This window comes from Bufo bufo, chromosome 3 (genome assembly GCF_905171765.1).
Source record: "Bufo bufo chromosome 3, aBufBuf1.1, whole genome shotgun sequence".
Taxonomy (NCBI): domain Eukaryota; kingdom Metazoa; phylum Chordata; class Amphibia; order Anura; family Bufonidae; genus Bufo; species Bufo bufo.
Window position 1 is genome coordinate 520,421,299 of NC_053391.1, and position 72,089 is coordinate 520,493,387.

Genomic DNA, 72,089 nt, shown 5'->3' on the forward strand with positions numbered 1-72,089 from the left:
AGAAATGAGACCATACTTAGGACAATCGCCAAAAAATAAAAAATAAACTATGGCTCTCAAAATATGGAGATACTAAAATATGATTTTTTTTGTTTCGAAAATCATGTTATTGTGTAAAACTCTAAACAAAAAAAGTAGACATATTAGGTATGGCCGTGTCCGTAACAACCTGCTCTATAAAAATACCACATGACCTAACCTCTCAGTTGAACACTGCAAAAAAAAAAAAAAAAAAACTGTGCCAAAAAAGCCATTTTTGTCACCTTACATCACAAAAAGTGTAATACCAAGCGATCAAAAAAGTCATACACACCCCAAAATTGTACCAATGAAACCATCATCTCATCCCGCAATAGATGAGATCCTACCTAAGACAATTGGCAAAAAAATAAAAAAAAGCTATGGCTCTCAGAATATGGAGACACTGAAACATGATTTGTTTTTGTTTCAAAAATGATGCTATTGTGTAAAACTTAAATAAACAAAATAGTTGACAAATTAGATATTGCCACATTCGCAACAAGCTGCTCTAAAAAAATACCACATGACCTAAACCCTCTCAGTTGAACACTGTAAAAAATGGAAAAAAAATCTGTGTCAAAAAAGCAATTTTATGTCACCTTACATCACAAAAAGTGCAATACCAAGCGATCAAAAAGTCATACGCACCCCAAAATCATGCCAGTCAAACCGTCATCTCATCACGCAAAAAATAAGCCCCTACATAAGACAGTCGCCCAAAAAAAAAAACTATGGCTTTCAGAATATGGAGATACAATTTTTTTTTTTTTTTTAAATGCTTTATTATGCAAAACTGAAACAGACAAGCAAAAAAGTAGTCATATTTGGTATTGTCGCATCTGTAAGGCTACTTTCACATTAGCGTTTTTCTTTTCCGGCATAGAGTTCCATCACAGGGGCTCTATACTGGAAAAGAACTAATCAGTTTTATGCCCATGCATTCTGAATGGAGAGTAATCCGTTCAGGATGCATCAGGATGTCTTCTGTTCTGTCGTTTTGACTGATCAGGCAAAGGAGAAAACCATAGCATGCTACGGTTTTATCTCCGGAGAAAAAAAACTGAAGACTTGCCTGAATGCAGGATCCGGCATTTTTTTCCATAGTAATGTATGAGTGCATTCAAAATACCAGAATGCCGGATCCGTCCTTTCTGGTCTGCGCACGCGCAGACCTTTAAAAATGAGAAAAAAATAAATACCAGATCCGTTTTGCCTGATGACACCGGAAAAACGGATCCGGTATTGCAATGCATTTTTCTGACTGATCAATCAGTCAGAAAAAATGACAAGCCTTTGCATACAGTTTGCCTGATCAGGCAGGCAGATCAGGCAACGGAACTGCCTGCCGGAATCAAACAACGCAAGTGTGAAAGTACCCTAACAACCTTCTCTATGAAAATACCACATGACCTAACCTGTCATATGAACAATGTAAATAACAAAAAATTTATTTGAGCCAAAACAGCTATTTTTTGTTTGCAATATAGAGCAACCAAAAATCATATGTACCCTAAAATAGTACCAACAAAACTGCCACCTTATCCCGTAGTTTCCAAAATGGGGTAATTTTTTGGGAGTTTCTACTCTAGGGGTGCATCAGGGAGTCTTTAAATGTGACATGGCAACTTAAAATTATTCCAGTGAAATCTGCCTTCCAAAAACCATAGGGCGTTCCTTTCCTTCTGCGCCCTGCCGTGTGCCTGGACATAAGTTTAGGACCACATATGGGGTGTTTTTATAAACTACAGAATCAGGGTACTAAGTATTGACCATATGGCGTTCCTTTCTTTCTCCGTCCTGCCGTGTGCCTGGACAGCAGTTTACGACCACATATGGGGTGTTTCTGTAAACTACAGAATCAGGGTAATAAGTATTAACCCTTGCTTTGTAACTGGAAAAAAATTAGTAATGATCTGTATGTAATGATCTGAAACGCGTAGACTTGGATGTACATGTTGGATTTTAAAGCACTTATTTATTAAAGCTTGAACACGTTTGGAAGCTGGATTTCTCCTCTTTATTTGATATTGTTCATCGCTTAGTTCCTGGCGTATGTCCGTGTCTTCCTCCAACACAAGACCAGGAGAGCCTCAACAACCCTCTTTACGGATTAACCCTTGCTGGATTACTGGAAAAATGGATTAAAATGGAAAATCTGCCAAAAAAGTGAAATTCTGAAATTTCATCTCCATTTTCCTTTAATTCTTGTGGAACACCTAAATGGTTAACAAAGTTAGTAAAATCAGTTTTGAATACCTTGAGGGGTGTAGTTTCTAAAATGGGTCCATTTATGGGTGGTTTCTATTATGTAAGTCCCTCAAAGTGAATTCAGGCCTGAACGGGGTTGGGTGGGTTTTGGAAATTTTCAGAAAAATTTCAAGATTTGCTTTTATACTTCTAAGCCTTCTAACATCCCAAAAAAAGAAAATGTAATTTACAAAATGATCCAAACATGAAGTAGACATATGGGAAAGATCAAAATTTTGTATTTTTTTATAAATAAAAATGAAATATTTTGACTCAAATTTACCACTGTCATGAAGTACAATACGTGACAAGAAAACAATCTCAGAATGGCCTGGATAAGTAAAAGCGTTTTAAAGTTATTACCACATAAAGTGACACTGGTCAGATTTGCAAAAAATGGGCTGGTCCTTAGGCCTCATGCATGATACGAGTGTATTACTGTACAGCAGCGGCTGCATGAAGCGTACGGCGTCATAGCAACCAATGACGCCGTGCGCTCCTGCTGTCAGCAGGAATCCCGGCCGGGTTACCACGGACCGCTCTAGGCCGCGGAACACGGCCGTGTGCATTCGGCCTTAATATGAAAATGGAAGGGTCCTTAAGGGGTTAAGTCTATTTGACCGTGTATTGTTGGTTCAGCTAAATAAGCTGATCAAACATTAACGTGCAGTATTTCTGGTGTAAGTAGCTCTTTAAACCATTGCTTTGAACATTTTCTTTGAGAAACTGGTTCACGGGTGCTGTAATGTCGTAATATTTGAAGGGTTTAATGAAATAATAAAGATATCAACACTCAGACAAGAGATTATGCTAATCAGAGCTAGTAATGACTGTGTTACATATTCATCGTATTTATCTATATCATGAGTTATATTAAAGATGTTAAAGCCTATGCAAATCAGTACTTATAGCTACAATACTGCAGCAAGTCAAAGCTGCTCACCATTAACCATATGTATCCACTGCTGCAAGAGCACTTCTGTTTCTGCTGAAACTTCAAAATGCAAACCTATGATGATTGACTGACTTTAGAAATCATTTTTTTTTTATAAAGTCTATGCAAAAATGTGTTTTATGTATACAGTTTTAAATTTACATAAAAGCATAAAACAAAGGCAAGTATTGTATATATATATCTATATCTATCTATCTATCTATCTATCTATCTATTTATCTATCTATCTATCTGCATTGGATATAAAAAATCTACACACCCCTGTTAAAATGTCAGGTTTCTGTGATGTAAAAAAACGAGTAAAAGATAAATCATTTCAGAACATTTTCCACCTTTAATGTGACCTATAAACTGTACAACTCAATTGAAAAACAAACTGAAATCTTTTAGGTAGAGGGAAGAAAAAATATAAAGATAAAATTATATGGTTGGATAAGTGTGCACTCCCTTAAACTAATACTTTGTTGAAGCACCTTTTGATTCTATTACAGCACTCAGTCTTTTTGGGTATGAGTCTATCATCATGGCACATTTTGACTTGGCAAGACTTGCCCACTCTTCTTTGCAAAAACACTCCAAATCTGTGCACAGCCCTTCTCAGATCACCCCCCAGATTTTCAATCCGATTCAGGTCTGGGCTCTGGCTTGGCCATTCCAAAACTTTAATCTTCTTCTGGTGAAGCCATTCCTTTGTTGATTTGGATGTATGCTTTGGGTCGTTGTCATGCTGAAAGATGAAGTTCCTCTTCATGTTCAGCTGTCTAGCAGAAGCCTGAAGGTTTTGTGCCAATATTGACTGGTATTTGGAACCGTTCATAATTCCCTCTAGCTTAACTAAGGCCCCAGTTCCAGCTGAAGAAAAACAGCCCCAAAGCATGAAGCCACCACCATGCTTCACTGTGGGTATGGTGTTCTTTTGGTGATGTGCAGTGTTGTTTTTGCACCAACATATCTTTTGGAATTATGGCCAAAAAGTTCAACCTTAATCAGACCATAACACCTTTTCCCACATGCTTTTGGGAGACTTCAGATGTGTTTTTGCAAAATGTAGCCTGGCTTGGATGTTTTTCTTTGCAAGAAAAGTCCTTCGTCTTGCCACTCTACCCCATAGCCCAGACATATGAAGAATACGGGAGATTGTTGTCACATGTACCACACAGCCAGTACTTGCCAGATATTCCTTCACCTCCTTTCATATTGCTGTAGGCCTCTTGGTAGCCTCCCAGACCAGTTTTCTTCTCGTCTTTTCATAAATTTTGGAGGGACGTCCAGTTTTTGGTAATGTCACTGTTGTGCCATATTTTCTCTACTTGATGATGGCTGTCTTCACTGTGTTCCATGGTATATCTAATGCCTTGGAAATTCTTTTGTACCATTCTCCTGACTGATACCTTTTAACAATGAGATCCCTCTGATGTTTTGGAAGCTCTCTGTGGACCATGACTTTTGCTGTGCGATGCGACTATGAAAATTTCAGGAAAGACCAACTAGAGCAGCTGAACTTTATTTGGGGTTAATCAGAGGCACTTTAAATGATGGCAGGTGTATGCTGACTCCTATTTAACATTATTTTGAATGTGATTGCTTAATTCTGAACACAGCTACATCCCCAGTTTTTTTTTTTTCTTCCCTCCACCTAAAAGATTTCAGTTTGTTTTTTAATTGAGTGGTACAGTTTATAGGTCACATTAAAGGTGGAAAAAGTTCTGAAATTATTTATATTTGTCTCATTTTTTTATATCACAGAAACCTGACATTTTAACTGGGGTGTGTAGACTTTTTATATCCACTGTATATCTCTATCATCTCTTATCTATCTATCTATCTATCTATCTATCTATCTATCATCTATGTCATATTTATCTATATATCGGTGTCATATCTATCTATCTATCTATCTATCTAATATCGATCTAATATCTAATATCTATCTATCTATCTAATATCGATCTATCTATCTATCTATCTCATATCTATCTATCTATCTATCTATCTATCTGTCTATCTATCATCTATGTCATATTTTTCTATCTATCTATCTATCTATCTATCTATCTATCTATCTATCTATCGGTCTATCTATCATCTATGTCATATTTATCTATATATCGGTGTCATATCTATCTATCTATCTATCTATCTATCTATCTAATATCTATCTATCTATCTATCTATCTATCTATCTATCTATCTCATATCTATCTATCTATCATCTATGTCATATTTATCTATCTATCGATCTATCTAATATCTATCTAATATCTATCTATCTATCGATCTATCTAATATCTATCTAATATCTATCTATCTATCTATCTATCTATCTATCAGTCTATCTATCTATCTATCTATCTATCTATCTATCTATCTATCTATCTATCTATCATGTATCTCATATCTATTTATCATCTATCTATCAATCTCTCTATCTATTTATCTATCTATCTATTGGTCTATCTATCATCTATGTCATATTTATCTATTATCTATCTATGTATCTATCTATGTATCTATCTATCTATCTATCTATCTATCTATCTATCTATCTATCTATCTATGTAGCTGTCTATCTATCTTTGTATATAGTATTTGCCTGTGTAGCTTGTGGATAGGGGACAACATTCATAGTTGAGACAACCCCTTTAACATCTTAGCATGTACAGTATATTTTTACTATCTAATTGATACAAAATTCTGCAAAATCCTACTACATCTTTATAGAGGTGGCAGCTCAGTTTTTCTAATACAGACTTATAAATCTCCTGCACAACCATGTGGTTAAATGGTTGTGTCCAGTCACACCTGTCCATGTCTGTTATTGCAACTTCGTTCCAGAAGCTAAGTACCTCATATTGCATTTTAGTTAAATTGAAGTGAATGAGGCTGAGCTGCCATACCATACACACCCTGTGGACTGGTATGTCACTATGTAAGAATAAAACAGGCATTATTATTCTAATATTGGTCAACCTCTTTAAATGTAAGCATTCTGGGTGTCTATAGCCACTAGTGTTGAGCAAAGCGAGCTTTGGATGCTTCATCTGAAGTCGCTTCATTCAAAACTTCGGAATACTACTTTATGAAGATTCATTTCGGTACAGCATTAGAATGTATGAGCTCCGATGAGCTGAAGTTAGTTATTCAGCTCATGTGACTTTGTTGAATAACTTCAGTAATTGAAAAAAAAAAAACACTTTAAAACTTGAAACTGAACTCAGCTTTGGTTCCGAGGTACTAGTCAGGACCAAAGCCGAGTTAGGTTTCAAGTGGTTTTCCACTTTAAAAATCAATTACAGAAGTTATTCAACAAAGTCACGCGTGAGTTCATGACTTTGGCTCACTGGAGCCCATACATTCTATTACTGTACTGAGCCGAATCTCCGTGTAGTATTATTCCGAAGTTTTGAATGAAATTATTCAGCATGAAGCATCCAAAGCTCACTTCGCTCAACGCTAATAGCCACCAGTAGGGAATGTTCTCTATATACAGACTCTTACACATTGAACTTCAGTAAATAGACAGCATGCAGTAAAAGTATAAGGCCCTCCTACTGGCAGCTGCATACATCCAGGTTTTATTCAACAACAAGTCTTTGTAAGGAACTCAAAGCTTATTATCAGAAAGAAATACCTACAACTATACAGATATATTAAGAAATTAATCAGCTGAGAATATTGGACCAAGAAAACCCTTTTGTTGCAGGATCATTTTCATACTTCTGACTAATGTTGAGCGAATCAAATTTAACAAAGTGGACTTCGATCGGAATCTCAGGAAAAATTTTATTCATCACAAAGCCAAATTTCCTCACGCTTCATAGTAATGATTTTTTTCCCCCTGAAATAGTGGTAAAAAACAAAAAAATATACATTCTCAATATTTCTCGTGGAGAGGCCATTGTGGCCATCTTGATTGACGAAAATGAGCAAAATCTTGTGCATGCGGATGTGATGACAATGCCACATTATCACACTGACCGGGCACGTAAACGTCATCAGGGATGATGTCACCGTGCCTGGCCAGTGTGATTATGTGGTGATATCATCACGGTGGCGTGCACAAGATTTCACACATTTTCTTCAATCTGGATGGCTGTGACAGCCTCTCCATGAGCAAATGGATGAGGTGAGTGTCACGGCTGAGGATGGGGAAAATCCTCAGCCGTGCGATGCCACGTGATGTTATGGCTGCTCGGCCAGGACAACAGGATTAGGGAGCAGGTCACCTCCTTAAGCGTCCCTAACCTGACCCTAACTCCTAGCTGCATGGGCCGACCTTTAAGGTAGGAGGACCCATGCTCCGGAACCTTGGATCCCTAACTCACCCTCCGACCGGTCCCTGGACTAGGAGTCAAGGTAAGACGGCCTGTTCCTATTGGACACGGAGGAACAGGGGTCTCACTGGCCAAGCTGCAGGGCAAAGGGGAAAACAAACAGACTTACGGATATGGCAGGTGAACTATCCGAGTTCCACCTACCTGCCACAGCCTTGCTGACTGGATCCCTGTGCAAACAGCAATCCAGATCCATAAGCTGCACTAAACAACATAGGAAAATCCCAACAGACCATCACATAGACATCACACACAGGACCAGTGATGCACCTCTATCTTGCATATGCGGGCTATGGCTGGAGTGACAGTGGATATACTACTAACTCCACAGACAGCCTGGGCCACTTTTGGCTGCATCTGGACACGCAAGTAGTATCTTGTTACTTGTCTGCCATGTTATCACACATGTCATCATACAGTTGTGGCTGTTTTAGGGGGTCGTCACTCTGATTATCTATGCAGGAATCATTTGTACTCGCGCACGCCTTGATATCTGTGTGGACATATACCCACACTGGCAAATGACTCTCTTGCTTCAAGTATACCCCCCTCCATAGGCCCTCAGATGTGGTCCCTGTATCCGATTATTTAAAGCTATTATATGATTGAACATAATATAACCAGTGAATTATCTGGTCTAACGGTGTCATCATAATTGAGGACCCTGTCAACGACTCGGTTTCCTCTTATTGATGCCAAATAACAGCATTGTACTTTTTATATATGTCCCCTGAGGAACCCGACAATCAATCAGGGTGAAACGCGTTGGGACACTGGCCCCTGATTGCATACTAATACACTTAGTGCTTCTGGCGCCGAGCGTGTATATATACCTAAATTATACACTGGCATGTACAAATGTGAATGGCGACTCTTGGTTTGTTGACGTCACATATTGATTCTGGTGTGTGGGGTCTACACAGTGATATCGTCCATTTGATGATGCCCATTCATAGATAACCATACCTGTGGTTGTCTGTTTTTTCCTTTATGATAAATTGTTGTGGGCAACTTTCCACCCACACTACTGATTATCCATAGGTGTGTTTGGCTTGTTGCTCCTTATACTGGTCATCTATACGTGGTTTTTTGTTTTGTGTACCTAGAGCAGGCTCCGAAGCAGGGATCCACCAGGATTATAGGGTCTATTCAGGTTTCACAAGGAGGTTCCAGCACATGGGATCGTCCTTATCAGGGCGGCTATTCCGTTCTTAGGCAGGGCTACCTAGCCCAGTGCCAGGAACAGGGACAGATCAGATTCCAGTTTCTGTCCACTCCGTCCATCTCTGACCCGTATTGCTGGACGATTACAGTATTATCTTCCATGTCATCAAGGATATATTCTTTTTGTTCTTTTCTATGTATGTCTGTGGGAGTTTTGTTATTTTATGTTTAAATTAGATTAAAGGCTACGTTTTAAACAGGTTGTTCCCTGTGATTACATCACATAGACATCACACATAAAGATGAACATAAACTTAATGTGACATAATATTTATGAACCACAAGGGTGGCTCTCACTGGCAGTTGGTAAACACAGGAGGCTGCTCCAGCTAAGCATGGCTGAAGCAACCCACAGACATATACTAACAGTGAGGCTTTATAGGCCAAGAAGCCACAACCAGCAGTCAGACACACCCAGTGAGTCACACACACACACTGGGAAGGGAGTTTACCCTTCCAGCACCAGGGAAGGGAAACACAAACTCAAACAGACAGTGTCCAACTGAAGAACACACTGTGGCTGTTGCCGCAGGCAACGACATGCGTGGCAAGCATGTCCTGGGAGTCAGCCCGAAGGCCAGGACACTGCCACCACATGTACACACTACAACCAAATGTTGTCACGGGCAACCACAGTGAAGGGAAGATGTAAGTGCACACCACACATAAGAAAGAGTGCACACAGACATACATATCACACGAAACCGCATGCATAACATAGCAAGCTGCCACGTACATACTGTTGCCAGCGGCAACCACAGGTGAGGCAAATACCACAGCCCTCACCTGTGATTGACAACCAAACTAAACCGCTGACAACCGCATGTGGTTCAGGAGTCACGGTCATAGCCATGGCCGTGACAGTGAGCAAATGATTAACCCCTGAAAGACCTCATTATGGTTGTCAGATGCCGTGATCAGAATTGAACGAGGCACCTGAGCGGTTCAAAGACGGGGGATTGCATGATCACCATTTCCCGTCATTGCGCCCACTACATACAATGGAATGCAATTCGTGACAAAGTAATTTGTAACTAACTGAATATCTATGTGAACTTCAGCGAAGCAGCCAAATAAAATTATTGATAACTTTGCTCATCTCTACTTCTGATGAACATAAAATAAAACCTGACTTAATAAACTAAAAAATCATATTGAATGTCATATCATATATGTTTTTCAAGTAGACATCTTCCACATTGTGAATATACCACCATTCTCCAATTTATGTGCACCGTCATGCAATTCTGTACATGCACATAATCATCAATGCTAAACAAACAAAAATCTGCATGACCTATATGGCAGTTAACTTCCAAGTTGACAAATGTCTAGATAAGAATTAATGGCCATCGCATGTCCAGTGATGAGCTGCAGGGGCAATATTCGAATTTGCAATATTTTGTGAACATTTGGGCGAATATTCGTCATATATTCACAAATTCGACAATTCGTGATCTCCAGTCATTATTTTCTTGATTGTGAAAATCAGCAATCGAAAAATTTGCAATAAACTTTCGCCATAGGAAAATTTGTGATCAACACTACTTGTGATCATGGGTACTGATGAAAAAAATCGAGACTATTCACAATTACAAAGATATTGCACTATATTCTAGATATTTGCGAATTCTCAAAGTGCCAATATGCTCGATAAAATTAGTGATTAGAATATTCACGATCAACACTACTCATGTCCTCACTCTTTAGTGTAAGTAAAAAGGAGTCCCCCTATCTGTGCCAATCAGAGGATATGTTTACTAATCGGTAATAAGGGGTGATGATATGAATAAAAGTTCCTGTATGCCACTGGGATTATTGAAGCCTTTGTAGGGGAAGAGATGTCAATAGCACGCTGAAATATTTGATACTTATGTCACTTGCAACTTATTTCTACCACTGCCCCCATATTGTAACACGGAACTATGAAGTAAAATCTTTCATGCTGCTCTCCATGTTAAAACAAATGGTGTGACCCAAATATTGCGCCTAGAATAATAATGATTTCAAAACTAAATTTCTGGTGTTAAGGTGCTATTACACAGTCTGAGTGCCGATAAGTCAGAAAACATTCATCTATGCTGGCTAGCACCAATCTGATTACATAGGATGATACAAACAGAATGCCGGAGGAATGATCGCTACCCTAGTAGTTTCTACCTCTTTCACTTCTATTCTATTTTGATTACCCAGGGAGATTTGCTGCCAATAATCGGGCATCTTTCAGTCCAATCGGCTGATTTATTATAAGAGGCAATTATCCTGAAAGAGCATTTGCGATAATTTGTCAATTTTCATGCTACTTTATCTAATAGGGCTTTAATCTAGATCTACGCTCAAATGCTAAAATTCTAGCAGTATTCAGTGTTTAAAGTAAAGCGGGGGATCTATCAAGCCCTGCACTCTAGAAATCTTTAAAGAAGTGAAAAAGAGGTCTTCTATAACTTGCTGAGCTTACTTACGCATGTTAACTCCACTGGTGGTGGTGGTGGGGGGAGATGGTATAAAAGCTGGAATAGCACTATTAGATACAAATTGTGTGCAATAATGGCAATGCAGATGCTAGCAAAACTGACTTCAAAAATGACCCTTATGATAAATTTCTCTCATAGTCTAGTACATATATCCTTCACAGTAAAAGTGCAAAGGTGGGCATATTATTTGGCAGACATAGCATGTTTGTCTGTGTCTGTGCCTCTCTGATGTCAGATAGTATAATTCATGCACAGCACAGCATAACATGTCCACTAATGATAAAAAAATGTACAAAAGAAAGACGTAATGTATAGATTAATTCATAATCAGAACTGAGAAATATGGCACACTGTCTTATGTTTTATTTTGTAGTTCTACATTTAAAATGCCACTTAAAAACCAAGGTGAATATACAGCCTTTCATATTTCATAATACGTTTTTGTCTGTCCAGAGATGGGCTCAATTTCCATACAATAATGGCTTCTGCTGGGACATTATTCTGAGTTTTCTTTCTGAAGGCGTATTGTTTTCTTACCAAAATGAAATATTTTCAAAGTACATAAAGGTTAAAACTAAAACACTCTTACAAAATGAAAATTGCCCAGGATTTTAACAGTTTGTTTTTAATAAAACCAGTTTTAGACTGGACACAATGACAGTCCGGGCTCTCTGCTCATGTTATAATCATACCTTTAGGCTATGTTCAGACTGCAGATTTTTTTCCATGGATTTCAGCGTAGACTCCATGGCAAAAACTATGCAGCATGAAAACACCTCTTGTTGTCAGTGGGAGTCCGTGTCAGTGGTAATGTGGCTACAGATTATTTACGTGTGGTTTTCCACACCGCACCAAGAATGGCATGGACACCACAGGAAACTCTGCTCGCGAATTAGCCCCATTAAATAGGGCCAAACCTGCCATTGGATCAATCACATTCCAGTTAACAAACCATGGCAAAAATATTGTCAAAATCCGTTGTGTGAACATAGTTTTATTTACCAGAAGTTCGGGTTCCCCGGGTTTGGCCAAACTTCAGGTCAAAGTTTGGGTTCGGGACCCGTACTTGACCCCGGATGCCATTGAAGTCAATGGGGACCCGAACTTTAATTTATTATTTTCCATTATAACATGGTTATATCAGAAAATAATAGCATCCTTAAGACAGAATGCAATACAATATGGCCATTTAGGGGTTAAAAACCCTTCCTCACCTCATCCACTTGATCGCGCTGCAGCAGCTTCTTTCATCTTCACTAAACAGGACCTGCGATATGCGTGATGACGTTACCATGTGGGAGAGCGCGGTCATCACAGCCAGGATCACTGTTGCAATCCAGTGAAAAAAAATATTTAGCTGTACATCAAGATTGGACCCCACCCACACGGAGCACCATAGCAGCAGCCCTTTCCCCTTCTAGCATCATCCTCTCCTACTTGATTGACATGGCCAGTCTCGGTGATGCTGCAGAAATCTGGCCCAATCAATCAAGAAGGAGAGAGAGGCACTGGGACGGGAAGAGCCCAGAACCATGGTGCATTGAGTGACTCGGGACCACCCTTGAATTAACATACATAATAAAAGCATTTTATCTTTGGATTGCAGCAGCCGTTCCTAGCACATAGAGGTGATTATAACATGCCTGGCATTGTGGCCATTTTAAATCTGATTTTGTTGAAGACACACTCCCTTTAGCATCTTTATAGCATTTGTATTCATTTAATTTTTCTACTTTTTTTAATAATAAAAGCAAAGAGAATGAAAATGATGAAAAAATGTAAATGGCATTTTTAAATTCTGCTTTGCCGATAGAAGACTTAAATGAAGCCACTTTACAAGATTGATCACTGATTCACATGTGTTGGCAAATTTGCAGGTTTGTGAAGAATTTGGTTGATTTAATTTGCAAAGCAAATCTCTGTGGCTCATGAGTGTATTGTCCCAGAGGTGCACAGATTGAAGATCATACAGATGCTTCACACATCCATAACAGGAGGCTTATTTCTCTAAAAGTAGCAGCACATGCAGAACAGACCTAGCTTCAACAGCCATCACTAATGCTTACACTTCATATGGAAATAAAATAGCAGAGAGCTGATGATGGTGTGGTCCAACAGAGTAGTGTGGACTATGGTAGAGTAATAGTTGTTGTTAGTTGTATTATATTTAACATGTCACTTAGAGCCTTGACTAAAAGGCATGTTAACAACATGATTGTATATAATAGAAAGACTGCAAATTCTAATTGGGACAAGTAATTGGATTTTTTGCACCTACTAAGTTTGTACTAGTTATGAAGCAGATGTGTATCCACTGTGTCTATTGAACAGATTTGACTTGGGGCTACTCCTTAAAGAGGTAATCCGACACTAACAAATGCTCCCCCATATGCCTGGCCTCACACTGATTCTACTTATCTGTCTCCCCACATTGGGGGGCAGCCAAAGGCAGGCGGTGACGGGGTTGAGCCTCCCTAGCATTGTGGGTGATACTAGGGAGGCTCGTCCCCATCACCGCCTGCCATTGGCTGCTACCTCCAGACACCGGATGTTTTCATCTGCGCATGGGGAGAAGCAGCAGCGGCTGTGCGGGGACCAGGAGCGATGCAGGAAACAGGCAGCCAGGTAAGTAGAATCAGTTTGAGGGGCCTGGCATATGGGGGAGCATTTGTTAGGTTGGATACCCCTTTAGGGCCTTAAGTGGCCCCCCATGTCTTCATCCTTTAACTGCTGCAGGGAAAACACCAGACCACTACCCCTTGGAGTAGTCTCTGTTCAAGTGACTGCTGATTCATGTGGGTCAACAAACACTGGTGTGGAACAGTAAAGGGTAAAGCCAAGGTCAGGAATCTCCAAAGTCAGTCTGAGAGTCAATGCTGTAGATTACTTACACTCACCTAAAGAATTATTAGGAACACCTGTTCTATTTCTCATTAATGCAATTATCTAGTCAACCAATCACATGGCAGTTGCTTCAATGCATTTAGGGGTGTGGTCCTGGTCAAGACAATCTCCTGAACTCCAAACTGAATGTCAGAATGGAAAGAAAGGTGATTTAAGCAATTTTGAGCGTGGCATGGTTGTTGGTGCCAGACGGGCCGGTCTGAGTATTTCACAACCTGCTCAATTACTGGGATTTTCACGCACAACCATTTCTAGGGTTTACAAAGAATGGTGTGAAAAGGGAAAAACATCCAGTATGCGGCAGACCTGTGGGCAAAAATGCCTTGTGGATGCTAGAGGTCAGAGGAGAATGGGCCGACTGATTCAAGCTGATAGAAGAGCAACGTTGACTGAAATAACCACTCGTTACAACCGAGGTATGCAGCAAAGCATTTGTGAAGCCACAACACGCACAACCTTGAGGCGGATGGGCTACAACAGCAGAAGACCCCACCGGGTACCACTCATCTCCACTAAAAATAGGAAAAATAAGCTACAATTTGCACGAGCTCACCAAAATTGGACTGTTGAAGACTGGAAAAATGTTGCCTGGTCTGATGAGTCTCGATTTCTGTTGAGACATTCAAATGGTAGAGTCCGAATTTGGCGTAAACAGAATGAGAACATGTATCCATCCTCTGATGGCTACTTCCAGCAAGAGAATGCACCATGTCACAAAGCTCGAATCATTTCAAATTGGTTTCTTGAACATGACAATGAGTTCACTGTACTAAAATGGCCCCCACAGTCACCAGATCTCAACCTAATAGAGCATCTTTGGGATGTGGTGGAACGGGAGCTTCGTGCCCTGGATGTGCATCCCTCAAATCTCCATCAACTGCAAGATGCTATCCTATCAATATGGGCCAACATTTCTAAAGAATGCTATCAGCACCTTGTTGAATCAATGCCACGTAGAATTAAGCCAGTTCTGAAGGCAAAAAGGGGGTCCAACACCGTATTAGTATGGTGTTCCTAATAATTCTTTAGGTGAGTGTATGTGTGCTCAAGGTCAGTTCATAGATTGGGCGGACATGAGGTCAGGCAGCATAGGAGAGTGACTAAGACAACCTTTCAGGAAGACAGAGAACAATAATCCATTTCTCAGGCACCCTCCCATAAGGGGGGGGGGGGGTCTCCCATAGGCTGTAACTGATTAGGGTGAGTGCACACAGGCCCTTTAATAATCCAAGAGAGCATATGTGTACCCTATAGGCAGTAGCAGGAAGCAGGCCACAACCTGCACGGAGCAGTGCTACTATGGCAGCTGGGCTCACCAGACAGGAGGAGAGGGATGCCAGCAGGTCCAAATCAGTGGAAACCTGGAGTGGGGGAGTGGGTGAGCAGTGTAGAAGCCATGAGTGAAGCAATGGTAGGCACGGACCTCCTCCATAAGAGAACCTTTGATAATTTACAGTAACTATAGTGTTTTTTTTTATTTCCATAAAAAAGAAAAGCAGAAAATTAAGTCTGTATACTAGACATGAGATGTATACTGTTCCAGGCTACATACTGATCGGTTAGTTGGGGGTGAGCTATTTAAGAGTGTTGTAACACTTCTTTTACAGTGTAGTTAACACCGACTACCACTCACTAACTAAATAGCTGTTCACCCCTTATATCACTTTTCAATGAGTGGGAGGATCAGAAGTGAATAGCTGCAAGGGAGCTTATTATGAAGAACAGCTAGATGACTGTGTGTTTATCATTTGTGATATTCGTATTTTACCACCCACCATGGGGAAAGTGGCCTTACGTTACAGGCAGCCTCAGGCAACGAAATGGATTAAGAATGGCCCAGCTTCTCTACGGTGTTGTCATTTCCAATACACATTACTGTACATAAGAACTGTGTCAGTAATGGCATCATAATAGTGATACATATGCAGCTCTGCTAAGCTGAAACTGGACATGAAGGCAAGTCAATGTCAGAATGAAAGTGATTGAGCATTTGTTTATTGAAGCTTATTTAATAATGTTTAGGCTCGAGGATGGAGAGGACAGTAATATGCAGTTGATAATACAATTGCTTGCATTTAATTTAATTTAATATCCACCACCGGGATTTGCAAGATGCAGAAGAACCTAATATTGTAGAGGTTACATTTAGATGGCTAGAGGGACCAGACTGACGCTATACAATAAGATGCACATGTAGTTCTGGCAGCAGAGGGGATAATGTTTAGAAATCACTTGCGAAAACACCTACATTTCCATATTTCCAGCATGGCTATTAATGGAAAGTCAGTTGATACTGATAACAAGTTCCTATGTTTCTTTTCTTTTTTTCTTTTATTATTATTTGAATTATATACCTCACTATATCATCAATGCCCAAGATCAATATGAGCTCTTTGAAATATTGTATTAGTGCTGCCGTAAACCCCTGTGTGCTTACACATACCATATTATTTCTGGATTATTTGTGCAAATTTCATTTTACCTTTTTGAAGGTTTGATTTTATGAGAGTAGTAATATATTGGGAATGTGATCATTTAAAGGGCAAATGTATAAGGAATGTGTTGCAGTGAGCAGTTTTTCAGGACTGATACATTTTGAACATCTCTAGTAACAGGTGGTGAGAGTTTGGAGGCAGCTGTTTTTCCAATTTTCCAAGAATGTAAATCTGAATAATTTAAAACGACTAATTTACCATTTCTAAATACTTTGATAAATGGTTCTGCTTCCTGAAGATATTGGCCATGCAGCTATTCAGATTGATGCTCACAAGGGCATCAAGACTTCTTGCTGACTATAGAATGGAGAGAAAACTTCTGTCAAATTATTTTCTCAGAAAGACACTGTTGAGAACTGTTAATGATGTTGTTAATGACAAAGTGTCACCGTGCTTTAAACTTTTGACATTTCACACTGACACATCAGAGATTTTAACCAATGGGGTTCCAATTGCTGAGACTAGTCCAAATTTGCTATTTTTCAGACAGCAGATGAATCCGAATCTTTCCAGGTTCATTTATAACAAATCCACTAAAAATGCACGTCAGTGGGAAAAAAGCAATAGGGATGAAGAAGAGGGGTTCTCACATAACCCTGAGAGGAAGTGGGGGAAGGGCTTGCCCAGATTGGCTGACACTTAGCCTGGATGAGCCAGTCAGTGCTGCAGCAGGTGCCCTAGTAGAATGAGCAGAACACCTTTCTGTGCTAGGCTCTGAAAGAGGGTGGTTGGGTGTTACAGTGTTTGCCAGGAGAACGATCTTAAGGGACAGTCAGAAATCAATCAAACAAGCTTATTGCCAGGGACAGTGAAGGGAAAGGCTAGGATTCCAAAGAGAAATTGTGTGTGTGGTGTACAAGAGAGAGAAGCAGGACAGAACAAGAGGAGACATGATCTGTGGCTGTGTCTGCTATCATAATTGCAGTCAGGGGCATTGCTAGGGTCTCAAAAGATCCGGGGCCCAAGCCCCAATGCATATAGCCCAAATCTCTAAGTCGACCAATTGCCGAACCCCCCCTCCCCCAAGCCCCGCAGACACTAGCACTGAAGACTTCCACTTCTCTCAACCTCCTCGTCTCTGCAGAGTGTGACACATGGACATCTTAGCCTCACTTTTCTGTACCCCCAAATACTATCCTGAAGAAAAATGAGAGCCATACAGATAATCTCCCCCATAGTAATAGTGCTCCTCATAGTCCCACCAATAGTAATTCCCTTCTAGAATGCCCTCATTAGTAATACTGCCCCCTACAGTGCCCCCAGCAGTGATAGTGCTCCCCAAGAGTGCCTCCATTCATAGAAGAGCCCTCCAGAATTAATATTGCCCTCACAGAGCCCCTAGTAGAAATAAGGCCCCTATATTGTTCCCCCAGTGGTAATAAAGCTCTCTACAGATCCCTCAGTAGTAATAAGGCCCCCATAGTGCGGATCCCTCCTATAGAGCCCCCAGTAGTAATAGGAACGCCTAATGTCCCCTGAATTTAAAATGCCCCCACAGTGCCCCCAGTATTTATACCACCCCCTACTGTTATAATTCTCACCCTGAAGCACCCCCAGTATTTATAATGCCACCTGCAGTGCCCCCTGTAGTTATATTCCAGTGTTTAGTGTCCTCAGAAATTACAATTCCTCAGCCCCTCCACCATACAGTCCCATGTAAATAACACTATTTCCCTCCTTCCGCCATAGAGTCCACTATAAATACCATCACACCATCTCTCCAGCCCCCTCCAATATACAGTGCCATGTAAATAACATCCGTCTCTATCTACAGCCCCCTCCAAAATACAGTCCCATGTAAATAACATCACACCATCTCTCCTGCCCCCTCCAATATACAGTCCTACATAAATAACATCACCCCTCCCCAGCCGCCTTCAACATACAGTCCCATATAAATAACATCACCCCTTCAATATTCAGTCCCATGTAAATAACATTGCTCCCTCCCCCAGACACCTTCAACATACAGTCCCATGTAAATAAAACCACCCCCTTCTCAGCCACCTCCATCATGCAGTCCCATGTAAATAACATTATTTCCCTCCCTCTGCCATAGAGTTCCATGTAAATACCATCATACCATCTCTCCAGCCCCCTCCAATATACAGTGCCATGTAAATAACATCCCTCTCTATCTACAGCCCCCTTCAAAATACAGTCCCATGTAAATAACATCACACCATCTCTCTTGCCCCCTCCAATATACAGTCCTACATAAATAACATCTCCACTCCCCAGCCGCCTTCAACATACAGTGCCATATAAATAACATCACCTCCTCAATATTCATTCCCATGTAAATAACATCACTCCTTCCCCCAGACACCTTCAACATACGACTGTAAATAAAATCACCCCCTCCTCAGCCACCTCCAACATGCAGTCCCATGTAAATAACATTACCCCTCAACACTCAGTCCTATGTAAATAATATCGCTCCCATCCACAGCCACCTTCAACAAACAGTCCCATGTAAACAACATCACCCTGCTCCAGCCATCTCCAACTTTCAGTAAATAACATCACTCCACCCCACTGTCCAATTTATATAACTTCCCTCCCTTCAGCCCTAGCATACAGTCCCAGTTAAATAACTACAACTCCTAACATTGCTCTGCCTCTCACACTGAGTAATCTACCCCTTCACTTACCTCTCCTCATGTACAGACCTCACCACAGCTTCTTCCCAGGACTTCTTTTCACTGCTGAGCCATCCTCTCCTGCACTGGTCACATGATGGTGACATCCTCACAGGTCTTTTTCAGCTACTGCACTTAAAACTGATCACATGGACTGTGATGTAACCACAGGTCCTTCAGATAAAATAGCATTGTGGTCCTGAGGATGGCAATACATTTATATCTAACAGGCAGGCAGTACATTCGGGGCCTGGGACAAAACATCAGGGGCCCAGGCCCCAAATGTTTTAACCTAGCAATGCCCCTGAGTGCAGGTGCACCTCAAAAGCAGCTATCTGCAAGCAAATACTTTCATTTTGTTTCTCCATTTTTACTTTTTTTGAAAGATATATATATATATATTTTTTTTATCTATGTGATGTGATTATTGCAGCAATGCCCATGTTATGGCAGCAATCTACCTATGTGTGTTCAGTTGAAATTGAGTGAAAAGCCTCCATCGTCCATTCTCCATTTACGTAATTTCAGTTTTCACATGGTCCTAATTAAAAAAAAAAAATTTGGTGGGGTGCTTTCAGAGTTTAATTAAGCAGCACATATGTGTGTTTAAGGCAGCAATAGTCACAGTATGGCACGGTAAGCCTCAATCACTCATTCTCAATTTATGTATTTTCAGCTTCCACAAATGTATTTATTTATTTTTTGAGAAAGGATAAAATAGTGCAGGGGTGGCCAACCCGCGGCTTGAGAGCCAGCTGCGGCTCCTTGCATCTTTATATGCGGCTCGCAGGGGAGGGGTCCGGCCATCTCTTACTCTCCTCTGTCTACATATGCGGCTCGCAAGGAAGTGGGCCAGCTATTCCTCTGCTTTCTCCAGTGGTGTGGGGGCGGTCCACCCTGGGTGCCGCTCTCAGGAGGTGCCCGAACACAAAAGCAATGAGCACTTTCATCAATACAGATGGAAGCGCTCATTGCTGGAGTCCAGGGAGCAGTAGTCCTGTCACTCACCACTCTGCTCCCTGCGCTCCTCCCCTCCTTCAGGCCGGTGGTGCTGTGAATGGTGGAGCAGGAAGACTTTTCCCTGCTCCACCATTCAACCTGCAGACACGGATCGTACTGCTAGCATGTGTGGGCGGAGCCTGTAGCACGGTAATCTGCATAAGCTCCGCCCACACATTGCTGCAGAGCGATCTGTGCCTGCAAGGGAGAGAGGACTGTGAGCTTCAGGAGCAGGACAAGGTGAGTAGTTACTGTGTTTTTAATACAGAGGGGGCACAGAGGACTTTATTACTATGGAGGGGGCACAGAGGGCATTACTACTATGGAGGGGGCACAGAGGGCATTACTACTATGGAGGGGGCACAGAGGGCATTACTAATGTGTAGGGGGCACAATTGGCATTTCTACTATGGAGGGGGCACAAAGCCAGAGGGCATTACTACAATGAAGGGGGCACACAGGGCATTATTACTGTGAAGGGGCACAGTGGGCATTATGTGAAGGGGGCACAATGGGATTTTTTCTACTATGGAGGGGGCACAGAGGGCATTACAACTATTTAGGGGGCACAATGGGCATTACTGTGAAGGGGGCACAATGGGCATTATTACTATGAAGGTGGCACAATGGGGATTATTGCTGTGAAGGGGGCACAGAGGGCATAACTACTGTGAGAGGGCACAATGTGGGCATAATTACTTTGAGGGGGCACACATCTGTACAAAACTACTGTGTAGGTTGTACAATAAGGGCAATACCACTGTGAGGGGATACAATTTTTTTAAGTATTGTGGGGGGTGCCAGCTCAGATAAGACCCCCAAATCCTCATCAGACCCACAAAATAAGCCCCCCCAGTGCCCACATAAGACACCTAAAATCAAACACCCCATTCTTACATCTCCGCTATGTCAAATCACCCCCACACACATGATCTCAGAATGGGGGTGAGAGGGTCATTCGAGCATGAGGGTGTCATCTGAGTATGAGGCGGACTGAACACAAGCCAGATTTGAAAAACATTGTGAAAAACAAAGATTGCCAGATGTCTCACTAAAGCTGTCTACATTATAGGTAGGAAAGGTGCTTTAAATACACTTTTAAATGTTTGTTTAAATGTATAGCTTGTGGCTCCTGGCAGTCATACTTTTTTTTTTTTCTGGCTCTTCGTGTCTGTAAGTTTGGCCTCCCCTGAAATAGTGGATTGCATGACTAACCCCTCCTCTCAGTCGCAGCAGGATGAAGTGGAGGTGACTTCAGAGTTGGACACCATGCACTTGGGCCAGGGGTCACAGTGTTCCACCTGCTTGCAGCCCAAAGAAGGCTTTCAGTGGAGTCCTCCCAGTCTTCACTACCCATTCCTAGAGGGTCATCTTCCTTTTTTCCTAAGAAGTGGCAAGGAGAGTGAGGACTCCAATGATGATTGTGTGCTGGACAGGACCTGGGAGCTGGATTGGGTTGCTGAGGAGGCAGCATCAGTGGAGAAAGGCGGTGGTGGCAGCATTAAAGAGCAGAGTCAACATACGCAAACTAAAGAAAAAGTTAATTCCAGCCTCCAGATAAAACAATGGAATCTTTTATTGAAAAATAGTAATAAAATCCAGGCATGCCAGACACATAGTGCAAAGAAAAATGCACTTCCAGTGATGCGTTTCGGATGTATATAACACCCTTAGTTATAGTAAGGTGGTGTGAATACTGGTGCGACTTATATCTGAGGATGGGGCAGAGCTGAATTCAATTAATTAGAAAATGTAAGGTATGTGTGACAACAGCTCACAGTGAATGACACCCACTAATCTCAGATACAGCAGACACAACCAGCAGTATACATGGGAAAAACTAAAAAACAACAACACGCTCCAAAACAGGTCAAAAATCTAAACTCAATAATGTAATATAAAATCCATTAGATACACAGGTATCCAATTTGAATATCCATCTAGCTTCACCATTGAATAGACTACAGTGTGCATCTCCACCTCTGCAAAGTCACCTTTTCAATGCCTTGCACCTCCAAGTGTGAACTGTTACCTTCATGCACATAGAGAATATGGTAGGAAACAGCAGATATACGTTTTAATGTTTTTATTTTCCAAGTTGGTACCATCTGAAAAGTGTCTGCGGATTCTGATTTTCAGCGGTCCCACTGTGCAACCCACATGCTGTAGGCTGCAAGTTTTCCATGTGATAAGGTATATTTCATTATTGGCGTCACAGTTGATATACTCTTTGATTTTGTGCTTGGTACTATTGGCTGAAGAAGCAAAGTCGACAGAGTCAACGTGCCTCCCAAAGTACAACCAAGGCCACGTTTGTTTCAGATACTGGTGATGCCACTGACGCTGTGGGTGGGTTAGGCCCAAAAGATGCCAGAGCTGGATGCTTTGGGAAAATACAACTGGCCTGCATTCCCAATCAAAACAAGTCTGTCCTCCTTCTCCTGGTCCTCCTTGTGGCAGCCAACTCGCATACTCAAGCAATACAGAAACTTTATCATCATCATTAGTGTTGAGTGAATCAAAGTATGTGGACTTCTATCCGTATTTCAGGAAAAATTTGATTCATCATGAAACCAAATTTCCTCCCGCTTCCTGGTAAAGAATCATTTTTTTCTAAAATGGTGGCTAAAAAAAAAAAAAATATTATACTCACCTTATCCACTTGCTCACGGAGAGGCCATCAGCGCCCAAATTGGTTTAAGAAAACCTGACAAAGGACCTGCGGCAAGCGTTATGACCTCATCATGTGATCATGCTGGGCATGCATGGTGACATGATCTCACTCACTACAGGTCCTTAGGTGGGTTTTCTTCAGTCAAGAAGGGAGCAGACGGCATCTCCACGAGCAAGTGAATGAGGTGAGTATATACAGTGATACCTCGGTTCACGAACGCTTCTGTTCACGAACAACTCGGTTCACGAACAGAAAAGTTCATAAAAGTTCACGAACAGGAGCCGCGGCCATTTTAATGCTATTTCTAGGCTGTCACATGGTCATGACTTCCTGTAGGAAGACCGTAGAGAGAAGAAGAGACACAGAAAGAAGTACTGTGAGTACTCTGCAAACATTTTAAGTGATTTTTTGATTTTTGGTGTGCTTTTTAGCACATACAGTACTGTACAGTTCACTGGACACCCAATATGGCTCCCAAGAAGCATAGTGGAAAGAAGAAAGTGCGGAGCAGCAATGAAGGTGACAAGAACAGCAATGCAGGTGACAATGTGCAAAGTGGAAATGCAAGTGACAATGTGCAAAGTGGAAATGCAAGTGACAATGTGCAAAGTGGAGATGCAAGTGACAATGTGCAAAGTGGAAATGTAAGTGACAATGTGCAAATTGGAAATGCAGGTGACAAGAATGCGCAGCGCAAGCATGGTGGCAAAAAGAAAGTGCAGAGCAGTAGTAAAGGTGACAGCAAGGTTGTGAAGAAAATAACCATTGAGCTGAAGAAGGAAATTATAGAAAAGCATGACCGTGGTATTCGTGTTTCATATTTTTGTGCTTCAAAAACCCCCAAAAAAAGGTCAGCACGGATTAACCGGATTTACATTGAACCCTATGGGAAAATGTGCCTCGGTTCGCGACCAATTCGGAATTAAGTTCGTGAACCGAGGTATCACTGTATATTTTTTTATTTTTAACCCCTGATAAACCCCTGAAATTCTTAAAGTGAGTCACAGATGCCGCAATCAGCATTGAACGCGGCATCTGAGGGGTCAAATGACAGGTGGCGTGATTGCCGTTCTCCGTCATTGAGCCTGTTACATACAATGGAAAGCAATTCGCGATATAGTAAATCGTAATGACTCAAATTTCTTGCTGAAGTTTGGCGAAGCAGCGGAATCAAATTTTTTAAAACTTAACTCATCATCATCATCATCATCTTCTTCTTCTCCTGCTAAGAATCCACCTTTTCCTCGGCTCCATCATGAGACATCTATAACGTTTGGCCATGACAAAACTTTTCTTCACCAGTAATCAGCTTGTCTACAAGCTGAACTCTCACCTTGCCACGTTGCTGGTGGTGCAGGCCTTGTTATATTATTGTAGTAGAGCCTTGTACTCTCACATGGAGGAGAATGCAGGTAACTCCTTGTGATTCTCTGTGTGTATAAAGCTGCACTTCACGGTGGACACTTGGAGAAGCTATTATGAGCATGAACAGTACAGGCCTTTCACGGCCCACTAGGTCAATGTTTTTTGCGGCAGTGGAGAGGCAGCACCATGGCCAGGTCCTTTTGACCCCTTCCCACCATATCATGGGGCTGGCTCCCAAGGCAGGCACTTACCTGCTTCCTCCACCTCCTTCTCCATATCCTTGGATATGGTCCTGTCCCCAATGGCAGCAGGGCACAGTGTTACTCACACTACCTTCCTCTAACATGTCAAGTAAAGCGTTGCCATGCCATGTTGGAGCTGATCAGCCTAGGAGAGAGTAGTCACATTGGCGAGCAGTTGCTCAAGTACATCAAGCAGCAAACATCCCGCTGGCTGTCACCTTGCCTACTCTAATGGTGACAGAATGGCAACCTGTAGACTTGCTTGCTTACTCAGTAACAGGCAGTTTGGTGACATAAGGCAGTCTGATGATTAATGGATAGCCATTCTTTTAGAACCTCGCTACCAAGGGTAAATGGGGAAATGTTTACCTCTGGCAGAAAGGGAGGACAAATTATGTTACTTCCAGGAAACACTGTGTACACAGCTTGCTGCAGCTTACAGGGAGCAGACATCTGCATGTCTGAATGGGAGGCTCCTCTCAGCCCCCTGCAGAGTCACCCACCTCCCACCACCATGAGCAGCAGAATCTACAGCATCAGTAGCAGACATGGCAGTCTCCTCAACATGATGGAGCTGTTTTTCCACGTGCCACGTCTGGCTGAGGCCAGTCAGCAAAACGACAGCTAGTCCAAGTTCAGGCCTAATTAAACTATGTTAACACTTTCCAAACAATATTATAAGGTAATAAACAAGTCCTTTTAATCAATGTGCATTAACCCGAAAGGAGATAGGACCCTTAAAATATAACTTTTATTAATAATCAAGCTAAAAAATTATATGCCCCAGTATCGGTGACAGAAAACAACAAATACATGGGCGAACAAATGCAGCCCACCTATTACTGCACATATAACGTCCACCACAGATGTAACTAACGAATGTGGATATACTACAACAACGGGGAGGAAAGAGGATTATTGACCAGATATTGAGGTAAAGAAACTGATATCTCACTATCAGGGGAGTCTTTCCCTAGTCAGATCCTGATCTAACCTCAGCCCAGGGACCACCCCTAATGGTGGGGTTTCCCTGTCCTCGTACCTACCCTACTTGCCCTATATAGCCCTAAGAAAATAAAAAAATATATAAATTAGCAATGATAATGCCCCAACAAGGATGAGAGTTGGCGTATGAAGTTGGTAACAAATACCCCGTAACAAATCCCCCCTAACTAAACTATGACCAGTCTCTGTCGCATACCCAGTTCTCTGACCCCATGGATTTCTGGGCAGGACGACTGGAGCAGTGACCCGAACAGGCACAGGAAGCTCTCTATCCTCTTTCTTGCTCTGCCTCCAGTGTCATCTCGGAGAGGGTTTTCAGCACTGCGAGGGAGGGGTGACGACCAAATAGACCAAGTTGTCCTTCGCCAGTGTTCAAAACTTCACTTTTGTCAAAATGAACCAAGTCTGAATTCAGGAGGATTTTTACACACCAACGACTAATTCTGATGCATACAGTCATGAGTAAGACTGTGTAACAGTTGAAACGCATTGATGGATTATGGCAAAGCGGTATGTCCTGGAATGTTTTTAACATATATCCTCAATAAAGCTGGAAATACTTTTTAACTCTTCAGTGCTGGATGAACTGTTTACACAGACCTCACCCACCTCGCTTTGCTGGTGGTGCCCCATCTTGACACTGTTGCTGTCTGTTGTCTGTCTGCCTATTGTCACATTCTATATGGCTCCTGCTGTGGCCTGCATCATGCTACTAATGTTGCTCAATTGTCACTCTATGTGTATTCAGTTTGCACATGGTTTAAACCATTGCTTACAGATAAAAAATAAAAAGGAGTTTGGGGTAGTTAAATTTATTTAAGGGGTAGCATAAATGTACTTGGTTAGTGCATCAATATTGACATTTTCTCACAGTCAAAGCCATTCTGGGGCCAGCATCATGCCACTGCCACTAATGATTGAGGGTTCTGTATACTCACTTTCCACACAGTTGAAATTTATAAATTTTTTGGGGGGGTTGAATTTCATGAGGTGACATATGTACGTGATTACTGTGTTAATATATACATTTTCTCACAGTCCAGGCAAGCTGAATGTGATCACTAGACCTCTCCTTGCTGCGGATTCCCCATCTTGCCCCCCTTGCTGTCTGTCTGCCTACCTACCATGACGTTCTGTGCAGCTGTTGCATGTTGCAGCCTGCATCATGCAAATTTCCACATTGTCTACAGCTGCCATAATGTTTTCAAAGTTTAAACATCATCTGTTTTCATCAATTTTTGACAGCTTTGGAATATGAAAAAACATGAGACATTTGGTGGCGCAGAGTGTTTCTAAACAAGCTGTATGATAAGACCATCAAATGTGCGCTTTCCAAAGCTATGTATATCAGTGTCATTTAGACATTGTTTACTATTGCAGTCATTGCGTTTCAGAGCTTGGGGATGTTGGAGGAAAAAAAAAAATCATTAACAATAATTGAAAAGAGATAGGAAGCTAGAGGGGGTTATATACCAACTTTCAGGGCAATTGGAGCAACTTCAGTTCGGCCTGAATCGATTCGGGTCCGAACCAAACTTTTTAAAAAATTCGGAGGATCCAAAACAAATGTCAACTGGTTCACTCATTTCTAGTTGAGACCCCTGTTGATCACTAACACAAGGAGAAATTAGAGCTCAGACAGAGAGCGCTCTCTCCTCATTGCAGAAAAGGGACTCAATAGAAAGTCTTTGGGCCCATGTCCAGTCCATTGCATTCAACAAGGAGAAACAGTGCTCCAGTGCACAAGTAAATCAGCTGAAGAGTGGTTGAAATAGGTTTATGTTTTGCAATGACCAAGTCAGAGTTCGGACCTCAATCCTATGTGGATGCATATGCATTGGGGGAGATTTATCAAGACTGGTATTTTTTAAAGTCAATCTTGACCTCCTGTGCGCAGAATTGACTGACATGTCTCTTAGTAAATTAGGTGTACCTCTGATCCTTTGTGGACCTGAAAGTCAAATCTCTGCCATCTAGGGACTGGTGTAGATGAGCTATAATTTATGTGTTTCTGATGTGCATTAAATCTATAGAGGCCCCATGTCTCTCATTACGCCCCTTCCCTTTAGAAAATTGTCAAGAAGTGCAAACAGTCGCAAATTGGATGCACCAAAAAAGATATGAACTGGTATGCTTTTATTTTAGTAGTAGGGTTCCAAAAGTCAGACCTCAGCGGATCTGAGAATTGAAGTTCTATCCGGAACTTAGGTTGTGGATATCCTGATACTGCACATCCCCTTTAAAGACATGTAGCAGCCATGGTCCAGCCTCACTGCAGATGAAAACTACACCTAGGTGCCATTTTACTATGCATTAGCATAAATTTCAGATTCTTGTTTGTGTATGCACTTTTTTTGCCAATAAAACTAATGTTTTACCACCAAAAAACATGTGGACATCCCAAAACTATGCCAGTGTGCAGATAAACTACATGCTGGCATGGCTATTGGCTGCAACAGTGCTCTAGTATCTGAGGCCATTATATTTTGCCTTGGCCATACTTGTCTTTTTTTTCTCATGTTCCTCTAATGGGCATCATATTTTCATTTAGTCTCTTTCTGCTACCCATACAAAATTCGAACTCTTTGTTTAAGCTTTGTCTTTGTTCTTTGCGATTTTATGTACGGTTGATTTTTTTAAAACATCACATTTGGTGGCTGCAAGGTTGATTCACAGGAATAATGAGTGGATCATTGGAGTATTTCATTTTTTCACCACAGTAACCACTACAGGCAACAGCAACAGACCATACAGAAAAATCTGCTGTCAAAGCCTTCTGTCCATAACATTTCAGAAGAATGAAGGTAAACAAGATATGCTTCTCCAAGGGATTAGATCTTGATTTTTTTTAGCAAATCTATGGTATTATTTATAGTGCTATTTTTGTTAGTTTATTTTTAGATTAAGTTTATTTGATATTATCTTATATTCAATGCCAATTGTTAAGGCCAGAATTATAGTATATAAAATAATGAATTCTAACTTATCTATGATCATGTTTTCCCATTCACTATAAATTTCCATTTTGTGCCCAGGGCTCATTAAATAATCTCCATCCAAAATTTCTTTCATATTCCTCCTCCCTGTGCACATCTGATGAGATTAATTGTGTGTGACTGATAAGCATCCTTCTATGCAAACAGTATATTAGGATATATATTGCACAAAGTAATGCACCTTGTGTCGCAGTAAGTACAACATTGTGAAAGTAAAATTAGGCATAAATGGTTGAGGCAACAGCAGTAGGACTATGTTTTATGTTTGTATGACTAGTTATATAGAAAGCACAGACATGTTCTGCGGAATTATAGAAAAAATGCAATCACTCCATATTCTGTTACCATAGGGCACACAATCCAAGGAAAGCCCAAAAGTACAGTATATCCTCTCAAATTTGAACAAAAAAAGGTTTGCCTGGTCATATCCATAGCCTCATATAAAGTTTTTTAAATACTAATATCCACAGTAACTGGTGTTTGCAGCTGGGACAGTAGCTAGATGGATTGGGAGGGACTGAGTAAGGTCCTGCTAAGCTGTCACAGGTATCTGGAGCCATGCTGACTGCAGCGCATCCCACAGATGCTACAGGGTGCATGAGGGAGGATTCATAGAGCAAACATGACAATAAAAGTTTTCTCATAGATTCTCAGTTGGGTTCAAGTCTGGGTAATTAGGGGGCTAGGGTAGTAACTATAAGTCTTGGTCATGCTCTTCCAATGTTGGATATTACTAGCCATATTACATGTTGCATTGTCTTGCTCCACCCCAGGGAAGACAATCAGCATGTATGGGTGTACGTGATCTTCAAGTATATATTCATACTGAAATCGGTTGAGAGTGTTCGTCCTCTGATGTATCTCGCCAGCCAATGTCCATCTGTTTTATGAATCAGAAAACGTGACTCATCAAAGGAAGCAACCTGTTGCCAATCAACAGAGGTCCAAGTCCAATACTGCCAGGAAAATGTAAGCCTTTTCTGTCAATGCAACTTCATTTACAGAGGTGCAGTGACTATCTTTCTGCTTTGGAGCTCCATATGAAATTGGGTTCACGTCTGATCAGCGTGTTGTTCCGCCCTTGCTCACCTTCATAGCCGAAGTTCACATCTCATATCAGTGACACATGGTACTCCACAGTTTCCATGACACTTATTTGCAATGATGCAATTTGACCACTAACTATACACTTTTACCACAGCAGCATGTGAATGGTTTAGAAACTTTTCAGAAATACTGCTATCCTTAGCCAAAAAGCCAATAATTATCCCTTTTTGCAACTCTGATAAATTGCCCTTTTTACTTATTACATCAGCGAGATATGTGTGTGTGCAGACATAGAAAGTAGGAAGTGGTCATAAATCATAATAATGTAACTCGGCCTTGTGTATATACATATATACAGTGGCACGCAAAAGTTTTGGCACCCTTGATCAAAATTACTGTTACTATGAACTGTTAAGCAAGTTGAAGATGAAGTAATATCTAAAAGATTTTTTAGTCAATATCAGTGTACTATTTTGATTTTATACAATTGAGAATTAAAAAAGGAAAGGAGTACCTTGCAAAAGTATGGGAACCCAAGAAGATTTGAGCGCTCAGATAACTTTGACCAAGGTCTCAGACCTTAAATAGCCTGTTAGGGTTAAAGTTTGCTCACAATCGTTAGGAAAGGCCAGCTGATGCAAATTTTAAAGTGGACCTTTCACCGTTCCTGACATTACAATACACTGCGTGCAGAATTATTAGGCAAATGAGTATTTTGACCACATCATCCTCTTTATGCATGTTGTCTTACTCCAAGCTGTATAGGCTCGAAAGCCTACTACCAATTAAGCATATTAGGTGATGTGCATCTCTGTAATGAGAAGGGGTGTGGTCTAATGACATCAACACCCTATATTAGGTGTGCATAATTATTAGGCAACTTCCTTTCCTTTGGCAAAATGGGTCAAAAGAAGGACTTGACAGGCTCAGAAAAGTCAAAAATAGTGAGATATCTTGCAGAGGGATGCAGCACTCTTAAAATTGCAAAGCTTCTGAAGCGTGATCATCGAACAATCAAGCGTTTCATTCAAAATAGTCAACAGGGTCGCAAGAAGCGTGTGGAAAAACCAAGGCGCAAAATAACTGGCCATGAACTGAGAAAAGTCAAGCGTGCAGCTGCCAAGATGCCACTTGCCACCAGTTTGGCCATATTTCAGAGCTACAACATCACTGGAGTGCCCAAAAGCACAAGGTGTGCAATACTCAGAGACATGGCCAAGGTAAGAAAGGCTGAAAGACGACCACCACTGAACAAGACACACAAGCTGAAACGCCAAGACTGATTTTTCTAAGGTTTTATGGACTGATGAAATGAGAGTGAGTCTTGATGGGCCAGATGGATGGCCCCGTGGCTGTATTGGTAAAGGGCAGAGAGCTCCAGTCCGACTCAGACGCCAGCAAGGTGGAGGTGGAGTACTGGTTTGGGCTGGTATCATCAAAGATGAGCTTGTGGGGCCTTTTCGGGTTGAGGATGGAGTCAAGCTCAACTCCCAGTCCTACTGCCAGTTTCTGGAAGACACCTTCTTCAAGCAGTGGTACAGGAAGAAGTCTGCATCCTTCAAGAAAAACATGATTTTCATGCAGGACAATGCTCCATCACACGCGTCCAAGTACTCCACAGCGTGGCTGGCAAGAAAGGGTATAAAAGAAGAAAATCTAATGACATGGCCTCCTTGTTCACCTGATCTGAACCCCATTGAGAACCTGTGGTCCATCATCAAATGTGAGATTTACAAGGAGGGAAAACAGTACACCTCTCTGAACAGTGTCTGGGAGGCTGTGGTTGCTGCTGCACGCAATGTTGATGATGAACAGATCAAAACACTGACAGAATCCATGGATGGCAGGCTTTTGAGTGTCCTTGCAAAGAAAGGTGGCTATATTGGTCACTGATTTGTTTTTGTTTTGTTTTTGAATGTCAGAAATGTATATTTGTGAATGTTGAGATGTTATATTGGTTTCACTGGTAAAAATAAATAATTGAAATGGGTATATATTTGTTTTTTGTTAAGTTGCCTAATAATTATGCACAGTAATAGTCACCTGCACACACAGATATCCCCCTAAAATAGCTAAAACTAAAAACAAACTAAAATCTACTTCCAAAAATATTCAGCTTTGATATTAATGAGTTTTTTGGGTTCATTGAGAACATGGTTGTTGTTCAATAATAAAATTAATCCTCAAAAATACAATAATTCTGCACTCCCTGTATGAGTACCTGGCACTGTAGGGCATGTTGAGGAGATGTCCTTGCCCTTGACTGCAAAAGACTTTCAGGAAGATTTAGCAGACTATGAAGTTGTGATACATGTTTCTATTGTTCAGCATCACCTGCACAGATATGGCCTTTATGAAAGAGTAATCAGAAGTAAAGTTTTTATGAGGAGGTGAGTAGTAACCTGGACAGAGGGGCGGCTGTTGATGTAGTGTTGCTTGATTTTGCAAAGGCTTTTGATACTGTCCCTAATAGATGTTTCATAGGTAAAGTAAGGTCTATAGGCTTGGAAAGTATAGTTTGTAATTGGATTGAAAACTTGCTGAAGGACCATGTCCAGATAGTTGTGGTCAATGATTCCTATTCAGAATGGTCTCGGGTTATAAGTGGTGTACCCCAAGGTTCAGTGCTGGGTCCTCTATTATTTAATTTATTTATTAATGATATTGAGGATGAGATTAATAGCACCATTTCTAGTTTTGCAGATGATACTAAGCTATGTAGAACTGTACAGTCTATGGAAGATGTCCATATACTACAAGCTGACTTGAGCACTCTGAGTGATTGGGCATCAACTTGGCAAATGAGGTTCAATGTGGACAAATGTAAAGTTATGTATCTTGATAGTAATAATCTCATTTCTTCATATTTCCTAGATGATGTAACACTGGGAGAGTCACTTATAGAGAAAGATTTGGGTGTCCTTGTGGATGGCAGATTAAATTATAGCATACAATGTCAATCAGCTGATTCTAAGGCCACAAGGATATTGTCATGCATTAAACGAGGCATGGACTCGCGGGGCAGGGATGTAATACTACCACTTTACAAAGTGTTGGTGCGGCCTCATCTGGAATATGCAGTTCAGTTCTGGGCACCAGTCCATATAAAGGACACACTACAGCTGGAAAAAGTACAGAGGAGAGCGACAAAAATGATAAGGGGCATGGAGGGTCTTAGTTATGAAGAAAGATTAAAATAATTTAATTTATTTAGTCTTGAGAAGAGATGTCTAAGGGGGGACATGATTAACCTATACAAATATACAAAAATATGATGAAAAACTGTTCCATGTAAAATGTGCTCAAAAGACAAGGGGGCACTGCCTCCGATTGGAGAGGAGAAAGTTCAGTCTCCGGAAGCGTAAAAGCTTCTTTACTATCCATAGTATTTAGTATACTGCGCAGACTAGATGGGCCAAATGGTTCTTATCTGCCGACACATTCTATGTTTCTAGCTGGTTAATGGGAGATAGTCAGTGTAGGTTAGATAGTGATATAGTGTAGCTGTGTTCCAGTGCAGGGTGTTAGGTAGTGTGATAGGAATTACTGTACTGTGCATTTTTTCCAGTCTCAGGAAACTTCTAGCAGCTTGAAAAATGTAGCAAAAGTGAGCCACGCCTATATTGCGCGCGTAATACGCTCATATTACATTGCTGATTTTCGCAATCAAGAAAATAATGATTGGAGATCACAAATTCGAGAATTTGCGAATTTATGGCGAATATTAGGCCAAAAATTTGCTAAATATTGCGAAAACGAATATTGACTATGCTGCTCATCACTATTTGCCATGACATTGGACTACAAGCCAAACATTCAGTGACAGGTGTTCCATTGACATTACGCCACCGCTTTCAAAGGCTATCATAGTGCACAGCATTACAGCAATGAAGGCTGGATTGGATGGCTGTATTCTTCAGAGATGAGTACCACTTTTGTCTTCGATTCAATGATACCTATGGATTGGTCTGGAGATCAAGTGGACAGCGCCATGAAGAAACCTTCACATAGGAATGTCACACCGGTCCTACTCCTGGAATGATGGTGTGAGGTGGCTTATCCCCTCTAGTCTTCATTTCAAGTAAACTAACAGTTTGACATTACTTTGATTTGGTCATGGCCATTTCTCCAAAGTGTCACAAGAGCCGTTGCTAGCTCGCATGTTGTTTGTGTTACTGTGAGCAGCCTGCATATCCTAAACATGCTACATGCTGTGTGGAAATGATATGACTGTGAAAATATATATATATATATATATATATATATATATATATATTCCGCAGCCAGCAGGGATTGTATTGGAGGGAGTGTATATCTCGCACGAAAAGTTAAGCTGGACGAGATATTAAAAGCTGGATAATGTTGTTTTGTTCAGGAGCCTAGTTGCTGAACTGTTGGCAGGGCCGGTGCAAGGATTTTGGCTGCCCAAGGCAAAGATCCATTTTGCCGCCCCCTCATGTCACTCACTCACTCACTCACTGACAGACAGACACACACACACTGACAGACAGACATGCACTCAGACACTCACTGAATGACATACACATACACTCACTGACAGACACACAAACACTCACTGACAGACACACATACACTCACTGACAGACACACATACACTCACTGACAGACACACATACACTCACTGACAGACATACACCTACCCACTGAAACACACACACACACGCACATATACTCATTGACAAACACACAGACACTTACTGACCGACAGACATCCACACTCACTGACATACACTTACTCACTGACATACATACACACAAACACTCAATGACAGACACACATACATTTACTGACAGAAAGACAGACATACATACACTAACTGACATAAATACACAGGCAGACACTCACTCAGTCAAACACTTAAACACTCACCTCCCTGGGGTCCAGTGTGGTGCAGCTCCTCAGTCCTCCAGCGCGCCGTTTAGTATGCCGGGCCAGAATGACGTCATATTCCGGCATCACAGAGGGCGTGCGAGGGAGAAGTGGGGAGCTGCTAGAACAGCCTCCCTTGCCGCCCGCCTCCTCTCCTCCGGTAATTTACTGGCAGAGCAGGCACCTGCCATCAGGGTAAGCAGATACCTGCTCTGCCATATTTAAGAAGGACCTCCACCTCCTGGCCCCCCTGTAACGGCGCTGGGGGCGGCTCAAGAGCCGCTCGCCCTGTCGCCCAGGGCTGCAGCCCCAGTCCGGGGGATCCCACCATGGCGCCCCCAGCAGGCCGGCGCCCTATGCGAACGTCTAGTTCGCCTATATGGTTGCGCCGGCCCTGACTGTTGGTAAATGGTAAAATCAGGGCCGGCTTGGTTGGAGTGGTGAATAGGTGGTGGTGGGATTTACCACTCCCACTCCATTACAGAGAGTAGGGAAGACTCAGCCCGTTCAGCTGAGGAAAGAGTCCCTCATTATAGGTACATAAAAGTCTGAGGGAACCAGCAGTGTCTCTCTGCAAACAACCCATCTGAGAGACACTAGCAGTCTTCAGGCTGGTAACAGAGCTGAGTGTTACCATACCCTGTAAGCTTTAGGCAGAGGCCTCAGTCATTATAAAACCCGAGCCAGGTGAATGCACTTTGGTGTTATTTCTGTTTAGCCAAACCAGGTGCTTGTGTTTGGTTTTATTTCTGTTGTCTTGCTGATTCCCTCTGGAACTGAAATAAATCTCTACATTACTGCATTGTGACTGTTGTGTCTGTGTCACCACCACACAGGTACATCAGGTGTCCAGAAAGGTTTTAGACCAGGTATCAGCTCTCTACTCGTACCGTTCCCGAGATATTCCCAAAAAATGCATTATCCAATAGAAGCTTGGTCACATGACCCTTATCAGCCATTCTCCACATACACTGTTTTAATCCAGGTTTCCATAACAACCCAGACATTTTTCTTCACTGCTGTAGGAGAGCTTTAAAGGAAATCTGTCACCAGGATAATTGCTATTGAAGTAAAGACAAGGCCTAATAGCACTTAGTACCTTATTTCAAGATGTGCCTTTGTTCCAGCAATAGATGTTTTTATCCTCTGAAAATCCTGTTAATTTGGTATGCAAATGAGCCAGTAAGTTGCCCAGAGGAGCGTCACTCTTGCAGGAAGGAGCCCAGACATGACCCCTGCCACAATGTGTGCACCCTCAAAAGACTTAAAACCCCACCCTCAGGTCCCATTAAGCCACGCCCCTTATCTTATTAGGCCATGCCCCTCCCACTCCTGAGCCGATGGGGATTGAAAAAATGAAGGTAAAAATCAACTTCTGTCAGCTGCAGGGGTGGAAGGGAGGGTGACTTTCTCCCTGCAGCTTATACTCGGATAGCACAGTGCTGCTATCTTAGAGTGAGCTGTTCAAAAAGACACGCACCGATTTGGTTAGGCCACGCCCCCTCCCTATCCTCAGCCGACAGATTGAAAAAATGAAGTTAAAAATCTACTTCTAGGTCCCGCTAAGCCACACCCAGAACTGGTTAGGCCACGCTCCTTCCCAAGCTGACGGGGATTGAAAAAATGAAGGTAAAAATCAACTTCTGTCAGCTGCAGGGATGGGAGGGAGGGTGACTTTCTCCCTGCAGCTTACACTTAGTCAGTACAGTGCTGTTGTATTAGAGTGAGCTGTTCAAAAGGACACGCCCCAATATTCAGTAAAGGACATTGTTAAGGTGGCGGGCCCCTGTGGAAGTTACTGGCAAGGGGGTGGTAAGCTGTGAAAGTCACTGTTGAAGAGGAAGGCTGCTGTACAGGTCAAAGTTAAGGGGGTGGGCAGCTGTGAAGGTCCAATTTTAAGGGACGGGGCACTGTGGGGGGGTCAGTGTTAAGGGGTGGGGGGCTGTGGAGGTCACTGTTTTGGGGCCGGGTGCTGTAGATGTCACTGTTATAGTGGATAGTGTTGATATCTTTTAACGACACACACAAACATTAAATTAAATAGATTAAATATACCCAAGTGAAGCCGGGTCCTTCAGCTAGTATATATATATATATATATATATATATATATATATACAGTACAGACCAAAAGTCACACTTTTCCATTCAAAGAGTTTTCTTTATTTTCATGACTATGAAGGCATCAAAACTATGAATTAACACATGTGGAATTATATACATAACAAACAAGTGTGAAGCAACTGCAAATATGTCATATTCTAGGTTCTTCAAAGTAGCCATTTTTTGCTTTGATTACTGCTCTGCACACTCTTGGCATTCTCTTGATGAGCTTCAAGAGGTAGTCCCCTGAAATGGTCTTCCAACAGTCTTGAAGGAGTTCCCAGAGATGCACTTGTTGGCCCTTTTGCCTTCACTCTGCGGTCCAGCTCACCCCAAACCATCTCGATTGGGTTCAGGTCCGGTGACTGTGGAGGCCAGGTCATCTGGCGCAGCACCCCATCACTCTCCATCATGGTCAAATAGCCCTTACTTTCAAAGTTTTCCCAATTTTTCGGCTGACTGACTGACCTTCAATTCTTAAAGTAATGATGGCCACTCGTTTTTCTTTACTTAGCTGCTTTTTTCTTGTCATAATACAAATTCTAACAGTCTATTTGGTAGGACTATCAGCTGTGTATCCACCTGACTTCTCCTCAACGCCACTGATGGTCCCAACTCCATTTATAAGGCAAGAAATCCCACTTATTAAACCTGACAGGGCACACCTGTGAAGTGAAAACCATTTCGGAGGACTACCTTTTGAAGCTCATCAAGAGAATGCCAAGAGTGTGCAAAGCAGTAATCAAAGCAAAAGGTGGCTACTTTGAAGAACCTAGAATATGACATATTTTCAGTTGTTTCACACTTGTTAAAGTAAATTATTCCACATGTGTTAATTCATAGTTTTGATGCCTTCAGTGTGAATCTACAATTTTCATAGTCATGAAAATGAAGAAAACTCTTTGAATTAGAAGGTGTGTCCAAACTTTTGGTCTGTACTGTATATATATATTTATATACCATAAATATATATATAGTACAGACCAAAAGTTTGGACACACCTTCTCATTCAAAGAGTTTTCTTTATTTTCATGACTATGAAGGCATCAAAACTATGAATTAACACATGTGGAATTATTTACATAACAAACAAGTGTGAAACAACTGATAATATGTCATATTCTATGTTCTTCAAAGTAGCCACCTTTTGCTTTGATTACTGCTTTGCACACTCTTGGCATTCTCTTGATGAGCTTCAAGAGGTAGTCCCCCGAAATAGTCTTCCAACAGTGTTGAAGGAGTTCCCAGAGATGCTTAACACTTGTTGGCCCTTTTGCCTTCACTCTGCGGTCTAGCTCACCCCAAACCATCTCGATTGGGTTCAGGTCCGGTGACTGTGGAGGCCAGGTCATCTGGTGCAGCACCCCATCACTCTCCTTCATGGTCAAATAGCCCTTACTTTCAAAGTTTTCCCAATTTTTCGGCTGACTGACTGACCTTCATTTCTTAAAGTAATGATGGCCACTCGTTTTTCTTTACATAGCTGCTTTTTTCTTGCCATAATACAAATTCTAACAGTCTATTCAGTAGGACTATCAGCTGTGTATCCACCTGACTTCTCCTCAACGCAACTGATGGTTCCAACCCCATTTATAAGGCAAGAAATCCCACTTATTAAACCTGACAGAGCACACCTGTGAAGTGAAAACCATTTCAGGGGACAACCTCTTGAAGCTCATCAAGAGAATGCCAAGAGTGTGCAAAGCAGTAATCAAAGCAAAAGGTGGCTACTTTGAAGAACCTAGAATATGACATAATTTCAGTTGTTTCACTCTTGTTTGTTATGTATATAATTCCACATGTGTTAAGTCAGAGTTTTGATGCCTTCATAGTCATGAAAATAAAGAAAACTGTTTGAATGAGAAGGTGTGTCCAAACTTTTGGTCTGTACTGTATATGTAGAGAGAGAGAGAGAGAGAGAGTTAATTAACTCTACAAACAGGTGGAGCAACAGTCTGGTGGCATAAAGAGAGCAGAATAAATATGTCTCCAACTATGGACCATGCTTTTATGCTTTGGCAGCTTTGACATACAGAATGCCAGTTGTAGCAGTGGAAGGGAACTTTTTGTTTCTGTGTCTAATATAGAACAATATCATTCATGGTGTTAGGACTTGGCATGTTCTTTTGATCATTTATTTATAACTGTATCACTTTTTTGTGCAATTATACACCTGTATAAACAATCATAGCAAGAAGAAGATTTTTTACACTTCCCTTATTAGGTACAGAACACATACAAATAAAGTACAGCAAAAGCTCTATTATCATAAGCTACAAAATAAAATCGACATTACACAAACTCATATTTAATACAATTTTTCCTCTGAAGCAGCTACAGCATAAATGAAAAACATTTTAAGTTCAACTCCTTTTATATATCCAGCACTAAATTTCCTCTTAAAGCTTCCAAAAATGCATTTTATTCTTCTGCTTGCATAAGCCAGCCACAAAACCTAGCCTGAAAAAAAATATGCAGATTCGAATAATTGAAGACCAAAATAACATTGCAAGCAATTATCTGATGTTCTTAAATATCAACTTGTCATCCTGGTTGTTGCAGCTACAATCTGATTGTAAACTTCTTCCTATAATTAAAAATGGCCATTTCAAGGACCTCTGAGGAAAGTGCCAGCATATATCTCTCCTACCTGCTGTCAAGTTAAATATCTGTTTTTTTCACAGTACATAAATCTAATTTGAAAATAAACTGTTATTAACCCATCTGGAACAAGTCCTGCTGGATTTGCAGACTGATAAGATCTCAAAGTGAAAACTAAGCATAATATCAGCGCAAACACAGCATCCTGGCTTTAAAAAAAGAGAAAAATATATAAAAAATACAAAACAAATTGGCACGATGGGTGGTGACAATAAATTATGAAGAGCAACAAAAAATAGGTAGCAGTTTCCAAAAAGTTCTTGGTATTAACACTAGCGCTAGGCAACATGTTCAAATCACTCAACAGCATGAGTGTTTCAGTCAGATGGAAAGCAAATTTGCATTATACGGATTATATAGCCAGCCAGCACAGCAGAAAGATTAGGCCCCACAATTTTCCAGGTACTGTTTAAAATCTTCTCCCCAGCTAAAGGATATAGTTGACAGCTCACACTCATGAGTCAAGTTAATCTGGAACACTATCCGCCCATTTTGCACTTTAACAGTCCCTAAAGCAGTTTGTAATAGGCATATGAACTGAACCATTGTTGAGATCAAATTTTTAATACCCAAGTGAAATAGGGAAATAGGAAGATAAAATAAAAGCTTGCTGCTATGATGCTAAGGAGTCGCAGAGGAAGGGAAACATTGCTTCAGTGAATACGGGGCTTTGGCTACAGTAGATGCATAAGATGCTGGAGGGACTTGTACAGTCCCTCCTCTAATGCATGGCTAATAGCTTAAGCATTAACTGTGTCAAGCTTCCAGGCAAAGTTTTCCAGTCCCTTGTTATTATGAAATTAGAGCTGTGTGAAATTAAACTCTTACCTATTTTCCTTTCCTCACGTAGGGACGGCTACCACAACCAAGTTTCTGGTTCGGAACAGAAATAAACTTTTAACGATTGAATCCCTGACATTTTAGTGGTTTGAAAGCATAGATTTGAATGCAAATCCAGGAGAAAATACAAAACGCAATAGACATGAAGTGGAGAGAAACACAAGGAGGCAGAAAGCGGTTCTACAGACACTAGCACACTACATGCTTTGGTACTTTTAAAAAGAGAAGTTGACAGAAATATATAATTCATTAGTCTGATGTTGGTTTCCTTTATGTAAATGCACCTGAGCCAATGCACTTGTAAAAGCTGCATAACAGAGCAAAACATTTAGTATTCTTCGTCACGGAAGAGAGCAGATGTAAAGTGGATTTATACTAAATATTAAGCAACTCTGAAATGCTTCTATTTTTGATTTAATACCATTTTGTATTGGACATAGCACAGCTTGGGTTGCAGAACTGAATTTGTTATTTGGCACAATATGTCATGATGTGACAGTGGTTTTCTTCTGGACTACCTCTAAAGATACTACAATATTGTAAAGGTGTAAACCAGCGATAGACATTTATGACATATCCATAGGAGGTGACATAAATGCCTGATGCAGTTTGATAAAACCTTATATTTCACTCACAATGGGGAACTTTAGAAGGTATTACTTTGTGAGAACAGAAATAACAGAGTAGAAGTGACTGTTACTCTTAATAAACTGCGTGAGGAGAAAAGCCAGCCTTTCTTTTTGGTGCGCCTACTGAAACAGCCGAGTGACAGCCCACTCTCCTGTTTCCCAGACTAGAGTTGAGCGAACACCTAGATGTTCGGGGAGTACGGGACCCGAACTTGATCCGAACTTGGACCCGAACCCGAACCCCATTGAAGTCGATGGGGACCCGAACTTAATTTTATAACGGAAAATAATAGTAATAGCTTTTTCAGATCGTGAAAACTCAGATCTGACAGTATATTCTAACACATAGGCGTTCACATGGTGATGGGGATGCTTTAAGTTAGAATATACTAAGAACTGTGTACATAACTGCCCCCTGCTGCCTGGCAGCACCCAATCTCTTACAGGGGGCTGTGATCCGCACAATTAACCCCTCAGGTGCCACTGAGGGGTTAATTGTGCAGATCTCAGCCCTCTGTAAGAGATTCGGTGCTGCCAGGCAGCAGGGGCCAGACCCACCTCCCTCCCCAGTATTAAAATCATTGGTGGCCAGTGTGGCCCCCCACCCCCCCTATTAAAATCATTGGTGGTTAGTGCGGCTCCCCCTATTAAAATCATTGGTGTCCAGTGTGGCCTTCCCTCTCCCCCCCACCCCTAATTGGAGGCAGTGGCCACAGGTTAACAACCCCCTCCCCCCCATCATTGGTGGCAGCGGAGCGGCAGTTCCGATCGGAGTCCCAGTTTAATCACTGGGGCTCCGATCAGTTACCATGGCAGCCAGGACGCTACTGCAGTCCTGGCTGCCATGGTTACTTAGCACTTTTAGCAGCATTATACTTACGTGCGCTGTCTGTGGCCGGCCGGGCGCTCCTCCTGCTGGTAAGTGACAGGTCTGTGCTATAAGCAATGCGCCGCACAGACCTTTCACTCACCAGTAGGAGGAGGGCCCGGCCGGCCTCAGACAGCGCATGTAAGCATAATGCTGCTAAAAATGCTAAATAACCATGGCAGCCAGGACTGCAGTAGCGTCCTGGCTGCCATGGTAACCGATCGGAGCCCCAGCGATTAAACTGGGACACCGATCAGAACTGCTGCTCCGCTGCCACCAATGATGGGGGGGGAGGGGAGTTGTTAACCAATGATTTTAATTAGGGGGGGAGGCCGCACTGGACACCAATGATTTTAATAGGGGGTGGGTGGGGTGGGGGGCCCGCACTAGCCACTAATGATTTTAATAGGGGGAGGGTGGGTGGGCCACACTAGCCACCAATGATTTTAATAGGGAGGGGGTGCTGCACTGGCCACCAATGATTTTAATACTGGGGAGGGAGGGGGGGGCCGCACTGGCCAGCAATGATTTTAATATTGAGGAGAGATGGGGGTCTGGCCCCCTGCTGCCTGGCAGCACCTGATCTCTTACAGGGGGATGTGATCCGCACAATTAACCCCTCAGGTGCGGCACCTGAGGGGTTAATTGTGCGGATCACAGCCTCCTGTAAGAGATCAGGTGCTGCCAGGCAGCAGGGGGCCGTTATGTCCACAGTTCTCAGTATATTCTAACTTGAAGCGTCCCCATCACTATGGGAACGCCTTTGTGTTAGAATATACTGTCGGATCTGATTTTTCACGATCTAACTCAAATCCGATGGTATATTCTAACATAGAGGCGTTCCCATGGTGATAGGGACACTTCAAGTTAAAATATACCATCGGATTGGAGAAAACTCAGATCCGATGGTATATTAATATTACCCAAACACCGAACCCGAAACCAAACTTTTACTGAAATGTTCGGGTTCGGGTTCGTGTGCCGAACACCATAAAGTTTGGTACGAACCAGAACTTTACAGTTCGGGTTTGCTCAATCCTATCCCAGACACCAGGTGGTCAGCACTTACAGAAGTCCTAGCTCACCTTATTAAAGGGGTTCTCCGGGAGTTAAGAAAATTAAAATATGCAAATATTACTTTATTATAAATATATTCTCATATCCCTATCATTAGTTATAATGGCTCATTTTGTCTAGGGAACAATGATTAGGAGAAACAAAATGGCCGCAGTCCTGTTAGTACATACAAAACCTGTCCTGATCACACAGCAGGACAAGTTACTTCACAACACTGAGCTAAAGAGCTGCCTCATCCTCCTCTCTGCTCTGCATTCCAGGGATTATGATCCTGACTACAGTTTAATATGATATTTAGCTGAATCTTTGTGGGAATGGAGCTCATCAGGAGGCATGAAGTACAGAGAGTACAGAGAGGACACACTGTTGTAATGGAGACTGCACACAAGTGCTGCTTATTACCAACATCTGCTCATAAACTCCACTTCTATAAAGATTCAGCTAAAGATATTATCAGCTGTATTCAGCATCATAATCCCTGGCAAGCAGAGCAGAGAGGAGGATGAGGCAGCACTATGGCTCATTGTGGTGAAGTAACTTGTCCTCCTGTGTGATTAGGACAGGTTTTGTGTGTACTATTAGGACAGCGGCCATTTTGTTTCTCCTAATGATTGCTCCCTAGACAAAATGAGCCATTATAACTAATGTAAGGTATTTGGGAATATATTTAAAATGAAGTAATATTTAAGTATTTTTATTTTCTTAATTCCCGGAAAACCCTTTAACAGCGGGATAGGACAACCCATTTAAATTTATTCTAAGAGTCAGTACAAATACAGTGATACTAAATAAGTGTAGTTTTTTATGCTTAAAAGTAGTTTAACATAAAAGTATAGAAAAAAGTAATGATGCTGGGCTGCATTTTGAGTCGCATAATTTTGTTAAATTTTTTTTTCCATTGACATAGCTCTATGAGGGCTTGTGTTTTTTTCTAGACAGGTTGACCATATTGGGTTGTTTATAATTGGTATTTATTTTTATAAATTGTGCTTTTTATTTACCATGCAGGAACCATGGTTCTCTTTGGTAAACCAATCAGCACTAAACCAATCAGCACTGCATGTGGAACCTGCACTTTCTGAAATATATGGTAGCCGTCATGGCACATAACAGGTAAAATTTAGTGTTAGGAACCCGTCTAACTAGAGATCGCCTTGACGTGCGGCAGACAGGCTCAAATAATTTTGTACAAAACGATTTGCCAAGCATCTCTAACTTATTAGTATAGCATTTGCAATTATGATGCAATTTTGTACTTTATTTGGTTTGCAGTGAGCTGTTGCATTGCATGTTTTGTTTAATCAGCACTTCACAGTCACATTTTGGGGCACTGATTCGATGACAGGAGCACTTTACTCAAACAACTTAGATGCCATGGTCAGTATTGACTGTTAATAAAATAAAAAAAACAATGTAATTAAAAATGTTGTCCTTTGCCTTACCCACTTTATTTGACTTCTGTTTTGGAAAACAGGGGAACAGATGCTTCAAAAATATGGCTGTCATTCTGAACAGCATATTTTTCAATGAATTTACACCAAAACCCAGCATAAATACATTGATAGATCTCCTCTACACAGCTCTAAATCACTGATTCTATTCACATAATTTATTGATAAACTGGCTGTCTGCAGCTACCACTAGGGAGAGCTCAGTGCATAGGAATTTATACAGTTATCATTGACTTTGATGGAAGCTTTAATAGCCTATGCATTGAGCTCCCCCTAATGTCATCTGCATGAAAATACAGTGTTTTCTTGTCAATAACAGAGATATTAGTTTATATCTGGACCATCTTTCCCTCAGGTCCCTTAGCAGTTATGTGATCTGCCTACATTGAAGGCACCATGACACAGATATACAACATGATGAGCCTGTCACCTACATGACATGATTTAAACTGATAATATAGCTCTGTGGGACGCAAATACCTAACACTGATGGTACTTGGGTTTAATTTTTCAGAGTCTCCAAAGCACTAAAAATAAAGTTTTAACAATATGCAAATTAGCTATCACAACTGCCCAGGGGGCGACGAGTTTGCTGCAAGTGCCCAGTGCTCCCCGTCTTACTTGCGCCTGACTCCTTCCCTTTGTATGATCTGGCCAGCCCTGCATCCTTGTGTTGTCATTCTCATCTCCATTTATAATCCAGCGCCTGTCTGCTTCACCATTGGGCCTGGGCATGTGCAGTACATTGCCCACTGTGGGCAGAGGCACAGTGATATGCAGTGCGCATGCGCCAGTTAAGTAACCAGTAACCGGTGCATGGAAATTGTATGGCGCATGTTCGGGCCTGCTGGTGAAGTACCAAGTACAGATAAGCAAATTGTCCAAAGTTAGTTTCTAGTCTGATTCTGTCAAGTTGCAGTCAGATTCTATTTGGTTTGAATAAGTTCAACAGCCTTCAGCCCAAATCAAAAATTGAGTATAACACACTGGGGTTTCTTAGGGCTGTAACCACTCCCTTTCAAAATTTTAATGCCAATAAAACATTAGTAACATGCAAGTGACTGTGACATCTAAGGCTATGGGTAAACAAATGGTAACCAGTGGTAACAAAAAGTCTATTTAAAAACACACTGCACTGTTGGATTTTTTTAAATTAACAATCCAAAAATTGTCCTTTTTTTGTGTCAGATGCCTTCTTCTCTGTCTTCTGATCTGTAAAAGGTTGACTATAATTTTGAGCAATTCCCTTGGAATGAATCACAAATATTTAGGATTTTCCAAAATTCTATTTTTTGGGGGAAATTTATCACAAATTGGATTCACGAAGAATTGATTTGCTTATCTCTACTGTTAAACAAAACCTATGCCAGTGGGGTCAAAAGGAGGGATTTGTACTGAAGCTGCTGTGTTTTGCTTACAGTGGATTACCTAGAGTGATCCATTGAGACACGTTTTAGCTATGTGTGCAGGACAAAGTCAGTCTTTAAAGGGGTTGTCCAGGATCTTTATATTACTGGTCTATCCTTAGTATAGACTAGCAATATCTGTTTAGCAGTCCAACAATCCATACCCCAGCTTCTCTGAAGTAGCTGTGGGAGAAGAACCATCCATTGTATAGTAAATGAACCTTGTTACTACAATGCTACTTTCATTGACATGAATGGTTAAAATTGATGGAGCTATGTAGTTCCGACACTTAGTTCTGGGTTGTCGCACCCCCGCCAATCAGATATTGATGACTTTCTTGAGGATAGGTATTGAAATATAAAATTCCTGGGCACACCCTTTTAACCTCTCTCTGAAAATGATGATGGTTCCCATTCACTGAAGGCAAGCAGAAAATAATGAATGTAGCACAAAATCTTTTAGAATATGTTTTACAACATAGTGGTCAAATACAGTTCACATGACTCTGGACAGCCCCGTTAAGATACTGTACCACTAGAAGTACATTAAAAAGGTTATTCATTATTGTTCTTTAGCATCCCTTAGCTGAGAATGCTCAGGGATCCGACAGTGTGGAACAATTTGTATCACGGTTACAATTATGCACCATGACTTGATTGTGGTACGTTTAGAATGTTCACATGTTCATAGCCGCAATTAAATACAACTGCAGATTCTGTGTATGCCATAATTTGCATAAACGTGGTCACAAAGAGTAATTAGCACTTCATTAATATGCAATGAAGTACTAATTTACAGAGCGCCTAAAGCAGTTGTAAACTTTAATTTGCTTTTAGATTGAATTTTGTTACAGTGCAAATATCACAGGATACATTTTGCTAATCAACCCCAAAGAATTGTAAGCCATTGTCTGTGCTGGGGGAATTTCTTAAGAACTTTAAATCTGCAAAACTGAGAGTAGAGATGGGATGAACTATAATTTAGAGAAAATGATTTAAATTTCATAAAATGCAGCCTTAATTGGTCTTAAAACCCGTTATGCTATCCTTTCATTTTAAGAGATGCTCTAAATCCAAAATAAGAACATAAGAACAATATTTTAAATGGAAAACAATACTTGAAGGGAACTTTCCGTATAGTTGTATCTAAGAAGTCCTTATTATACTTGTGACTATCATTTTAAATTAAGCTTTGATCCATCATAGCTAATAAACATTTCTTTATCCTCTTAAAGGGGTTGCCTGAGATAATTAAAATCTCAGACAACCCCTACAGTGTCTTAAAAGATGAAAAAGGAAAACAATGTAATTAAAGGGGTTGGCCTCTCTGTTAGCACTTATTAAAACTATAAAGAAAGTAGGTAGATATTACACTTACTAATATATATTCTTAAGAAGATCTTCCTGGTTTTCCTGCTATTGGCAGCCACGCCCTCTTGTCCTGCTCTCACCACGCCCCCTCATGTCCTGCTCTCACTACTTACCCTCCTTTCCTGCTCTCACCACGCCTCCTCCTGTCCTGCTCTCACCACGCCCCCTCCTGTCCTGCTCTCACCATGCCCCCTCCTGTCCTGCTCTCACCACGCCCCCTCCTGTACTGCTCTCACTAAGCCCCCTCCTGTTCTGCTCTCACAACGCCCCCTCCTGTCCTGCTCTCACAACGCCCCCTCCTGTCCTGCTTTCACCACGCCCCCTACTGTCCTGCTCTCACCAAGCCCCCTCCTGTCCTGCTCTCACCATGCCCCATCTTGTTCTACTCTCACCACCCCCCTCCTGTCCTGCTCTCACCACGCCCCCCTCCTGTCCTGCTCTCACCACACCCTCTTCTGTCCTGCTCTCACCACACCCCCTCCTGTCCTGCTCTCACCACGCCCCCACCTGTCCTGCTCTCACCACGCCCCCACCTGTCCTGCTCTCACCATGCCCCTTCTTGTCCTGCTCTCACCACACCCCCTCCTGTCCTGCTCTCACCACACCCCCTCCTGTTCTGCTCTCACCACGCCCCCTCCTGTCCTGCTCTCACAACGCCCTCTCCTGTCCTGCTCTCACCACGCCCCCTCCTGTCCTGCTCTCACCATGCCCCCTCCTGTCCTGCTCTCACCACGCCCCCACCTGTCCTGCTCTCACCACGCCCCCTCTTGTCCTGCTCTCACCACACCCCCTCCTGTCCTGCTCTCACCACACCCCCTCCTGACCTGCTCTCACCAAGCCCCCACCTGTCCTTCTCTCACCACGCCCCCTCTTGTCCTGCTCTCACCACACCCCCTCCTGTCCTGCTCTCACCACACCCCCTTCTGTCCTGCTCTCACCACGCCCCCTCCTGTCCTGCTCTCACAACGCCCCCTCCTGTCCTGCTCTCACAACGCCCCCTCCTGTCCTGCTCTCACAATGCCCCCTCCTGTCCTGCTCTCACCACACCCCCTCCTGTCCTGCTCTCACCAAACCCCCTCCTGTCCTGCTCTCTCCACACCCCCTCCTGTTCTGCTCTCACCACACCCCCTTCTGTCCTGCTCTCACCACACCGCCTCCTGTATTGCTCTCACCACACCCCCTCCTGTCCTGCTCTCACCACGCCCCCTCTTGTTCTACTCTCACCACCCCCCTCCTGTCCTGCTCTCACCACGCCCCCTCCTGTCCTGCTCTCACCACGCCCCCCTCCTGTCCTGCTCTCACCACACCCCCTCCTGTCCTGCTTTCACCAAACCCCCTCCTGTCCTGCTCTCTCCACACCCCCTCCTGTTCTGCTCTCACCACACCCCCTTCTGTCCTGCTCTCACCACGCCCTAACCTGTCCTGCTCTCACCACGCCCCCTCTTGTCCTGCTCTCCCCACACCCCCTCCTGTCCTGCTCTCACCACACCCCCTCCTGTCCTGCTCTCACCACACCCCCTCCTGTATTGCTCTCACCACACCCCCTCCTGTCCTGCTCTCACCACGCCCCCTCCTGTCCTGCTCTATTATAGCCAAACCAACAGTTCAGAAGCTTTAACCCCTTCTGAGCTGTCAGTATGGCTGAGGTCAGTGATATCAGCAGCAGTCACTGGTCTCGCCATCTATAAATGTGTGCCCTCTCCTTCCCACACTCTGTATATGGTGATATGTGACCCCCACCACTGCATATAGAGATCCGTGACCCCCTGTACACTGTATAAAGTTAGTGTTGAGCGCGAATGTTCGAATTATGAATATTTATCGCGAATATCACAACTTCGAGAATTCGCAAATATTTTGAATATAGCTCTATATATTCGTTATATCGAATATTCGTAATTTTTTTCCATCTGAAAACATGATTCCTCCCTGCTTCTTGCTTGTGGGCCAATAAGCCATTGGCCCACAAGCAACTTAAGCAGGGAGGAATCAAGACTTCAGATGGAAAAAAATGATGAATATTCTAAAAAAAACATATAGCACTATATTGAATATAGCGCTATATATTTATTTTTTAGAATATTCGTCATTTTTTTCCATTTGAAGTCTTGATTCCTCTCTGCTTAAGTTGCTTGTGGGCCAATGGATGTTCACTTCAGATGGAAAAAAATTACGAATATTCTAAAAAACAAATATATAGCACTATATTCTATAGTGCTATATACTGTATTAGTTTTTGACCCACTTTGCATTATGCGATTTTAACATTGCAGATTTTTCGGAATCACAAAAATAATCTTCCGCGATTTTTACATTGCAGATTTAATTTCGAATACGAATATTCGCGAATATATGATGAATTTTCTACCACATATTTGCGAAATATTGCAAATTTGAATATTGCCCCTGCCACTCATCACTATATACAGTGATCCATGCTAACGGTAGCCCACGAGTTCCGCCAGAAGTTCGCTCCGGCCCCATAAACTTTAATTGGGACAGATCGGAGATGCAGCTCCAGCATGTTGGTCATCAGTGAATGTGAATGGGGCAGAGCGGACTTCCAGCGGCACTCGTGGGGTAGCATTAGCACAGATCCGGCAAGGAAACTGCCTGCCTGACCCTGCTAATGTTAGTGTGAAAGTAGCCGTAGTCATGTCATAATAGACAGGATGCTCCTCTCTATGTGAGAAGATCAATTTGTACAAATTTATTCATCAGAGCTCTTGTGCAACAAAGATCTGTCCCCCCACTCAACAGCCCCCTCATATGGCAGTCCATGCACCTAAACAGAAATCTATGACAGCTCAGAGTTGCCATAGATTTCTGGCTTCATTTGAGTCAGAAAATTGGCAAAAATTAACATAAAATTTGTTGGGGCGACTGGTCACCCTCCCTGCCATTGTCCCACCTTTTTTTTTTTTAAAAGGCACGATTAAAGTCGCAAAAACATAGTTTGCAGATTTTTAACACCACTTTTCAGAACAAGAGAAATGATAAATCTCCCCTCTATTCATTGTGTTCACGGATTAAATCCAATGGTGCAACTAGAAATGACTAGGCCCTACAGCAAGTTTATGAACAGAGCACCCGCCCTACCACCCAGTAACATCGGTATGATACATAAGCATCATATTCCTGTGTGCTGCTGGGACTGGGGCCTGCTTCCTATTGCTATGTCTGTACAGCAGTTATTCACTGATGACTGAGTTATTGATATTATCTGAGGGGCTCTTGTCTCTATGGAAACACAGGTGGCCGGGGATGTCATGAGACTGCTCCTCTGAGGATGCTTGCTGCAGTGCATGCTGGGATATTTACTTTTACTTTGTAGCTGCTCCTCCCACACAGCCGGTCTGAGGAGCTCCTCCAGGGAGGCAGGTTAGAAAAATGATATGTAGCCAGTACATGTCACATGATATAAATACTTCATGGTTTTGGATATTGTCTAGGGCACTTTGGATTTTTGATACTTAGGGTGCCCAACTCCTTTAAGTATTTCTCCTCTGCCATTCTCCATGGTGCTGATGTTGTACTCTTGCCGCTGAATGTTTACAAACAACAGCAGTGATGCAGCCAATCACTTTCCTCAGTGGTGTACAGCTAAGGACAGTGATTGGCTGCAGTGGTGCTAGCACATTATGGTGCGCTGTGATGTGCACACAACTTACATGGATTTGGCTTGTCACTGCTGCAGCCAATCATTCCTCGGCTGTGCACCACTGAGGAGAGTGATTTGCTGCAGCAGTCATGTACTGTACTCATCTTTCCATGGAGCTATGCGAGGGCTTGATATTTAAAGGAACAGCTTTTAGTTTTCACTGGTATCCTTTTGGGATACATAAGACATTTTGATCACTTTTTAATCCATCTTTTTGGTGGCAGATAAAAAAAATGCAATTCTGACATGTTTACAGTGTTCACCATTTAAGATAAATTAAATGATAATTGTATAGTGTGGGTCATTACAGATGTAACCATGCAAATTATGTGGAGGGGATTTTATTTATTTTTTCATGGGAAAGGGTGTGAGTTTTTTAAATTGAATATTTTTTTTGATTAAAACTTTATTTAGTTATTTTTTTTTAACCATGTATTACCTTATTATTTAGCAAAGCCTAATGCAACATATACGGGGCAAGTCTGGGGGCCTTCAATGGACCACCAACTGCTCTGTTAAGACAATGGCACCCCACAATCTCATTTACATGATGAGGATGGCTGACAGAAGGAGGCTCCTGCCTCTGAAGCCACTTAGCTGCCATGGTCACTATTGACCGTGGTATCTAAGGGATTAAGTGGTCACAACTGGCACTTCTGCAGATCCATGCCATTAGAGCAGGAGCCTGACTATTATACAAGAGCTTACAGTAGGTTGCTATAAAAAGGCAGCAGCCTATCCCCTTAATAACCACAGTAAAAAAAAAGCATATTGATTGATTGTCATTAAGGGGTTAAATGTATCTCCTCTATCTATGGAAGTTAATGGGCTATAACAAATGTTAGGGTGGGTTCACATCAGTGTTATGGATTCCTTTTTTGTTTTCCGTTATAACATGATTATAACGGAAAATAACGGAATCCATAATACGGAAGTCAAGACGGAAGCTTTTAAGAGGCATTCGATTTTGATCCTTCATAATACAAGTCTATGGGCAGCAGAATGGATCCGTCCTGGTTTCCATTATGCAGGAGTACAGTCCTGCTTAATGGAAACCAGGACGGATCCGTTTTGCTGCCCTTAGACTTGTTTATGACAGAATGCAAAACGGAAAACCTTTAAATGGCATTCCGTTTTGATCCGTCATAATAGAAGTCTATGGGAATCATAACGGATCCTGTCGACAGGACTTTGTTTTACGTCTTGTATAACGGGAACCAGACGGATCGGTTATGATCCCCATAGACTTCTATTATGACTGATCAAAACGGAATGCCTCTTAAAGGCTTCCATTTTGACTTCCATCTTATGGATTCCATTATAACCATGTTATGACGGAAAACAAAAATGGAATCCATAACGCTGATGTGACCCCGCCCTCTTACTCATCCAGTTATTTTATTGGTTATTATTTTAGTTGAAGAATGTTTGCTTATGTGAGGAAAATCCTTATTCCCAAGCAACTGCATCTGAATATACAACACATTCATACTTTTTTTTTAAATCAAAAATTGGAAAGTTTTCAGATGTTTATACCTGTACTATCTAGCCCGAACACATGCAGTGAAAGTCTGAACTTTTGCATTCAATAATACAAATGGTATGTGTTATGTGAAAAGGAATTTCTGACATCTCACAGTGGAAATCCTATTTTCTCCCATAAAGAGTCTTTTTACATCAAGTAGACGGACTGCATGCAGTTTATCCACTGTGCAATAACCATGGTAAAGTACTTCAGAGCCATCTAAAAAAGTAGCTTCACCTGGGGTTATTGATCCTTCTAACAGACAATCATATCTACCCAAGGAAATGTGCCTATAGTGCCATGTTGGTCAAAATATAGAATACAAACACTTTTTTGACCTCAACTAATCATTGTGGGCAGACAAGAAACAATTGTAGCAGAGTCACTAATCCTCCTGCTACATTAGTATGATCTTTCTTTGTGCTGATAATATGGTTAGGGATCTGGTGATTTTATATATATATATATATATATATATATATATATATATATATATATAAAATAAATCATAAATGGAACCTTAGCTTCTGTATATTAAGATGTACCTTTATAATAAACTTATATGCAATAATGTAAACATCCCTATACCTAGTTATGAAATGTATATCACATGAGACTCTTGAAGTGTGAATGTACTGTAGCTTGCATAGTCATTTAAAAAAAAAAAATAATAATACACGTTTAACTGACTTTTCCATGACCGATCTTTAACTGATCTTCTCTATGGACGAAAAGATTGCTTTAAGCCAGTTCTGTATGTGGACTTCAAGCTACTGAAGTCTTTGGTGTTGATGGTGGAGAGAATATAGAGAAAAGTAGCTGTATAGCTACCGTTTAACATATCTGGACACCATATACTTAAATAAGCCACCTACATAACATGTCCGTTCTTGTACCGTTCTTGTTTTTACATTTGATAAGTCCAGCCAATTGTCAGCACATTTGCGGGGTTGCGGCTGGAGCTCAGTCAGTCCCCATTATAGTTAAAGGGCGGGCCTTCAGGCAGCTTCTGGCAGTTCATTTCCGAACAGTTCGGCCAGCTCATCCCAGTCAAATGGATGAGGTAAGTATGTTTTTTTTTTTATTTTTACCGCCATTCAGGGAAAATCTATTTGTTACCATGAAGCACACTTAGAGGGCTTCTGTCACCCCACTAAACAGTTTTTTTTTTTTGGGTTACTTATAATCCCTATACTGCGATTCATGCATACATACTGTAATTAATCATTTTGGTTCAGCAGATTATGTTAAAAACGTACTTTTAAAATATGCAAATTACCTGTCTACCAGCAAGTAGGGCGGCTATTTGCTGGTAGCAGCCGCATCCTCCTATCCTAAAGACGCCCCCTCCGCATTGTGATTGACAGGGCCAGCGAACGGGATCTCTCTCTGCTGGCCCTGTTTGCATTCAAAATCTGGCGCCTGTGCCGTACCTGTCTTCAGTCGGCGCAGGCGCACTGAGAGGCGGACGCTCGCTCGGCCGCTCCTTCCTCAATGCGCCTGCGCCGATGACGTCACATCGACACTAGGCGCAGGCACATTGAGAAGGGGGACGTTCGCTCGGCGCAGGTGCATTGAGGATGGAGCGGCTGAAGACAGGTACGGCTCAGGCGCCAGATTTTGAATGCAAACAGGGCCAGCAGAGAGAGATCCCGTCCGCTGGCCCTGTCAATCAACATGCGGAGGGGGCGTCTTTAGGATAGGAGGATGCGGCTGCCACCAGCAAGTAGCCGCCCTACTTGCTGGTAGCAAGGTAATTTGCATATTTTAAAAGTACGCTTTTAACATAATCTGCTGAACCAAAATGATTAATTACAGTATGTATGCATAAATCGCAGTATAGGGATTATAAGTAACCCAAAAAAATAAAAACTGTTTAGTGGGCTGACAGAAGCCCTTTAAATTCGGCTTTGCAGCGGATATAATTTTCCCTGAATTTCGGATCAGATTTGCTTAACACTAGTGAAGAGCTACTGTAAAACTAGCCTTAGGCCTCTTGCACACGACTGTATGGCTTTTACTGTATTTTGCGGTCCGTTTTAAATGGATCAGTTTTTCGTAACGTTTTTCTATTTGGTTTCTGTTTGTGATCCGTTTTTTGCAGATTGCAAACGGAAACGGAAGCATACAATAATGTTTGAACAGTAAGTACATAAAAAAATTAGGCTTGGCATAAAATTTGCAATAGATGGTTCCGCAAAAACGGAACGGATATGGAAGTCGTTTTTTTTTTGCGGAACCGTTGGCTTGAATGGAGCCACATGATTTGCAGGCAATAATAGGACAAGTTCTATCTTTGAATAGAACGTAAATACGTAAATACAGAAACGGAATGCATACAGAGTATGTTCCGCTGTTTTTGCGGACCCATTAAAGTGAATGTTTCCGCATACGGACCGCATACGGACCGCAAACGGAACACAAAAAAACGGAACAGACACAGAAAAAAAAACGCTTGTGTGCAAAAGCCCTTAGGGTGAGTTCACATCACTGTTTAGCTTTCCGTTCTCATCTGTCTGAAGAACAGAAAAATAAAGAAAAAAACAGATCTGTTAATTTGAGCATTACTTATGATCAGTTTGCATCAGTTTGTGTCACTTCCGTCAGAGATCAGTTATTCTCTGTTCTTCTGATGGATCAGAAGAAAGTAAAGCTAAACCGTGAACTCACCCTTAGGGCTCATGCACACGACAGTATGGCTTTTTCAGTGTTTTGCGTTCCGTTTTTTACGGATCCGTTGTTCCGTTCTTTGTTTCCGTTGTGTTTCCGTTTCCTTTCCATTTTTTCCATTCCGTTTTTCCGTATGCCAGATACAGTATACAGTAATTACATAGAAAAAATTGGGCTGGGCATAACATTTTCAATAGATGGTTCAGCAAAAACGGAATGGATACGGAAGACATACGGATGCATTTCCGTATGTGTTCCGTTTTTTTTGCGGATCCATTGACTTGAATGGAGCCAAGCACCGTGATTTGCGGACAAGAATAGGACATGTTCTATCTTTTCACGGTACGGAAATAGGGAAATACTGAAACGGAATGCACACGGAGACACTTCAGTATTTTTTGCTGAACCATTGAAATGAATGGTTCAGTATATGTTCCGCGTACTGAACTCAAAAAACGTCCAGTATACTGAACGCAAAATACTGTCGTGTGCATGAGCCCTTATTTGGATAGTTTCTTAAGAGAAGAACAGAAGGCTTAAAGCCCTTTTTCACATGCAAATGACCAGTGCAATTACTAGGAAAGAATGTTTATAAGAACGTTAATAATTGTCCTGGGTAAAGATGCCACCAATCACCCAAGGAGCGAACAAATTCTTGCTCATCCAGTGAAAGCATAGTTGATGTGGACACCAAAATCATTGCTCCTGGGCAGCAGATCTTCCTTTGTAAAGAACGATCTGATGCCCAGAAACAATGATTCTCTATGGAGATGAATGATCGTAAAAGCAATAGCTCATTGCTGTATTTAACTGCAGCTGTCTTATTGTCCCACAATCATGTAGTTATCTGGAATGAACAGTTTGTTCCTGAGAATCTTGATAATTGCCTGCACAGTTTGCATGTGTCAAAGGACCTTTCACCCCTTAAGGACCGGGCCATTTTTCACCTTAAGGACCAGACTAATTTTTGCAAATATGACATGTGTTATTTTATGTGGTGATAACTTTAAAACGCTTTTACTTATCCAAGCCATTCTGAGATTGCTTTCTCGTCACATATTGTACTTCATGACAGTGGTAAATTTGAATCAAAATATTTCATTTTTATTTATAAAAATAAATAAAAAAAATTGAAAAAATTGGAAAAATTTGCAACTTTCCATTTCAATTTCTCTACTTTTAAAACAGATAATGATACCTCATATAATAGTTATTACTTTACATTTCCTATATGTTTACTTCATGTTTGGATCATTTTGTGAATGCAATTAAATTTTTGGGGGACGTTAGAAGGCTTCTAAGTTTAGAAGCAAATCTTGAAATACATCTGTATTGTAATGCATTTCCTGTTAGCTTATGACACTGAGTCATACACTACCAGGTTGACTAGGAGACCCAGCCTGAGGCTGGACCTCCTCGGCACCCTTAGAAGGCAGGTCCCAATGCCGTGCACGGCATCGGGCTGCCTTCTGGCACATTGAGTCCCCGCTACAGCAGCGCGGGGATTTGATGCGCTCCCTCACCCGCCGGAAACAACTTCTATATCGCGGTCAGCGTGGACTGCGGCATAGAAGTGTAAACAGCGATGTTGGTGGATACAGCAGGGGCCCAGCTACCAGGGACTGCTGGACCCCTGCAGTGATCGGGCAAGCACCGCTCCGGTGCCCGCCAGATCAGCCCGCTGTGAATGTGCAATGCATTCCCCCGCCGTATATGCATGATGTTTTGCATTAAGGCGTTAATAGGGCCTGTGAAATGTAAGGACCACATATTACAGATGAATGAAATCCATTCAAATATAACACTGTAAGTCACACAGAGTTATCGGTCAGCCGATGGTCACAGACATCTATTTGTCTTGTTAGCCCTTTTAAAAGTTTATTTGCCTAAGCCTCTGACTACATTACTATCTGAACTGATCTGAGAGTGTTTCTGAGTAGCTGTGCATGCACAGTGCCTGAGGATGTAAAAAATCTTAGGGAAAAATTATTAGGGATTTAAAGTGTAGTCACAAATGGAGATGGTGAAACAAAGGTAATAAGTACAGCTGGTTTAATAGTAAATGGCTAATTGGAATAAAATACAATGAGAAAAGTCACTAGAAGGGACAGTTTTAGGACTAGTGCAAGTGTATTTTGCACTTAGCCTAGCCACTTGAAAGAGATTTAGAGTCTGTGAAGAAGTCAAATATGCACTCCAGCTTAAATAGTGTAGTGTAGGCCATTATAATAAATTAATGTAGATGTTCTTGTGTATAAATATATTGTTGATGTTCCATGTATGTGTTGCCTGCCTCCTTGCCCTATCTTTACCTCTTATAAGGTTCTCCTAATGCATCTGACATTTCCAATTATGCCATTGGTTTGACAGAAACAGAGGGAATTCAATCTTATTGCTCTGAACTGAGTCCTGTATAAGGGCATCAAGTAAAAATTCACTGACATTGAATGTGTGTCTGATAACTCACACTGCAATCTCAGTGTATTCTGGTATGTGGGTTCAGCTTGTCTCCCCTGCCTCCTGCTTTTGATTTGGTTTATTCCTGTCAGCACTTAAAAGAGGAGTCAGGGGAGAACAGTGTGAAGGTGTATCTCATGGAAATACACCGTAGATTCTGCATTCTGCACACACAATTATTGCAGACAGTGTGAGTCAGAGAAGTTTTATAACAATGCAGCTACATTTATACCATTGTACTCCTGATCTCTTAGATAAGACAGAAATTATATATTTACCAGCATGCTATATATGGATGGGAGGGGGCATACAGAAGAATAAAGTTGGTGGAATTTGGTGTGGCCTGGTGTTTGAGAGCTTCCAGGAGGGAGCCACCTTGGGAAGACTTACATCCTTTTTACAGCAGAGAACAAGCTCTGTACTGGTTTTTACAGTGGAGATCACATAACAGTGTTGCCTATAATGAAAGGGCTCAAATGTTTGGAGACAACTGAGCTGGGATGAAAAAAAGTGCACTGCTAGAATATTTCTGATGAGTATCCAAAAGGAAAAGGCCAGAGTGCTTCTTTAACAACGTTGTAAAAGGTTGCAGAGACAAAGAAGGAAGAATAGTTGAGAAGTCATATAAGAGAGATATTTAACTGACAGAAACATTTAATACCAAACATCTTTACATAGCCATGTTAAGCATCACTGATAATCCAGTACAAAGACATGGGGTGTTGTAAGCTCTTTAGGAGATATATAATTTTTTTTTTATTCTGGCACATTATGATTAATAAACCTCCCCCAGTATGTTCAGTTCTGAAATGGTTGTGAGAATTCTTGCTCAATCAGCCACAAGCGCATTTGTGAGACTGTTTCCTGATTACTGTGGGATTTCCAGTTTATCCCTAATATGTTCATTGGATTGTGAGACCAATGGTGTGTTCAGGCCAGTCAAATTGTTCTATTCAACTTAAATCTCTTTTCATGAAGATGATGTTTTGTATGAGAAAAAGGTTTTACTGGGATAAGAAAGGTCAGCTCACACCGCTCTAGATTACATTGCCATTTTACACTGCTGCATTATGACTTCTCTTCTATTGAATCAAGGGCTCAGGACAAACCTTGATATACATTTCCAGAGTATTATTTTCCACTCCATCAAAGTAGTCACCCAACTATACAGATATCACCAAAATGTCTTGTCATTTAAGCTGTTGCTAAAGGTTGCCTTTGGTGTGTCTTTTGCTAGGGATATAAATTACACTTATTTTTGAGAACTATGGAAACTGTATTTTTTATGCAGGATGGAAAATCATAATTCTTCTGCAATAATAACTCTCAGGACATAGAGTTTGTTCACATCTGTACCACATATTTTTGCAGTTGTGCTCCATTATAAGATACAAATGGTGCCTGGACTATAATGGGCTCTGTTGGTTTTCCCCCAAGGAGCCTAAAAGTTTATTGGACAATGAAGTTTGTGATGATGTTAGCAAAGCCTTTAAAGGCAATCATACCCATTTGTCTAAAGTTGAAAACGGATGACTTTAACCAAAACAAACCTTCATCGGTTGAAATTTAGTAACAGACTATTGTTTAAGAAGACCTATGAGAGACAATTATCATCTGAAAAGAAGTTGGCCATGTTTAATATTTTCATCCAATGTTAGAACAAAAGATCATTCAAAAGAAAAGAACATTCCCAGAAATTTTTTACTTATGGTTCATTCATGGCTGGCCAGTTTGAATAACTGTAATTAGTGTTGGTCGAATCAAAGCATCTAAAGTGGAATTCGATCTGAAGTTTAGGAAATTTTGATTTGTCGCGAAGCCGAATTTCCTCGCGTTTCGTGGTAACAAACCAATTTTTCCTAAAATGGTGGCTGAAATCAGGCTTTAACTGGCCCACAGGGGTACTGGTGAGTCCCCCGAGGGGCCTTTGAGCAAGGTGGGCCCCTTGTCTTCCACCTTCTGTACAAGTGGCACATAACACAATAAACACTGAATACATATAGATAGGCAGCGTACAGCACCTTAACCAGCCTAAGTTCATATAAATAACTGGGTCAAATACTTAAGAAACTACCCAATTTATTATTATAGACATGTTCATGTTGCTAAAATGACTTCTAGGTACAGAGGCAAAGTCCTCCTTTCCCAAAGTTGCCTTCTCAAAGTTGCTGCTGAGACCCCATAATCAATCATCTTGTAGCATCTTGGTGCTGTCTGCTGCTAAGTGAGTGGGTAATATTTGGGTGTATCCATACAGTGGGCCCCCAAAATAAATTTTACTTATGAGCCCTAGACAGCCTGTCTGACACTGGCTGAAAAAAAAAAATTATACTCACCTTATCCACTTGATCATAAAGAGGCCATCCGCTTTCATCTTGATTGAAGAAAACCTGGCAAAGGATCAGCGGTGTTAGGGATGACGTCATCATGTAATAACGCTGGCTGCGCACAGTGACATTATCACTGATCAATCAAGACCGGAACGGACAGCCTCTCCACGATAAAGTGGATGAGGTTAGTGTATATATACTGTATATGTGTATATATATATATGTATTAAGGCTAAGTATTGCCGTATTTGTGTGAGGGGAGGCTCCCTCTCACGGCATATAAGGCTCACCCCCATAGCCCACGTCGCGCGGCTCGTTTGCTTTTCCGGCGAGGTTACTTCCGGGTCGGCACTTCGGCACGCTCACAGACGTCACGAGGCTATTTCGCGATCGGAGTCTCAGCGACAGCTCAGTTCTCTTCGGACTTAAGGTGATAAGGTTGTGGGGTGGGGGGGGGGCGTTAGACGCCGGTACTTACCAGAGCATGCCGCAGTCTGGATACATGTGCGCGGCGGTCACGGGCCGCATCACTTACCCGGCAGCCGGTCAGTCAGCCGGCGCGGCTACAATAGCATCCGTGCGCATGGTAGGGGGCGTGTCTCATGTGTCTGGGGCATGTGCCGCCGCCACGGGTGCCTCACTGGGCGGCTTTTTGAGTGCGGTGCTCGCGTACGGCCAGCTCACGGTCCCTCAGTGGGGGCCGCAGTTGTGGTGGTCCTTGGCAGGGCAGTTGGGCGGTACATGTCAGTGCCCTCAGTCCAGGTCTTCAGGGCACGTCGCCTGGTCCGGCTCTTGGACTCTGGGCATTGAGGCTACTAGGCGGGTAGTCATTGCAGACAGCAGCCCATACTGCACTGCATTGTGGTTTCTCATTGGCACACGTAGTGGTTTGGGTGGCCTCGGTCAGCGCCAGATATGCGCATAGTGGTGGCACATCTAAATACATGGCTCATAACAGGCTTTTGACCTATCAGGGTTCGAGGTGGTAACCGCAGTATCTTTTTCAGGTCAGTAGGATCATCGTCCCACAGCGCATATTGCCACTACGTATCTCCTGGTACTTTGTTTCCGGCAGGTAAAAAAAAAAAAAAAAAAATAGCGGGGGGGAAGGGGTAGTAGTAGAGGTCATGCAATGTGTTGAGTTCCTTTCTCCCCTTTTTCCCTTTAACTAGCAGCGGTAGGGCATTTCCGCATTGGTTCAGGTAGGTGACACGAAGTCCGTCTTGGGGTAGGGGGTTTGGTGTCACGGTCTAGTAACACGGGGGTGTGGCACATCTTATGCAGGGTATTCTACTCCTGGAATAATAAAAAAAAAAAAAAAAACTACAAGGGGCAAGATATATATTTCTTTTCACCCCTTGCCCTGACCAGGGGCACTAAAGGTCTTGTCTCGGCAGCCCTTGTGTCGTGTGTTGCGGGTACTGACGTTCGTGGTCTGTCACCAGTGCAGATGCTCGTGGCTTGTCACCAATAGGCAGGTGCGGCCTCTCACTGGTGCAGGCACGAGGTCCGTTATGTCTAACAGACGATCAAGGCCTGTGGCAATTGCAGGCGCCTATAGTCACAGACGCTCAAACCCGTCACGACTGCAGTCGCCCAGAAGTCTGTCACGACTACAGACGCTCAATAGTCTGTCACGACTACAGACGCTCAATAGTCTGTCACGACTACAGACGCTCAATAGTCTGTCACGACTACAGACGCTCAATAGTCTGTCACGACTACAGACGCTCGATAGTCTGTCACGACTACAGACGCTCAATAGTCTGTCACGACTACAGACGCTCAATAGTCTGTCACGACTACAGACGCTCGATAGTCTGTCACGACTACAGACGCTCGATAGTCTGTCACGACTACAGACGCTCGATAGTCTGTCACGACTACAGACGCTCGATAGTCTGTCACGACTACAGACGCTCAATAGTCTGTCACGACTACAGACGCTCAATAGTCTGTCACGACTACGGACGCTCAATAGTCTGTCACGGCCACAGGTCACCAGGTAGTTATACACCTGGGGGTGGACCGTGGGCAGCTCTACAGGTTCAGGAGTACGATGCCCGTTCCACTGGGCAGCACTGCATCACGTTAGCAGGTTCAGACATCGCGGGTCCGGTGACACTGGTGGCGGGAGCACGAGAGTTGGTATCCATAGGTAACCACAGTTTCTTTTAGTCAGGATGTCTCAGCAATCTCACGTGGAAGAGAGTGTCGCGTCGCATAGCAATGAAGATACCCAATCCGAAAGAGAGGCGGTTCCAGCTCTCAGATCCTGGACTGTGCCGAGGCTCACGGCAGAACTGTTAAGGAAAGGGATTCATTTTCCGGCAACCGCTAGGAAAGCGGAACTTTACAGGCTGCTGTTCTCAGAACCCCCTGCTTCAGGGGAGGACTCGGTGGCCACGGACACGATAAAAAATTCCTTGTCACAATTGCACGCTGTAGTCAGTACGATGGCGTCCTCTCTGTCCCGCTTTCAGACCAGACTGGAGGCAATGGAAAATACGGCCTCTACTTCAAACGCGGTTGGCCCGAATACGGCCGTGCAGTTACTCACCCAGTCTTCTGTTGTTGGCTCCCAGGTCAACCCTCTTAACATAGCACCATGTCATTTCATTCCCGTCAATGTGCGTCAAGACATATTAGATGGTAAGGACGTTAACTTAGCTTCCTTGCTCGTAGCCACGCACGAAACGCCGGATAGCAAGACCATAGCGTGTGGGGAGGTTTCAGTGATCCTGAAGTCCAGAGATGTCAGGCTTAACAGGAAGCTCACCGTAGCAGAGTTTGTACTAGCATTTAGCTTGTTTAGGGATGTAGTTTGTTCAGTGAGTCCTAATAGGAGAGAGGAGCTGGATCTGTATTTATACAAGGTTGTGGATTTAGCCAACAAATACGGCGGTACGGCATTTTATGAATACCACAGATCGTTTTCAGCTAAAGCTGCAGCTGCGCACAGGCAGTTTCAGCATACCATTGACTGGTCCATAGTCGATACCGAGCTGTTTTGCCGGCATTTTGCAGGTCTCAAAGCCCCGGCGTGTAGTAGCTGCGGCTCTTACGCACATGCCACAGATTGGTGTACTAGTGCCAGGCCAGAACGAGCACAAGCTAGCTACACTCCCCAACCTCCGTTTGCTAGGCTTACGACAGGCACAGACAAGTTAGGGCGGCCAATTAAATATCTTGGGAAAACACAGATATGTAACAACTTTAACACTACCGGTTGTTACTTTAATCATTGTAGGCTGCTGCACTTGTGTACCCTTTGTTTCAGGGCTCATTCTGTCACCGTGTGCCCCCAGAAAGGGCAACATTCAGCGTGACTAAGCGTGGTAGATACGGATTTGCTGGCCATATTTTTGCTAGATCATCCAGATCAGAGTTGGGTCCAGTTTCTGATCGATGGTCTTCGGCATGGCTTCCACACCGGCTTGGTGGCGCTGCCGCAGGTTACATACGAATGCAAAAACTTGTTGTCGGCCGTCCGAGACCCGGTCTCCATTTCACACTTACTATCTGTCGAGTTAGAGAAGGGATATTTGATAGGGCCAATGGCACAGTCCCCATATGATTGTTGGAGGGTCAACCCCATTGGTGTTGTCACAGGGAAATTTTCCAATAAAAAAATGGTAATTTATGATTTGTCAGCTCCTCATTCACTCTCCATTCCAAGTTTGAACTCACTGATACCCTCTGAGGAAGTTTCTATGAAATATTCTTCCATAGATGAGGCCATACAGGTCATTCTGTCACTAGGCGAGGGAACTTGGTTGTCAAAAGCCGACATCACGGATGCTTTTAAGTTGTTACCCCTTAAACCCCAGTTGTGGCAGTGGCATGGCATTAAGTGGCAAGGGCAGTATTATTTTTCGAACAAACTGACTTTTGGCGCTAAATCGAGTCCCTGGTTATTTGATCAGTTTGCTCAAGGCTTGCATTGGGTACTAGTGAATGTTTTTCGAGCACATCACGTAATCCACTACCTGGACGATTTCCTGTTAATCGAGCCACCCACACAGGTGCCACGAGATCTCACGGTGTTGAGAGGAGTGTTTGAAGACCTTAAAGTCCCCGTAGCCCCCAATAAAGTGGAGGGTCCAGGTAATGTCATTACTTTTCTAGGCATTCGCTTGGACACAGTTAGCATGCAAGCTAGTCTGCCTCACGACAAGTTAACCAGGATCAGAGAAGTAGTACACAAACTTGCACGTGTTAGAGTCACCACTAAAACAGATCTCCAGAGTCTACTTGGTATGTTGAACTTTGCAATGAGAATAATACCACAAGGTAGATCATTCATATCCAGGTTGCTGAAGCTTCTACCCTTAGCCCCGGGTCAGGATAGCGCAGTTAGGTTAGATCAGGATGCTTTAGCAGATCTCATGATGTGGGATGAATTTTTGGCACAGTGGAACGGAGTGTCGTTCTTTGTCCCCTCTGTGTCCAGTCATTCCCCGATCGTCCATACAGACGCAGCTTCTTCGACCGGCTTTGCGGCCATTTACAAGAAACATTGGATGGCCAGTCCTTGGCCGCCTGAAGTTTTAGCTATTCCAGGCTTTCTACAGTCATCCACCCTGTTTGAGATATATCCGGTAGTGGCAGCAGCTCATACGTGGGGCAGTCTGTGGGGTAACCAGACCGTGTTGTTTTTAACAGATAATGCAGCACTGGTGGACATTATGATGAAGGGCAGGTCTGGGTCCAGAGAAATCATGGCGTTTCTGAGGAAGTTTGTGTGGTTGTCGTTGCAGCATAGGTTCAATTTTGTTTGCATGCATATTCAAGGACAGAGGAATCTTGCTGCAGACGCGCTGTCCAGGCTTAATGTTCCTTTCTTTTTACAGGTTTCCCCAGGGGCAGACCCACTACCAACTACGATCCCGCAGCACAACCTACTAGTCATGCAGTAGCTCCACTACTACTCACCGCCAGATCCCTGGTGGAACAGTCCCTCTCCGTAAATACGTTGAAAGTGTACAAGACAGCATGGGCGTTGTTTAGCAAATTCAGAGTCTCACATCCACCACTAGATATGGGACACATAACCTACCTAATGGCTTTTATTGGGTTTTGCCACTCAAATTTGAAGTTAGCTTACAACACAATCAAGCTATATCTAGCAGGTATCCAGCATCACTTTTATCTGGCTCACCCGGAGCAGCCTTCTTTGTTTTCTGTCTATCCCATTAAGGCTATGTTACGGGGTATACAGAAAACCACCTTTCAGAAAACCACGGGCCGTCAGCCATTCACAGGTCCCATGTTTAGGGCAGTCTCTGACATGCTACGTAACCGCCCCTTTGGTCTAGAGACTAGTAGTCTAGTGGAAACGGCGTTATACCTGTCATTTTTCGGTTTCCTGAGGCCCGGGGAATTTACGTGCACAGCCACTTCCACAAAGTTTCTCCGGAAGAAAGATCTAATTCCAGATAGTTCAGGGTTCTTGCTTAATTTAGAGCAGTCTAAAGCCGCTCGCCCGGGGGAGATGGTACGTATCAGGTATTTTCCCACCGGTGACCAGTGGTGTCCAGTCGTAGTCCTAACCAGTGGTTACTCCATATACGTACGTCGTTACCAGATTCGCCGTTGCTGCCTCACAACGGCGCATCTCTCAGCATTCAGGTTTTCCTGAAGTACGTTAGGGCACTACTTGTCAATATCAATGTTAACCCAGCTAGCATTACGGGTCACTCATTTCGTATCGGCGCCGCCTCAGCCGCTTCCAAGTACGGTGTCCCGGTCCATGTCATCAGGAAACTAGGGAGGTGGAAGTCCTCGTCATACCTTGCGTACATCCCAGACCCATGTCATGAAATGTCTGTTGCTTTTCGTAATTTGTTGGCATAATACGTTGTTTCATTAAAGCACTAACTACACTAACGTTTGTACTTTTTGGCCTCTTTAGGCTACTTTTACGACAGCAGTTATGGCATAATTCTACTGCTTATTATGGTTAGGGGGTCGTGGTAGGGCATGCATTCTGATAGCCTATCCGAACACAAGTATTAAGGCTAAGTATTGCCGTATTTGTGTGAGGGGAGGCTCCCTCTCACGGGATATAAGGCTCACCCCCATAGCCCACGTCGCGCGGCTCGTTTGCTTTTCACCCACCCACCCATTCCCCCTTTTTCAATTATCAGACTACTAAGGTGGCCCTCTTTAGGCTACTTTTACGACAGCAGTTATGGCATAATTCTACTGCTTATTATGGTTAGGGGGTCGTGGTAGGGCATGCGTTCTGATAGCCTATCCGAACACAAATATATTTTTTTATTTTTTTTTACTCCAGATTAACTCCCTGAGCATCTGAATGTGAGTCTCAGATGCTGTGATCAGTGTTGAACGTAGCATCTGAGGGGTTAAATGATGGGGGATGGCGCTATCACAATTTCCCATCATTGCACCCACTCCATACAATTAAAAGGGATTTGTGATGAAGTAATTAATAACGAATTGAATCTCCTGATGAAGTTTGATGAAGCTGCCAAATATAATTTTTTATGGCGGTATTCCTTGCAGTAGAGAGTGGGGGCTATATATATATATATATATATATATATATCCACAACTATATACAGTATACATTACAAAAAGTTAGGCTTGGTTTTCGGATGAATTATATGTAAAACTTAAAAAGTTCATGCTACAGTGATATTATATCTTGAAAGTAGGGCATTAAAGTAGAAGCATGCTATAGTGATTTCCCCATCTCAAACAATTTAATGAAACAAAAGCCAACAACAATGGTCGGTATACCCCCACAAAAATGTCAATTTCTTAATAGCTAGTCATGTGGCCTCGAACATAAATTGCAGCTTGACAACAATGTCTCATGCTGTTCACGAGTTGAATTATCATCTGCTGAGGCATAACATCCCACTCTTCTTGAAGGGGGGCCCTCATGTCATTGAGGTTCTGGGGTACAGGGTTACGAGCCTCTACACGGCAATTTAGCTTATCCCATAGGTTTTCAATGGTATACAGGTCTGGAGAAAGTGCAGGCCACTCCATTTGAGGTGCCCTAGTCTACAGCAGCCGTTTCCTAATGTTGTGACCTCAATGAGCTGGGGCTGACTGGATTAAGGATGTTGTTCAAGTAGTATGGGCTTGTACCATTCACAAAGTATAGGGCAGTTCTGTATTGACTAGACACATCAACACTGTAACACCACTACCACCACCACCAAAGGCTCATCTGGTGACAACAGCTAACGTTCTCCGTGACATCTCCAACATCATTGGAGGCCATCATTTCTGCTCTGGGGGAATCGTCTCTCATCAGTGAACAACACTGAGGCCCACTGGTACCTCATCCAGTGTAGATGCACCCTACCCCCATGCAAGACGATGACGCCTGTGGTCAGGTACCCTTGCAGGTCGTCTAGCATGCAGACCACGATGATGTAAATGGTTTCTAATGGTCTGACGTGACACTTGGATGCCTCTCACCTCCCTTAAATATGCCTGGAGTTGTGTGGCTTTCGGTTCCGCAGGGTTTTGTTCACAATGAGGAGGTCATCAGTGTGCGATGTGGCCAAAGGACATCCACTTCTATGCTTTCTGGGACCTACAGTCTCTTTGTATCTCTGTTGAAACCTGCTGATGACACTCTGTGACACTATAAGCTCAGTGGCCACTTCCGTCTGAGAATATCCTGCTTGAACCCTCGCAATGGAGTGCTACTGTTTATCAATTGTTAGGCGTCTTCTTGGTCTCATAATGTTAAAATATGAACAGCATGATGAAAAGGACTGTTTAAATACCAATTTTAGATGAATCAGGAAATTTATTGGCCAATTCATGGATCAAACACCTGAAGTGAAATTTGCTGTTAAACTCCATGTTAGAGAACAGCAAGTTGTGCAAAAAGTACTGAAACATTGAACAGTTGGACATGCACATTCAAAAGTTTATAGAAGGTCATGTTAAGTTCATCTGTACAGATTATAGTGCATTTTAGGTTCATCCTGAAAATTCACTCACAGGCCAAATATAACTAACTTTTTGTGAGTATTATATATATCATCTATGTTATATATTGATCAGTTAATTAGATTTAAATACAATGCAATTTATTCAAGAAATGTAGAATTTTTTAAATGCCACATTTGAAAGGTATTTTAATTGCTCTTGTTAAAAGAATATAAACCACATTTAACATTTAGGGATGTATACCAGTATTCTTCATGCTCCATTTTTTGCTTTTCAGACTTTTTTCAAGAGTGAAAAAGGTTAGTCTTACATCACCTATTTAATGTGCTAAAACTGGACTCAATTATTGCAGAGTAACTGTACCGTATTTCTGTATTTCTCTCTGACTTTAGAAAAATTACATTAAAATCAATTGCATCAAAGGGCTACATATACATGTTCCCCAATACTTACATACGTTCCTATCCAATGACAAAACACTCATTCATTGCACTACTATCTTCCAATTCTTCCTACCTCCTTCCAGTTACTGCAGCCTCCTCTGTGACATCTAGGATAAGATGCATCTGCAGAATCACTCAGTAGAGAGAATAGTCTGTAAGTTCTCACTTGCAGGAATGTGACATGTTAGTGGGAGTGCAACAGAACCTAAAGGTTATCACATTTTTGTCCCACCTATAATGTATAGGTCGGGGAAAAAACGTATGCAAAAAAATAATGCACTACTATTTATCATCCTGAAAACTCTAGCAAAAAAAAAAGAAAATAAAACATTAACCCCTCCCCGCATCGTTACGTACATGTACGTCAGGAAATGTGGTCTCTTGCTGGATCTGCACATACATAAGTGTTCTGATCGGGAGGGTGCAGGAGCTACGGTGGATTAACCCTTTACAGCGCTGACCATGGCACATGCAAGGTGTACAGAGGGAAGGGATTCCCTTTGAATTTATGCACTTTGTTCCATGAGGCAGCTCAGCTGACGGCTCCTTATCTCTGATCTCTGACCTTATAAACACTCATTATAGCTCAATTCTTATCTTACTAAAAAGAATGTGTCTTAAATAAGTGTTTATGATCTTTTAGTAATTTAAAGATAAGGTTTATTAGATGACTGGCACAAAGTGAAAGTTTGATTAGCCCAGCTAGACAGTTAACCCTTTGTGACAGAATGGCTCAATATTTTTAAATAAAGACCAACTGCAGAAATTATTTTTATCCCAAAGTGAGTATAATGCAATCATAAAAAAATTGCCCCGAAGATATACATAGCCTTTAAAGATTATGTTTAGCATTGAAATTCATGTGTGCCGAATGCTCATCAGATGATGCTACCATAGCTCAGAAAAAGGTAATCTACATTTTCATTATTTTTAAAGAACGTTTTCAAAAATGCTGCACATTTGTGTTTTCTGATCAGTGTCATTGCAACTTAAGTTGTGGCCTCCTAAGCAATAAAATTTATTTGAGGCTTCTTAGCAATGCTAAAACTATTGCTCTCATGTTATAGTTTAGCTTATTGAATACTCTTACAGTAAAAAAATAAAATAAAAAATATACTCACCACTGCTACTCTGTTCTAGCTATCTGTGTCCCTAGCTCCCATTTATAATCTTAACCCTTTAAATATCCAGATGAAGGGGGTAACATGTGTCACTGCAGACAATGACTGGCCTCCATGGTGACATGTTCCCCAAGTGGTATGTGAACCAGCAGTGATGTGCCACTTGGGGACTTGTCACCACAGAGGCCAGTAATTGGCTGAAGCATTATAAAAGATACAGTCCATCTGAAAGTTTACATTACAAGGACCATTAGACTTCAGAAAGTAGTTTAGGACCCAGGGAGCTGGCAAAACAGGGGGCAGGTGAGTGTGGTTTTTACTTCAGGTACAGCAGGCTGGGCTTGAAGTTTAGAAAATGGCACCAAGCAGAAAAATACCTTTAACTTTCCACTAATTCAGTACAATGTTGTAACAGAACCTGGGAAAGGTTGTAATTAACATTACAGCCAGTGGGTGGACTCACATAGACATATATAGAATATACAGTACATCTTCAAAGTATGACAAAATCGTGATTTTTTTTTTTCTAAGCTGGTCAACTCGCACAGCTCATCTTGGAATATTTCTAGCCAAGAAATGTAAGCAAGGGTATTTTCCGTAACTACTGTAAATGGCCTGAAAGTTAATTAATGCTTCTCTATGTTAAACTGTACTAAAATATGGTAGGAGAAGACAATGATATGTGCTAAATCTATATAGCCATGATGCCATAGTGAATATCAGGCAGAAAATAGAGATTATTCTATAACAATTTGGGTTTTATTAGCTGGAAGATCTGTTTAATAGTGTTACCATTATCTCCTACAAAAATAAAAAGTTGACCACATGCAAAGATCCACATGTTCATTAACTGTCCAGTCTTTTGAACTTGGCTCTCAACATCTTGTCACGCCCATTATTATGGTCGTGACTTCTGGATCTGCATGCAGTTGCCTGCGGTTTGGTTTTATTGTCAACCACATGGGACTCCCAGGCTATGAGCTGTGCGCTACGATTGGCCAGCGCTGCAGCAAGGGACAACCCTAATACAAAAACTCTGCCCAGTACAACAAAGGGAGCGCAGACACGGGAGCCTATACCGGGCGAACGGAGCGGCGCCCAGACATACTAGTAAGTGCAGGGGACCCCTGGGCGCCGCTCTGCCCATTGATATAGTTAGTTTTTAGTTTTTAAACTAGTGAAAGGTCCTCTTTACAGGGAGTGCAGAATTATTAGGCAAGTTGTATTTTTGAGGATTAATTAACCATGTTCTCAATGAACCCAAAAAACTCATTAATATCAAAGCTGAATATTTTTGGAAGTAGTTTTTAGTTTGTTTTTAGTTTTAGCTATTTTAGGGGGATATATGTGTGTGCAGGTGACTATTACTGTGCATAATTATTAGGCAACTTAACAAAAAACAAATATATACCCATTTCAATTATTTATTTTTACCAGTGAAACCAATATAACATCTCAACATTCACAAATATACATTTCTGACATTCAAAAACAAAACAAAAACAAATCAGTGACTAATATAGCCACCTTTCTTTGCAAGGACACTCAAAAGCCTGCCTTCCATGGATTCTGTCAGTGTTTTGATCTGTTCACCATCAACATTGTGTGCAGCAGCAACCACAGCCTCCCAGACACTGTTCAGAGAGGTGTACTGTTTTCCCACCTTGTAAATCTCACATTTGATGATGGACCACAGGTTCTCAATGGGGTTCAGATCAGGTGAACAAGGAGGCCATGTCATTAGATTTTCTTCTTTTATACCCTTTCTTGCCAGCCACGCTGTGGAGTACTTGGACGCGTGTGATGGAGCATTGTCCTGCATGAAAATCATGTTTTTCTTGAAGGATGCAGACTTCTTCCTGTACCACTGCTTGAAGAAGGTGTCTTCCAGAAACTGGCAGTAGGACTGGGAGTTGAGCTTCACTCCATCCTCAACCCGAAAAGGCCCCACAAGCTCATCTTTGATGATACCAGCCCAAACCAGTACTCCACCTCCACCTTGCTGGCGTCTGAGTCGGACTGGAGCTCTCTGCCCTTTACCAATCCAGCCACGGGCCCATCCATCTGGCCCATCAAGACTCACTCTCATTTCATCAGTCCATAAAACCTTAGAAAAATCAGTCTTGAGATATTTCTTGGCCCAGTCTTGACATTTCAGCTTGTGTGTCTTGTTCAGTGGTGGTCATCTTTCAGCCTTTCTTACCTTGGCCATGTCTCTGAGTATTGCACACCTTGTGCTTTTGGGCACTCCAGTGATGTTGCAGCTCTGAAATATGGCCAAACTGGTGGCAAGTGGCATCTTGGCAGCTGCACGCTTGACTTTTCTCAGTTCATGGGCAGTTATTTTGCGCCTTGGTTTTTCCACACGCTTCTTGCGACCCTGTTGACTATTTTGAATGAAACGCTTGATTGTTCGATGATCACGCTTCAGAAGCTTTGCAATTTTAAGAGTGCTGCATCCCTCTGCAAGATATCTCACTATTTTAGACTTTTCTGAGCCTGTCAAGACCTTCTTTTGACCCATTTTGCCAAAGGAAAGGAAGTTGCCTAATAATTATGCACACCTAATATAGGGTGTTGATATCATTAGACCACACCCCTTCTCATTACAGAGATGCACATCACCTAATATGCTTAATTGGTAGTAGGCTTTCGAGCCTATACAGCTTGGAGTAAGACAACATGCATAAAGAGGATGATGTGGTCAAAATACTCATTTGCCTAATAATTCTGCACGCAGTGTAAAGTAGAGAAACCCTTGAATGAATTTTTCAAATTTCATTGAGTTAGCCTAAACATATAGGGGGTCATTTACTATTCTGAAATATGCCTAAATTAGGCGTATTTCAGGCGCAGATGCTGGCGCAATGGATAGTTGCATCACTATCTGCGACCTTGCCCCACTAACGCCAGGTCTAAAATTGTGGGCATGACACGGGCGGAAAAGGGGGCGGGCCAACTCATTAATCATTTTCTACCCTGTTTTAGGTGTAGAAAATTGTCTAAATGTAAGACAGCAA